At 51.6% G+C, this 60,948-nt stretch overlaps 3 protein-coding genes and 1 pseudogene across 8 annotated transcripts; 2 read left to right on the forward strand and 2 right to left on the reverse strand.

Annotated features, from left to right (window-relative positions):
• Positions 1-20,776: 20,776 nt before the first annotated feature.
• On the forward strand, positions 20,777-21,687 carry LOC114221782 (olfactory receptor 6B9-like; annotated as a pseudogene).
• Positions 21,688-26,163: 4,476 nt separating this feature from the next.
• SPRN (shadow of prion protein) lies at positions 26,164-26,601 on the forward strand. Its single transcript, XM_028119872.2, has one exon. It carries the CDS (start codon positions 26,164-26,166, stop codon positions 26,599-26,601), a length of 438 nt encoding a protein of 145 aa, XP_027975673.1.
• A 2,463-nt stretch (positions 26,602-29,064) lies between these two features.
• MTG1 (mitochondrial ribosome associated GTPase 1) lies at positions 29,065-44,805 on the reverse strand. 5 transcript variants are annotated; one of them, XM_088019844.1, is made up of 11 exons: positions 44,629-44,797; positions 43,512-43,578; positions 40,653-40,761; positions 38,268-38,348; positions 37,705-37,761; positions 37,242-37,332; positions 35,720-35,781; positions 35,139-35,235; positions 34,760-34,841; positions 30,076-30,188; positions 29,065-29,721 (listed from the first exon to the last, which is right to left on the reverse strand). In XM_088019844.1, the coding sequence occupies exons 1-11, from the start codon at positions 44,738-44,740 to the stop codon at positions 29,588-29,590; spliced, it is 1,005 nt and encodes a 334-aa protein (XP_087875970.1). In that variant the 5' UTR covers positions 44,741-44,797; the 3' UTR covers positions 29,065-29,587. The 5 variants fall into 5 exon arrangements, with proteins under 5 accessions (XP_087875970.1, XP_087875971.1, XP_087875968.1 ...); XM_088019845.1 differs by having other exon boundaries at positions 40,659-40,761; positions 44,629-44,794; XM_088019842.1 differs by lacking the exon at positions 29,065-29,721 and having other exon boundaries at positions 29,731-30,188; positions 44,629-44,805.
• A 2,193-nt stretch (positions 44,806-46,998) lies between these two features.
• On the reverse strand, positions 46,999-57,071 carry PAOX (polyamine oxidase). 2 transcript variants are annotated; one of them, XM_028119978.2, is made up of 7 exons: positions 56,811-57,071; positions 55,769-56,255; positions 54,705-54,904; positions 52,745-52,997; positions 50,109-50,221; positions 49,590-49,747; positions 47,164-47,391 (listed from the first exon to the last, which is right to left on the reverse strand). In XM_028119978.2, the coding sequence occupies exons 1-7, from the start codon at positions 56,992-56,994 to the stop codon at positions 47,248-47,250; spliced, it is 1,539 nt and encodes a 512-aa protein (XP_027975779.1). In that variant the 5' UTR covers positions 56,995-57,071; the 3' UTR covers positions 47,164-47,247. The 2 variants fall into 2 exon arrangements, with proteins under 2 accessions (XP_027975780.1, XP_027975779.1); XM_028119979.2 differs by lacking the exon at positions 49,590-49,747 and having other exon boundaries at positions 46,999-47,391.
• Between the last annotated feature and the right edge of the window lie 3,877 nt (positions 57,072-60,948).

Consider the following 60,948-nt stretch of genomic DNA (forward strand, 5'->3'; position numbering starts at 1 on the left):
GCCCAGGGCAGCTTATGGAGACATAGCATGGTTAGGGTCACTCACCCAAGGGGTCTGAGCAGGTTCCAGGATGCCCCCCTGAAGCAGTCCAGAGACCAGGAGGGTGAGCATGGGATGACCCCAAGGACCCTCCAGGCAGGACTGTGTCCCTGGGTGGGGGCACCGCCTGTGGCCATCTGACCCTCTGTCTTGCCAGTGAGGGTCTCTTGTGGGCTGAGCCACTTGCTTTCCACTGCCTAACTCCTGGAGACTTAGCGAGAACAAGGGTGGGGGCCATGAGCTGCTGGGGCCCTGCTGAAACCCTCATGCAGCTCCAGCGTGTCCATGGCACTGGTCAGGAGGCAGGTTTTGGCTGGCCCAGGAAGACAGCCTGGCCATCCATCAACACCAGACCTGAGTGCAGTCCCCCAGCCCACTGTGGGACCCCAAGTATGCAAGACTGCTCTGCCCAGGTGACCCTGACTCTGGTCATTGAGAGTGGTCAGCACTGGCCAGCCCAGCACAGACCCCAGGGCACAGGCGTGGAGGCTGCCCCAACCCCCCTGACATGGGAAGGACGCACCTCTGCTGTTGTCCTGCTCCTCCAGCTGCCATCCTTGCCTCGAACTGTGACCATGCAGTACCCTCCACCTCCTCTCTTCTGGGACAGTGAGTCCAAGCCCTGCTGGCCATCAGCTGACATGCAGCCACTGGCACTCAGGCTCACAATCCAGGCAGCAGATGCATCTGGTACAGGGCAGCGAGGAGGATCCACCACCTTGGAGAGCCCCCGCCCCGCCTGCCCACCCAATGGGGAGAGTAGAGGGTGAGCCCTCTGCCCAGTGGACAACCCTCTGACACTCAGGTTACTTCTGCCCTCACCCAGCCTCCCTCAGGCTCACGCCTGCAAGGACCCTCTTGTTAACTATGCAACTGGCATGAGACTGGGGCTGCTGAGGGCCCCAAGGGTGGTCCTGGGCAGTGACCAGCCCCCCAAGCGGGTCCTCTTGCCCTTAGCCTATGCCTGGCACCTCTTTCTCACGCACAGCTCGAGTGTATCCTCCCCAGGGCCCAGCCCTACAACAGGCCTGTCTCCAGAGTGCCCACCCTGCGAGTGCACCTGGGGGCAGCGGTGGCCCCAACACCCCAGGACAGGTTCTGGCTGCACACTGGGTATTCTTCGCAGGTGATCTGTGCTTTCCCCATCTGTAAACGGTGCCTCGGTTTCCCCCTCTGTAAACAGGGGGTTTTCGACAGGTTGATAGGCAAAGTGCAGGCTGCCCTACTCCCTGCCCCCGCCAAGCGTTCTGGAAATAGTTGCCTTGGCAAGAGCCAAGCTGGGGCTGTTTGCTGCCCCCGCCAGTGAGGACAGGAGGGAGCTGTGACAGCTGTCGGCAAGGTGGCTGTGAGCAAAAGCCTAACCTCTGGACTCTGCTGGCATCTACCTTGGGGTCCTCAAGGCCTGTGGGCGCATCCGGGGTTGTGGAATTGAGCTCATCGCCAGGGCCAGGCTGTGTGCGGGTGGTCACTCAGGGCCTGGCCTCAGTGGCAGGGACTCAGCCCCCCAGGGCTGGCATCCTGGGAGGGGGAGGGAGTGTGCTCCCCACAAGCCTCAGCCTGTTTCCCCCGTCAGCATCGGCCCCGGGGACAAGGGGCACCTTGGCACCACACAGTGTGCTGACCCCCGCTGGCCTGCTCCGGCATCCCGTGTTACCTGCCCTCGGGCTCCAGCACCACCTTGGGGCCACTGCCACACATGTGTCTGAGCTGCCCTTAATAGGGAGCTCATTAAAAGGTGGAGGGTCTCCCCTGAGGCAGGAGCGTTGCATTGTCAATTAACTCCCAAATCAGGAGCTGCCACTGGTCTGGGAAAACACGGAGCGCGTCTGTTTGATTCCATAAACACTATCTTTCCAAATATAATAACACCCTGGGAATTTGGAAGATATAGAACAGAAGGAAGATTGTCAAAGCATAGATGAGTTTGGAGATTTGCTATGTCTTCCACTCTTTGGGGTTATGTTACTCCCTGGCATGGACGGAGGCACACTTGTGAGCTCCTGTTCCTTTTTCATTATTAAGGTAAGATTGACATACCAAAAAGCACATACTTAAAGTATACATCTTGATGAGTTTGAAGGTATGTATACACCCGTGCAATGGTCACCGAACATCACCATCACCTCTGAAGGCCTCCCTCCCACGTAAGACCTGCCCCCTGGCTCAGACCACACCCCGGGCTCCCACAAGCTTGTGCAGGAAGAGCAGGTCCTCTAGCCCCTCCTACAGACCTACACTGACCCAAAGCTTTTTTCACATTTCTGGCAATTTCCTTACAATAGAGGAATGGCAGTTCAAATCTATAACTCCCCACTGACAAGACCACTCAAGAGGTGACAAGGTCCAGGGGCTGTGCCCAGAAAGGCAGACCCAGACCCTCTCTCAGACCCCTTTCTCCATGAAGGGACAATGGTCTCCTCCAGCTTCTTCCGCCCAGAATCAAATGTGATGGCACACAGTAGGATGCTGAGGGCTCGTGAGGAGAAGGGGTTTTATTCTGCGGCCTGCAATAATAGATATCAGTGCTCTTGCAGAATGAAAACATGAACATGGCATTAAAATGGGGCTTGTCCTGACTCTATTCCAACTGAGACACTAAGGTGACAGAAATCAGATACAAGACTGAGGCACCAGAATGAATGCAGATTTCCAGATGGTGCGGAGAACCCAGTCTGCTAACCAGCCTCCCACCCAGCGGCAGGGTCAGTAAAGGGAAGAATTTGTGCAGACATTTTTTTAAGAGGGAGGGGTCGGCCTATAAGTGCTTCTTTCAAGCCAAGAGCTGCATGGGAGTCCTGGGTCCTGGAGTGGGGGCTTGTGGAGGCTGTGCCTCCTCCTGAGGGTCCCTGAGTGGCCTCTGGGTCAGGAAAGGGAGGGTGGCTGCCCAGGGATCTGCGGGCCCAGGTTCAAGCAGGGAGGGGAGGTGGAAGCCCCACCAGGCCAGAGGCGGCCGTGGGAGCACCGGACCATCTGGAGGACGGTGGCTCCCACTGCCCCCACCATCTCCCCCCACGCCCCGCCTGCCCCCTGACTGCAAGGGGCCACAGCAGGTCCTGAGTTGAGCAGCAGGATGGCACACACTGTACAAGTTTGCTGTGGTTGCTGGAACAAATTACCACAAACTTAGTGGGTGACTTAGATCAACACAAATTTATTACCTTACATGTGGTTTAGAAGCTTGATAATCGGACCCTCTGAACTAAAGGCAAGTTGTGGCAGGACTGGCTCCTTCTGGAGGCTCCAGGAAGAATCTGTTTTCTTGCCTATCCCAGTCTCTAGAGGCACCTGCCGTCCATGGCCTATGGGCCCTTCCTCCATCTCCAAAGCCAGCCGTGCAGCACCTGCAGAACACTGCTCTGTGGTCACATCTCCTCTGACGGACCTGCCAGCTTTCCTCTCCCACCTCTGAAGACCCCATGATGACACTGGACCCGCTTGGGTCGTCTAGATAGTCCCCCTGCTTTAGCAACCACTGGCAACGTAAATCCCCTGTGCCATGGAACATAGCATTTTTACCAGGCCCAAGGACCATGACATGGATATATTCTGGGGAGGGGGTGTACTTTCCTGCAGACCACAGATGGGAAGTAGGCGGAAATCCCCCTGCACCATGCCCCGTGGGGAGGAGGGCCAGCCTGGTGGCTGTCTTCTGAATTGCCGATTCCTGAGACAGTCTGTGCTCTGTGGCTCAATTCTCTGAGAGTTGTCAGAAATGCCAACAGTTCGGAAATAAGTTTCCTGCCCAGACACATTTTTAAGGTCCTGCACCCCGACTCCCTCCACCCACATGCGCTGCACCAAGACCAGCACCTGGATCCCATGGTGGATGTTTGGGCTGCCTCCAGTTTGTCTGCCTGCAAACAGTGTACATGTCCCCTCGGGAAGCCACATAAGACATGGGATTTGGCGGGGTCAGAATAATGATACCACCTCTTGCCCTTTGAAAACTCTGCAACACGGTATTTCCTTCCAATTTTGACATCTTGATAAAGGGGACTGGTGAAGACCACACACTTTTGTTCTGTCAAACCCACAATCCTTTCCAGAAGGACTAAGTACCGGGTGTGTGCGGAGCAGGTCCAGGGTGTGCATCAGAAAGGCAAAGTAAGATGCAGCAGAACAGGGAGAGAGGTGATGGGCTATGTGTCTGTACTGTGAACACAGCAGCCGCCGATTAGCAGTACAGAGATCAGAAGCCAAATCCTTGAAATACCCAAGAATAGACAAAGAGTAGACAAACTGGGGAATAACGACTAATAAGGTGCCAGAAATACCACTGGCTTTTACTTTGGGACATATTCACTAGATATATGCACTTTAGGCAAATGTAAATAGACCAATCCTTAAGATTCCCTGATGTAGGCAAAATAGGGGGAAAACAATATAATTGCTAAAACTCCATGTGCACTGAAATGATACCATAACTTGTGGCAATATCATTCCTAGGTTATCACTCATGGGGTACGTTGATCACTAGAATAATTGGTATTAATCTTGTTTGGACAAATATAATTTAGATGAGAGTGTTTGTGTATGTATGTGTTTCAGCTTTAGTTTGTTATAGGGAAACTCCTTTTTCTTTTTTTTTTTTTTTTTTTCCAGAGAAAGAGAGTGTGCGAGCCGGGGGAAGAGCAGAGGGACAGAAATCTCAAGCAGGCTCCACGCTGAGCACAGAGCCCAATGCAGGGCTGGATTTCACGACCTTGAGATCATGACCTGAGCTGAAATCAAGTCGGACACTTAGCCCACTGAGCCACCCAGGCTCCCCTATAGGGAAATTCTTTTTTTTTTTTTTACCTTTTTTTAATTTTTTTATTTTTATTATGTTAATCACCATAGTTTGTGATGTAGTGTTCCATGATTCATTGTTTGTGCATAACACCCAGTGCTCCACGCAGAACGTGCCCTCTTTAATACCCATCACCAGGCTAACCCATCCCCCCACCCCCCTCCCCTCTAGAACCCTCAGTTTGTTTTTCAGAGTCCATCGTCTCTCATGGTTCGTCTCCCCCTCCGATTTACCCCCTTCATGCTTCCCCTCCTGCTATCTTCTTCTTTTTTTTTTCTTAACATATATTGCATTATTTGTTTCAGAAGTACAGATCTGTGATTCAACAGTCTTGCACAATTCCCAGCTCTCACCATAGCACATACCCTCCCCAGTATCTATCACGCAGCCACCCCATCCCTCCCACCCCACCCCTACTCCAGCAACCAAATCTTTAAAAAAAAAAAAAAGAAATCCTCACATCAGTGAGGTCATATGATACATGTCTTTCTCCGATTGACTTATTTCACTCAGCATAACATCCTCCAGTTCCATCCACGTCGTTGCAAATGGCAAGATCTCATTCCTTTTGATGGCTGCATAATATTCCATTGTGTCTATATACCACCTCTTCTTTATCCATTCATCTGTCGATGGACATCTTGGCTCTTTCCACAGTTTGGCTATTGTGGACATTGCTGCTATACACATTGGGGTGCACGTACCCCTTTGGGTCCCTACATTTGTATTTTTGAGGTAAATACCCAGTAGTGCAATTGCTGGGTCATAGGGTAGCTCTATTTTCAACTTTTTGAGGAACCTCCATACTGTTTTCCAGAGTGGCTGCCCAGCTTGCATTCCCACCAACAGTGTAGGAGGGTTCCCCTTTCTCCGCATCCTTGCCAACATCTGTCATTTCCTGACTTGTTAATTTTAGCCATTCTGATTGGTGTGAGGTGGTATCTCATTGAGGTTTTGATTTGGATTTTAGGGAAATTCATTTTAAGTGAAGTGATGCATAGTGAACTGATGCAGACCTGTCGGTGTTTGTGAGATTGTCCATCCATAACTGTGCCTGGGTCCAGCCCGTCCATGGTTGTGTACATGTCTGTGTGTGTCTGACTATGTTTCCATATCTGTACTAGCGAGTCTCGGCATCAGACCTGTCAGTGTTGGTGAGTGACAAAGAGAACAGAGTGCCCACCTTAAAGAATCAACTCTTGCCAGCCCTGGCAGCCCCAATGCCCTGTGAGAAGTCACAGCTGTGGTATGGGGCAACACTGTCCGGGGTGCCGGTGGCTCTGCTGACCAGTGCTGACCAGACACCTCAGAGCCCCACCTTCAGGACCCACCCACAAGCCACTGAGGATTGGGATCCTGTGACCTGGCTCACACCAGGGACCAGGACCATGGTTGCCTCAAACCTAGTTTCCTTCTCAGCTTCTGAGCCTGGTCCTGACAGAAGCCCCTTCTGGCCCAGCCCACTGTCTCTGTAGACCTCCTGCCTGAGAATCTCATCCTGTGGCTTCCCACTGCCTGCACCAAGATGTCCCCTTGAGATGCTACGTGGTTGACAGAGTGACGGCTGGGAGACCTGGTGTCTTCTAGGCTGGATGGTCCTCGGCCTCCCTCCCCAGCACCCAGCAGAGAAGGACAGGAATACCCTGTTGCCAGCAGGAGGAGGTCCCCCTCTTTGTGAACCACCGTATATTAAAGACAAAGTCTGGGATTAGGCAGGGCTCTGAGGGATGGAGAAGATGGGGAAACCATATCACTGAGAAGCCTCAGCCTGGAAAAACCACAAGTTTTACAAAGAAGTAAAAAGCTAAAGACAAAAACTGATTACAATTTGTGACTAAAGGTGTGCTGGGAGTAATGAGAGTCCATTTCTTAAGGACATCCTCACAAGCACCATCTCTAAAACAGAACTCTGGGAAACACAGCAAACTCTATGATGTGTGACAGAGGGGTCCCAGCAGATGCCTGGGGAAGGAAAGCACCATTTAGCGTGGGAAAATGACATGAGATAAATGCCTGCCTCAAACCAGGCACAATAATAAACTTCAGATGCAATTTTTTTAGGAAAGATGGAAGACGTTGAAAATGAAAACACAATATACCAACTTAGGGGATGTACAAAGAGCAGTGTGCATACAGGGAAACATAAGTGTAAACACCTACATTTGTAAAAGAAGAAAAACCTCAAACCAATAAAATAAAAATACCTTTGGGAATTTGGAAAATAAGAGCAAACTAAACTCAAAGCCAGTAGAAAGGAGGAAGTAAGAAAATTTTGAGCAGAGACAAATGAAATACAGAATATAAAAATGGAACCTACAAAACCAAAAACTGATTCTTTGGGAAGATCAACAAAATTGATAAACCTCCCACTGGACTGGCTAAGAAAAAAGGAGAGATACACATTAGCCAGAAATGGACATCTCCACTGACCTCAAAGAAATAAGGATTACCAGAGAATCAATGAACAAGGCAACAACAACAAATTAGATAACCTAATGGAAGGAACAAATTCCTGGACACACAAATACCAAAACTGACTCAAGAAGAAACAAAAATTTGAAAAGACCTATATCAAGTAAAGAAACTGATAAGTACTCAAAAACCTCCAGCAGAGAAAGGCCCAAGACCAGATGGTTTCACTAATTCTACCAAACAACTAAAGAATCAACAGATTTGCCTAATCTTCCAAGAAATAGAAGAGGAAATAACCCTTGCTAATGTATTCTGTGAGGCCAGCACTACCTAATAAGAAGGCCAAACAAAGACACCACAAGAAAACTACATACCAGTATCTACAAATATAGATGCAAAAATCCTCAACAAAAACACTAGAAATCCAAATCCTTGGCATGTTAAAAGGGTTATACAACATGACCGGTGGGATTTATCCCCAGAATACAAGTGTGGTCCAACACGCAAAAATCAATAGAAGAGAATACATCATACTAATAGAATGAAGGAGAGAAATATAGGAAATGCAGGAAAACCAGTTGACAGAATTCAACATTCTTTCATGATACAAATACTGACAAAACTAGATAAAGAAAAGAACTTCTTCAACATGATTAAGGGCATCTATGAAAAACCCACAGTTGCTATCATTCTCGATAGTGAAAGACTGAAACCTCTCCTGCTGGGAACAGGAACAAGATGAGAATACTAGCTTTCAGGATGCTATTCAACATCACACTGGAAGCTCTAGCCAGAGCAATTAGGCAAGAAAAAAATAATAAAGGCATCCAAATGGAAAGTAAAATTATTTCTATTCCCAGATGACATAATCCTTTATATAGAAAATCCCAAAGAATCTATACCCAAAAAATAACTAGAATTAATAAGTTCAGCAAGGTTCAACACGCAGAATCAGTTGTGTTTCTGAAATATGCAATGAACAAATCAAAGTGTTAATTACGAAAACAAATCCATTTATAAAAGCACCAGAAAAGAATAAAATATATAGGAATAAATTTAACCGAGGAGGGAAAAGACTTCTACACTAAGAACTATAAAACATTGTGGCAAAAAATTGATAAAGGACTAAATACAGGGGCACCTGGGTGGCACAGTTGGTTAAGCATCGGCATTTTGGTTTCAGCTCAGGTTGTGATCTCAGGAACATGGGATCAAACCCCGCATTGGGCTCCTCCGCTCAGCACAGAGTCTGCTTGGGTTTCTCTCAGCCTCTCCCTCTACCCCGCCCCTGCATGCTCTCCCTCTCTAAACTAAATAAATAAATAATTTTTTAAAAGATTTTATTTATTTATTTGACAGAGAGAGACACAGCGAGAGAGGGAACACAAGCAGGGGAAGTGGGAGAGAGACAAACCGGCTTCCCGCGAGAAAGGAACCCAATGCGGGCTCGATCCCAGGAGCCTGGGATCGTGACCTGAGCTGAAGGCAGATGCTTAATGACCGAGCCACCCAGGCACCCCAATAAATAAATCTTTTTTTAAAAAGACCTAAATACATGGAAAGACAACAAATATTCATGGATCAGATGAGTTAAGATTGTTAATTTGGCATTGCCACGCAAAGTGACCTACAGACTCAATGCAATCCCTATCAGAATAACAATGATGAAGTCCCAATAGTTCATTTTTGCTTTTGTTTCCCTTGCCTTTGGAGACATGTCTAGCAAGAAGGTGCTGCAATCAAAGAGATTGCTGCCTGTGTTCTCCTCTAGCATTTTGATGGATTCCTGTCTCACATTTAGGTCTTTCAGCCATTTTGAGTTTATCTTCATACATGGTGTAAGGAAATGGTCCAGTTTCATTCTTCTGCATGTGGCTGTCCAGTTTTCCCAACACCATTTGTTGAAGAGACTGCCTTTTTTCCACTGGATATTCTTTCCTGCTTTGTCAAAGATTAGTTGACCATAAAGCTGAGGGTCCATGTCTGGGTTCTCTATTCGGTTCCATTGATCTATGTGTCTGTTTTTGTGCCAGTACCATACTGTCTTGATGATTACAGCTTTATAATACAGCTCGAAGTCCAGAATTGTGATGCCTCAAGCTTTGGTTTTCTTTTTCAACATTCCTTTAGCTATTCGGGGTCTTTTCTGGTTCCATTATTTGTTCCAGCTCTGTGAGAAATGTTGATGGTATTTTGATAGGGATTGCATTGAATGTGTTGGGTAGCATAGACATTTTAACAATATTTGTTCTTCCAATCCATAAGCATGGAATGTTTTTCCATTTCTTTGTGTTTTCCTCAATTTCTTTCACGAGTGTTCTATAGTTTTCAGAGTACAGATCATTTACCTCTTTGGTTAGGTTTATTCCTAGGTATCTTATGGTTTTTGGTGCAATTGTGAATGGGATCAATTCCTTAATTTCTTTTTCTTCTGTTTCATTACTGGTGTTAGAAATGCAACTGATTTCTGTGCATTGATTTTATATCCTGCCACTTTGATGAATTCCTTTATCGGTTCTAGCAATTTTTTGCTCGAGTATTTTGGGTTCTCTACATAGAGTATCACGTCATCTGTGAAGAGTGGAAGTTTGACTTCTTTGATGACTTGGATGCCTCTTATTTCTTTTTGTTGTCTGATTGTTGAGGCTAGGACTTCCAGTACCAGGTTGAAAACAGTGGTGAAAGTGGACATCCCTGTCATGCTCCTGACCTCAGAGGAAAAGTTCTCAGTTTTTCCCCATTTAGGATGATACTTGCTGTGAGTTTTTTGTATATGGCTCTTATGATATTGAGGTATGTTCCCTCTATCCCTACATGGAAGAGAGTTTTTATCAAGAAAGGATGCTGTATTTTGTCAAATGCTTTTCCTGCATCTATTGAGAGGATCAGACGGTTCTTGTCCTTTTTTTATTAATGTGGTGTATCACATTGGTTGATTTGTGGATGTTGAACCACCTTGCAACCCAGGAATAAATCCCATTTGGTCGTGGTGAATAATCCTTTTAATGTACTGTTGGATCTGGGGCGCCTGGTTGGCTCAGTCGTTAAGCGTCTGCCTTCAGCTCAGGTCATGATGCCAGGGTCCTGGGATTGAGCCTCTCATCAGGCTCCCTGCTTGGTGGGGAGCCTGCTTCTCCCTCCCCCACTTCCCCTGCTTGTGTTCCTTCTCTTGCTGTGTCTCTCTCTGTCAAATAAATAAATAAAATCTTTAAAAAAATGTACTGTTGGATCCAATTGGCTGGTATCTTGGTGAGAATGTCGGCATCCATGTTCATCAGGGATATTGGTCTGTCACAGTCCTTTTTAGCAGGCCTTTCCCTGGTTTTGGAACTTCATCCACAGCAAAGGAAACAGTCAACAAAACTAAAGCCAACCTACAGAATGGAAGATGACATTTTCCAATCTCTTATCAGATAAAGGCTTAGTATCCAAAATCTATAAAGAACTTATCAAACTCAACACCCAAAAAAAGAACAACAACAACAACAACAAAATCCAGTAAAGAAATGGGCAGAAGACATGAACAGATATTTCTCCAAAGAAGACATACAAATGGCCAAGAAACACATGAAAAAATGCTCAACATCACTCAGCATCAGGGAAATACAAACTAAAACCACAATGAGATACCACCTCACACCAGTCAGAATGGCTAAAATTAACAACACAAGAAAACAGGTGAGGATGCGGAGAAAGAGGAACACTCTTACACTGTTGGTGAGAATGAAGCTGGTGCAGCCACTCTGGAAAACAGTATGGAGTTTCCTTAAAAAGTAGAGCTACCCTACAACCCAGCAATTGCACTACTGGGTATTTATCCAAAGGATACAAACATAATGATTCAAAGGGACACATTCACCCCAATGTTTATAGCAGCATTATCAACAATAGCCAAACTATGGAAAGAGCTCAGATATCCGTAGACTGATGAATGGATAAAGAAGACATGGTGTGTGTGTGTGTGTGTGTGTGTGTGCGTGTGTGTGTGTGTGTGCGCGCGCGCACGCGCGCGCAATGGAATATTACTCAGCCATCAAAAAGAATGAAATCTTGCCATTTGCAATGATGTGGATGAAACTAGAGGGTATTACACTAAGTGAAATGAGTCAGCCAGAGAAAGAAAAATACCATATGATTTTACTCATATGTGGAATTTAAGAAACAAAACAGATGAACATAGGGGAAAATAAAGGAAAATAAGGAAAAATAGATGAGGAAAAATAAAATAAGATGAAAATAAAGAGGGAGACAAACCATAAGAGACTCTTAACTCTAGGAAACAAACTGAGGGTTGCTGGAGGGGTGGGGGGGAGAGGGATGGGGTAACTGGGTGATGGACATTAAGGAGGGCACTTGATGTGATGAGCACTGGGTGTTATATACAACTGATGAATCGCTCAATTCTACCCCTGAAATTAATAATACAGTATACATGAACTAAACTGAATTTAAATAAAGAATTTTTTAAAAGAATAACAATGACTTTTTTCCTTTTCTTGCAAAATTGAGAAAAGTCATTCTCAAATCAATATGGATTAGCAATGGGCCCAGAATAACGAAAACAATCTTGAAAAAGAACAAAATTGTAGGACTCACACCTCTTGATTTCAAAACTTACTACAAAGCTATAGTAATCAAAAGAGTGTGGTACTGGCAATAAGGACAGACATACAGATCAATGGAATAGATTCAGGAATCAAGAAATAAGCCCATATCTATGATCAACTACTTTTTGACAAAAGTACCAAGACCATTAAATAGGGAAAGAATAGTCTCTCCGACAAATGGGCTGTCACAACTGGACATCCATCTGCAGAAGAATGAGGCTGGAACTCTACCTCATACCATATACCAAAATTAACTCAAAATGGATCAACAATGAAACCATATTAGTTAAAACTATAAAACTCATTAAAGAAAATATAGGATCAAATCTTTATAACCTTGGATTTGGGGAAGGATTCTTAGATATGACATCAAGAGCAACAAAAGGAAGAATAGATGAATTAGAGTTCATAAAAATTTAAAACTTTTGTGCATCAGAGAATAGTATTGAGAAATTGAAATGATAACTCACAAAATGGGATAAAATATTTGCAAATCTTATGTCCAATAAGGGTCTAGTATCCAGAATATATTTTTTAAAAAAACTCTTACATCTCAACAACTAAAAGACAAACAATCTAACTGAAAAATGGGCAAAGGACTTGAATAAACATTTCTCCAGAGAAGACACACAAATGGCCAACAGGAACATGAAAAGATGCTCAGTGCCATTAGTCATAAGGGAAATGCAAATCAAAACCGTGAGATACCACTTCACACCCACTATAATGCCTATAATTTTTTTAATGGAACAAATGTTGGTGAGAATATATAGAAATTGAAATCCTTGTACACTGCTGGTGGGAATGTAAAATGGTGCAGCCTCTCTGAAAAACTGTGGCAATTCCTCAAAAAGTTAAACATAGAATTATTATATGACCCAGAAATGCCATTCACAGGTATATATCCAAGGGAACTGAAAACCAATATGCAAACAAACACTTACACATGAATGTTCATAGCAGTACTACTCACAGTAGCCAAAAAGTAGAAACAACCCTAATGTCCATCAACAGATGAATGGAGAGATAAAATGTGGTAAGTACTTGCAATGGAATATTATCCAGTCATAAAAAGGAACGAAGTACTGGTCCATGCTACAACATGGATGAACCTTGAAAACACAGCTAAAGGAAAGAAGCCAGACATAAAACACTACATACTGTATAATTCCATTTATATGAAATATCTAGGATAGATAGCTCACAGACAGAACGCAAATTGGTGACTGCCAGTGCTGGAGAGGGAAGAATGAAGAATGGGGCACAGAGCTTCCTCTTGGGGTGATGAGAACATGCTGAAGCCGGACAGAGACAACAGTGGCCCAACATCACTAAATCCCGCTGGACTACATACTCTCACTAGTTCATGTTATGTTGCATTAATTTCACCTTAGATTTTTAAAAAAAGGAAAAGGAAAAAAATGCCAAAAAGGAAATCTTAAAACATTTCCATTAATATATAGATGCATATTATTCTGACCTCAGAGTAGTCAAGAATTTCCTTTAAAAGAATGTGAATCATAAAAGAAAATTTTTAAATTTCTGAAAATCTGTTAAAATTAAGACCTTTAAGGGGTACCTGGGTGGCCCAGTTGGCTAAGCGTCTAACTCTTGATATTGGTTCAGGTCATGATCTCAGGGTCTTGAGATCAAGCCCAGTGTCAGGTTCTGCACTGGGTGTGGAGCCTGCTTAAGATTCTCTCTCCCTCTCCCTCTGCCCCTCCTCTCCATGCTCTCTTTCTTCTGTCTCTCCCCCGACCAAAACAAAAACAAAAACAAAAACAAAAACCTCTAACACCTGACCAAAGAAGATATACAGATGGAAAATAAGCATATGAAATGAAAAGGTGGTCAAAAAATATGTTACTAGAAAATTTCAAATTAAAACAATGAGATACTACTACATGCCTATAAGAATGGCTAAAATTCAAAAACCTGACAAAGCAAAATGCTAGCAAGGATGCAGAGCAACATTGCTAGTAGAAGAGCAAAATGATAAAGCCACTTTGGAGGATAGTTTGGCAAATTCTTATACAGCTAAACATACTCTTGTCATATGACCCAACAATCACACTCTTAGGTATTTACCCAACTGATTTGAACACTTATGCCCACACAAAAAAAGTGCACATGAATGTCAATAGCAGCTTTATCCATAATCACTCAAAACTAGAAGCAACCAATATGTCCTTTAATAGGTGAATGGATGAAGTCTGAAAAGTCTACATACTGTATGATTCCAATTATATGACATTCTGAAAAGTCAAAACTATGGAGACAACAGTAAAATGATCAGTTCAAGGGAAAGGAAAGTGTTTAGTAGGTAAAGCTCAGAGGACTTTTAGGGAAGGGAAACTACTCTGTATGAGAGTGTAATGTTGGATACATGATACTTGTTGAAACCCATTGAGATTTACCACACAAGAAGTGAATTTTAATGTATGCAAATTTTTGAAAAGTCACTTAGGACATTCAGGGATCCGGGATGGAATGCAGAAGGTGGCAAACAATCCAACTGTAGAGGTGGGGTGTAAAGGTGCTGATCTAAATAACCTTGGAAATGAGTGGACTCTGTAAGACCAATAGCAAAAGAAACTACACAAGCATCACACCCCAACTGACAAAGCATTTTCCTGACAGAGTACAAGTTACAATCCTGTTGCCACTATGCATGTACACTGGAATTGAAGAGTTAAGTAAGCAGATGTTGGATTTACAGACCAGCAAGGGCAGGAGGCTGGAATGACACACATGGTGGTGGATTAGAGGTGGAGATGTCAGTAAGATCTTGTGTTCCACTTAATATGGGTACAGATGGCTACATACATAAGTGTTTATAGATGGTGCACAGGCACAGATTAATATTCACATATATACCTCTTTGCTCTGTCAGCTCGGAGGGCCTAGAAGTGACAATACCCAGGAGCAACAAGCATACCTAGTGAGTGCCCAGGTGTTCATTTCTAATATTATTGTCTAATAAAAAGCACCAGGTCTCCTTGGAGAAATGACTGAGTCTACACCTGGGGAAAGAAATAAGCAGGATGAGCCTGGAACACCGCATAGTGCCAGAAATTTAGTAAGTGTTCAGAGAGAAAAAAAACACAATGGTGGGGTACATCAAAGGGGCCCAGGAAACAACTGAGTGTTCTCACTGGCCAAAGCTGGGACAGCAAAAAATTAACACAGTAGTACTGGAATATAACCCAAAGTATGAAATAGATATCCATGAATCTGTACCAATACAAACAAACAATTGGATAAATAAATGGAAAGAATAGAGAAATGTCCCATGAGGAAGAATTCCAAATAATTTGTGTACATGTTCCTCTCTCAAGGAGGGAGAACACGACTTCCCACCCCTTCGATATGGGCTGTGCACGGCAACCTCCTTCCAAAGAGGGCAGTATGGAAGGGAGGTGGGTAACTTGACAGTGGAGAAACCTGACACATGGCCTCAGCCAGGTGACCAACCATGACCATCCGTGCAGATAGCATGTGCCCTTAATGTGATGTGCTGAACATGGCACGTCATGTCTGTGGTCTTCCTCTGAAGACCAATCACCCCAGTCTAATCATGTGGAAAACATCAGACAAATCCCAATTGAGGGACATTGTACAAAACAGATGACCAGAACTCTTCAAAACTGTCATGTTCATAAAAAACAAAAATTAAAATAAAGTTTGAGAAACTCATAGCCAAGAGGAGCCTAAGGAGATATGACAACTGAATGTAATGTGGGATCCTCTATTGGATAGAAAAGGGACATTGGATAAAAACTAAGGAAAACTAAGGAAACTAAGGAAATCCAAGTAAAAAGGAGGGCACTTGTTGTGATGAGCACTGGGTGTGGTATGTAAGTGATGAATCACTGGATTCTACTCCTGAAACCAATACTGCAAGATATGTCAACTAACTAGAATTTAAATAAAAATTTTAAAAATTAAAATAAAAACAGGAAATGGAAATGAATACCTACAAAAAAAGGAAATCCAAATAAAGTACAAATTTTAATTGATAAGAACATATCAATATTGGCTCATTAATTCAATAAATGAACCTTACTAATGTAAGTTATTAGCACTAGAGGAAACTGGTTATGGGGTGTATGGGAACTGTCTGTAATACCTTTGCAACTTTTCCATAAATCTAAAACTGTTCTAAAGTAATTTTGAAAACTGTTCACCAGGGGAGCCTGGGTGGCTCAGTCGGTTAAGCGGCTGCCTTTGGCTCAGGTCATGATCCCAGGGTCCTGGGATCGAGCACCACATCGGGCTCTTTGTTCACCGGGGAGCCTGCTTCTCCCCTGCCTCCTGCACCCCCTGCTTGTGCTCGCTCTCTCCCTCTCTCCCCCCCTCTCTCTGTGTCAAATAAATAAAAAAATCTTAAAAAAAAAAACTGTTCATCAAAAGACATCCTAAAGGAACTGAAAAAGAGATGCTCTAAGCTGGAGAAAGATATTTGCAAAACATGTTAAAACTTACAAACCACTCATGAAAGGAATCAAAGAGTACATAAATAAATAGAGAAATATACCATGTTCATGGATTGGAGAATATTGTAAAGATGCTAATACTCCCAACCTAACCTATAGATTCAATAAAATTCTGACAGAATTTTTATAGAAAACAATAAGCTGAATCTAAAATTCAGGGAAGAGAAAAGGAGCTAAAAGAGCCAAAGCTATTAAGAAGAAAGAACAGAGTCAGAGAAGCCACACTACCTCTACCCGGTTGCGAGGCCCACAAAGCTGTAGTAATCAAGACAGTGTGGATCTGGGGAAAGATAGACATATAGAAGTGGAATGGACTAGAGAATCCGGAAATGAGACCCACACATGACTGATTTTCACAAAGATGAAAGGTAATCCAATTTTCAACAAACAGTGCCAGAAAAATCAGCTATCCATATGCAAAAAAATGAACTTCGCTCTGTATCTCATACTCAAAATGGACCAGTGACCTAAGTAGAAAAACCTCAGACATATGGAGAAAATGTTCATGAGGCAAAAATTTCTTCAATACAACATTAAAAGCACAATCCATAAAAGAAAAAAAAGAAAAAAATATATAAACCGGATTTCATCAACTGAAGATTTCTGATCTTCAAGAGACTATTGATAGAGTCAAAATACAAGCCATGATTTGGGGGGGAATGAAACAAATCAAATACTTGATAGAATATCTGTGCTCAGAATTTAAAATTCTCAAACTTCAAAGGCAAAGAAACTATCAACTCAACAAACAAATAGGTGTAAGACTTGAATGGGCATTTCACCAAAGAATGGGTACTAAGCACACAAACAGACAGTCACATCATTAGTCAATAGGAAAATGCTAATAAAAACCATCAGGAGGGGCGCCCGGCTGATTCAGTCAGTAGAGTGTGTGATTCTTGATCTCTAGATTGCGAGTTCGAGCCCCACGCTGGGCGTAGACATTACTTAAAAATAAAATCTTTTTTAAAAACCCAACAACACAAGGAGATACCACTACAAACTATTTAGATAACAGTTTTCCAAACTCAATACCAAGTGCAAAGTGGTATAGCCACTTCAGACAACAGCTCCTTACAAAGTTAAACGTACACTTCTATTATAACCCGCACTTACATTTACACAAGAAACGTATAAGCAAATGTTTATAGTGACTTAATTCATAATCAGCAAAAACTGGAAACAACCTAAATGTGCCTCAGCTGGGGAATGGATAATCTGTGGATTTTCCATACAGTGGAATACTACAGACAATAAAACAAACAGAGCCAATCGATGCAACAGCATGGCTGAGTCACAAAGGTAGGACACTAAGTAAGGGAAGCCAGACTCAAAATAGGACACTCCTCTGATACTATTTATATAACATTCTGGAAAAGTCAAAATTATAGGAACAGAAAACAGATCTGCCAGGCACTGGGGATGGAGAGGTTTACTTACAAAGGGACAGCATAGAGGAAATTTTGGAGGATGGAACCCTTCTATAGTTTTACTGTGGTGGTGGTTACACAATTATATACATTTGCCAAAATTTGCAGAACTATACACTAAAAAGAGTAGATTCTGCTGTATTATACCTTAATTAAAAGCATGTGAAAATATTTAAGAACACCTGCTTATCAAAAGACATCTTAAAGAAAATGAAAAAATAAGTTAAAAACTGAGAGAAGATATTACAACACACAGGAGACTATTAATTTTGAGAATGTATAAAGATGTTTCCAGCTGCAAAAAAAAATGAGCTTGTATCAGTCTAGCTCTCCACCATAAACAATGACAAAATTAAATAAAGTATACAATATGATTATAATTATATATGATACTATAATTACATAAATACTATATGTCTTTAACAGCTGTTTCCGGATGTCGGACAAGAGGCAGGGCAGGACCTCCAGAGAGGGCAGGTAAAGGGACGGGAGTTCTAGATGTCATGCATGGTTTGGCGGCCAAAGGGAGGAGACACACACTGCAGCTCAGGGGCACTGAGGCAGATGTAGGCGCAGGGGTTGACAACTTTGGCTCCCACTTCTAGCCAAGATGGAATACAGAAATTGTATTTACTGCCCCACCTGAAAGGAAACAGACGAAATATGGGGGGGGGGGGGGGAGTGGTTTTCAAGATCCTGAACGTGAGGCAATGAAAGATGGTGACCCCGAGGGATGGAAAGCAAAGGGAAGGGGTTTCAACTTTCCTGGCTTGTTGCCTTGGGGGTTTTCAAGCCACCAGACAGGGAGGGGGCCAGGCAGAAGCAGCCAGAGTCCACTGAGTTGAGGAGATGGGGAAGATTATCATACAGGTGTCAAATAAATGCAGCCCAGCGGCCAAGAAGAGGAAGAACCCTAGGGACCGGAGAAGGCAAGACCCAAAGGGCAACATAGAGGAGGACACCCTCCCTTCCTGAATATAAGGGAGACGAAACGATATTGCCATCTGCAATGAAAACACCTGAAGCGGCGGGAACTCCAGAGACTGGTCCCTCGGGGAGGGGAGTACAGGGTGCGGGAAGAAAGGAGCTGAGCGTCTGCGTCTTGCACCAGGAGTAGGGTTACAAGTGGTTATACATATTACTTTATAACTAAATGAGTAGAGGGCATGCGTGGAAAAGAAAGAAACTGAACTTCAGGGGAGGGGCCTTGAGGCTGGAGGCGGGTCTGAGGGCGGGCCTCACCCGGGCCTGGGCGCCTGGAGGGCAGGAGACGTGCAAAGACCTCTTTGTCACTGCGGAGAAAGCGGGAAGGCCTTACACCTTCCCTCCAGGGACCCTGCAGCGCCCCCCCCCCCAAATTGTTCTGAGAGTCCCGCCCAGGTGAGAATTCGCAGAGTCCTCCAGACCCAGAGCAGAAGACCAGGGGCGGGGCGGGGGGGGGGGGGGGGGGGGGCAAGGCCGCTATGAGCCCGATAAAAACCACCTGGGTCCAGAGGCAGCCGGGAGCGCGTGAGATGTGGCGTGCTTTCCCACAGGCCCTCGGAGGCCTTCGGAGCCCCGGCGGAGGCCCCGCATCTGCTGCGGGGGAACGTGGTTCTTGAGGCAAGGGGCCTGGGGAAGGCTGGGCGGACCGCGCCTTCAGGGAGGGTCTCCAACCCCCGTCGCCAGACTGGGCGGCACAGACCGCAGGGCAGGAGATCCTGGAGCAGCGCTCGGGGCCCTGATACCCCGGACTCCCGGTGCCCTCAGCCTGGGGGTCCAAGCGGGTCCCACCGACCGACGCCCCACCCCCTGTCCTGCAGACACTTCACCAAGAATTTGGGGTCCTCATCCCTCCGCACCCCGGCCTGTGCCCCTCGCCAGCTCAGAGCAGCCCGCGCAGCCCACCCTCCGTCAGCCCGCTCCCCGCAGGGCTGAGGGTCGCCGGGGGCGGCTTCATGAGCGCGGTTCCCTCTCGGGGTGAGCAGGAGCGGCCGCCCCCTCGGCCCGGGGCCCGGAGGACCCTCCGTCGGGCACTCTTGTCCGTGGGGACAGCTCGAACCCTGGTCAGCTCCCCCAGATTCCCAGGGCGGAGCAGGGGAGGGTCCTGAGGCTCCTGCTCCCCCGAAAGGGGCAGGAAAGCCCGGAGGAGCCTCTGGGCCGCCAGCGGGGACCTCTGCCCTCGCTGACCCTCTCCCTGAGATCTGCCCATCATTCAGACACCTAACTCCAGGGGTGTCCTACCAAAGTCCCAAACTGCGCAGCCCCTTAGCCGCTCTGAGTGGACCGCTCTGCCCATCCCCCAAACAGCCATTTTGCTGCTCAGAAAACACAAGATGAAGACCTCAGGCTGGCTCAGGCATGGTTTACTTGGAGACATCAAAGCTGGGGATGAGCCTCCCTCCCTTCTGCAAATCCCCTGGCCGCTTTGCTCAGCCCTAGAGACCTCACTGGCCATCAGATAGAAGTGTTGTCCTTCCCCAGGCATGAGCAACATGAAGGAGCGTTCTGGGAGGAGACCTGGATGAGACCAGGCAAGTGCCCAGGGACACAGCCCGAAAAGGCACACCAGACAGAATGGGTCTTCTCTCTTGCTGTGTGTTGCGCACACCTAGGTGTGTGTGTGGAAGTCTATATGCACCTGGGGAGGAGATGAGGGGGATGCACACCCAGGAGTGTGTAAAAAGTGCACACCTGGTGTGTGTGTGTGTGCACCTGGAAGGATGGGTGTGTGTGTGTGCGCACGTATGTGTGCACACACACCTGGCCCTGTACCTGTGTGTTGGGGCGGGAAGAGCCTACACCTGAGGGCTTCTATATGAAATCGGGAGAAAGAGTATCTGCACCCAATGCCCCTTTGCTGGGTGCTGGCTCTGGGTAACTATGTGTTAGACTGGGGGGGGGGGTTGACAGGTCAGTAGGGCAGCACCTGAGAGACCCTTCTCAGCCCTCAGCGGACAATCACACCTGCCTCTTTCTGGGGTTCCAGGGTGCTCAGAAGTGACCTTCCCACCAGGGAGGGCCATGAGCAACTCCACTGAGATCCTGGTAACAGAATTCATCTTGCTGGGCTTCCCAGAACTGTGCCACCTTCGGGAGCTGCTTTTCGGGTTATTCTTCATCATCTACCTGGTGACCATCCTGGAGATCCTGGTCATCATGGTGACCATCCAAGCCAGCCGTCAACTGCGCTCGCCCGTGTACTTCTTCCTGGCCAACCTATCCATGTTGGAGACCCTCTGCACCTCGGTGACCATCCCCAAGCTGCTGGCTGGGCTCCTGGCGTGGGCAAGGACCACCTCCTTCTCGGGATGCCTCACCCAGCTGTTTCTCTTCCCCTCGCTCGGCTCCGCCGAGTGCTTCCTCCTGGCAACCATGGCCTGTGACCGGTACCTGGCCATCTGTTGCCTGCTGCACTACCGAGCCACCATGAACTGGAAGCTCTGTCTGTACCTGGCCCTCAGCGCCTGGCTGGGCAGCTTCCTGGCCTCTTTCGTGTCCACGGCTCTCATCTCCCGCCTCAGATTCTGTGGCCCCAGTGTCCTCAACCACTTCTGTGACATCTCACCCCTGCTCCGACACCTCGAAGTTTTGGACTCCGTTGCAGCCCTGGCTGTGCTCGCAACCTCCCTGCTGGTGACCATGGTCTCACACGCACACATCCTGGCCATGGTGCTGTGGATCCCGGGATGGACAGCCGCCAGAAAGCCTTCTCCACCTGCGCCTCCCACCTGGTGGTGATTGCCACCTTTTACACCACCACCATTTTCATGTACGCCCGGCCTCAGGCCGCCAGCTCCTTTGACCTCAACAAGGTGGTGTCCGTGGTCTACTCAGTTGTGACGGCACTGCCCAATCCCAGCATTTACTGCCTGCGGAATCATGACATCAGGGAGACTCTGACCAAACTCCTCCGAGCCCCGGGTCCCTCCTGAGCGCCAGCTGCAGGAGGGAGAGTCCAAACGCCCCTCCTCTCATCTGCTCACAGCCTCCAGCCTGCCACCAGGCTCTTTCCCTCTGCGCCAGAGCTGCCAGGAACACAGGATGCCCACGAGAGCATCTGAACAAGCAGGGGAAATGCCGGAGCTTCCTGCCACTTCTCCCAGGAAGCGTGAGCACCTGAGCCGGGGACCGCTCCCCAGCAGGGCCCTCAGCCAGGAAGAGCACAGACCCCAGCTCACAGGAAGACCCCTCTTCACTGTCACTCCCTTCACCACCTGGGACATGGCCAGTTTCCAGGGTGGCCAGCCCCGCTTCCTGCCCTGCTGGCCCCCACCTGCCCTGTCCCTAAGCCCACCGGGATGGCCTCCATTGCCTAAGCGCCCAGCGCCTTAGAGCAGGCTCTGCAACCAACCTCAGCTGGCTGGACAGTGGACCAAGTGACCTGGCAAGGCCCAACGGTGCCATAGGCCACACACTTGCCACCTTTTCTCAGAAACAAGAATGTCATTTGACTTAAAACTTGACGGGTCTAGTGAGTAGATGGCATACCCATACCTGGTTTTTCTGCCTCTTCTTCGTTCTCTGGCACTTAGGGGCAGAAATTGGGTTGACCCAGCACTTTCCTTCTTATTGGGCTATTGTCCCTGTTCAGGGTGAGTGCTTCTTACTTGAGCCCATTGCTTCCCATGCTCCAGTCCTTCCCCTGCCGTGGCCCCGGGTGTCATGTGTTTGGAGAGTACACATGTATCTGCAGACGTGTCGCATTGCTTGGCATGTGAGAGTTTTAAATTCATGGAAATGATTTGGTGCTGTAAATATTCTTATTGTGTTGCTTTATTATTTTGAGGTTCTGAAATTTAGAACTGTTGCTAGTTCTAAATCTTGCTAAATTTAACCTTTTATCATTAAGCAGTGTTACTCTTTGTCTCCAGTAATGCTTTTTGCCTTCCTCTGTCAGGCTGCAAGTCGACTCGGTCTGATGAGTAGAGCTGTGTTAGCCTCCTTTCCCTTCTGGCTGCTCGTGTGACACGTTTTTTATCTGTGCCTCTTGGCTTCTGACCACCCGGCTGTCATCAGCTCTGCAAACCACACTTCTGTGTTGTCAGCTGCTCCTTACGTCTGTGGAGAAGTCAGCTTATTTTTACTCCTTTTAGGTAATTGGGTTTCCCCCACTTCTGGAAGCTTTCAGGATCTTCTAACAAGATGTTTGGTGTTTGCTTGCCAGGGCATGGTTTTCTTTGTATTTATCATGCTTGCAGTTTGTGATGTTTCTAGAATTGTGCTTTGCCTCATCGGTTTTTGAAAATGGTCAGCACTGTGCCCCGAAACACTGCCTCTGCCCCATCCTTCCGCTGCTCTCCTTTTGGTTCCCCACCTCCATGTGGGGCCCGTGTGGGGTCCCTGTGGGGTCCGTGTGGGGCCCGTGTGGGGTCCCTGTGGGGTCCCTGTGGGGTCCCTGTGGGGCCAGCATGCTGCAGCATCCCCTCTGCCCCAAGAGCCTGTTGTATACACTTGCTTTCTCTCTGTGTTTTCTTCTGGATATTTTCTCTTTCTCATCTTCCAGGTTACTCATTCTCCCTGGCCATATCTAACCTGTGTTTTTAAGTGTATTTTTTCAGTTCTAGAATTTCCATTTGGTTCTTTTAGTACCTCACTCTCTGTCACATTCTCGATCTTGTGCGACTGCCGTAGGCATGTGTAAGTGCCTCCTGAGTCTGTCAGTGACCCTCTTGTTTGCCTGTCCAGCTGTCTGCTCCTTGCCAAGACTACAGGTAGTGTTATTACCAGGACCTTTTATAGCATCTTAATATCTGGCAGGGTGTCCTTCTTTGATCTTGTTTCTCCAAAATGAGTTATATTAGTACTTTTTTTACTTTTCCATATGGACTTTAGAAACCCTTGGGTTCTCTATGACTTCACTCGGGCCGCCATAACAAAGTACCATGGATGGGGTGGCTTAAACACCAGAAATTCATTTCTCGCGGTTCTGGAGGCTGGAAGTCTGAGACAGGGTGTGGGCAGGGCCAGTTCCTTCTGAGGCCTCTCCCCTTGGCTCACAGAAGGCCACCTTCTCCCTGTGTCCTCACGTGGCTGTCCCTGTGCATGTGTGTGTCCTGATCTCCTCTTTTTATTTTAAAGATTTTATTTACTTATTTGACAGAGAGACACAGCGAGGGAGGGCACCCAAGCAGGGGGAGTGGCAGAGGGAGAAGCAGGCTCCCTGCGGAGCAGGGAGCCCGACGCGGGGCTCGATCCCAGGACCCCGGGACCATGACCTGAGCCGAAGGCAGACGCTTGACGACTGAGCCACCCAGGCGCCCCCCTGATCTCCTCCTCTTATAAGGACACCAGTCAGATTAGATCAGGGCCTGCCCTACTAACCTCATTTTACCTTAATTACCTCTATAAAGACACCGTCTCCAAATACAGTCACATTCTGAGGTTCTAGGGGTCAGGCCTCCAACACAGGAATTTGGGAGCCAGGATTGTGTGTGGAGTTCTGAGTTCTCAGCAGTTCTGAGCCTCTGGGGACCTAGAGGGTCTGATGGAAGCTAAGAGAAGTCACATCACATCAGGTCACAGTTGAGGAGGTCATGGAGTCATCAAGAGAGCCTGGTGTCCCCAGGCGGAGAGGCTGGGTGGGATATCCACAAAGGTGGGCAGCAACATAGCACCATTTCAAGAAGTCCCAGAGTCACATCCAGCAGGGACTGGGAAGGCCGACTGGCTGTGGCAGTGGGGTTCCAAGTGCCCTTGCTGTGGAGTGGCCACGGGAGGGCTCCCCAGAGGGATCGCAACAGTGGCCCTGCAGGATGTTAGAACGTCACCCATTATCTCCTTTCCGGATACCCTGAGGCCCTGGATCAGCACCCTGCCCTCCCTGGGCCTCCCCGGTGAAAAGCACTAGACGCCAGGATCTAGAGCATTCCGCGGCCCGCGTCTGGGACACATCGCCTGGGGCAGGGATGGGGAACGGGAGAGGGTGCAGAGGGTGGGAAAGGGGTGGAGTGTCCGAGGGACGAGGAGGAGGAGGGGTGGAGTGAGGCTGGAGGCGGTGGGGCGCTGTGTGCAGCAGAAATGGGATGGGGTTGGGTGCCCACTGGGTGATGGAGACGAAGTAGGGTGGACGTGTGTGGAATCAGGAGATGGGGTGGGGGGCTGGCGCGGACGGGGTGAGGGTTAGGACGGGGTGCAGCGAGGCTGAATGTGCTGGGAAGGGAGAGGGGCTGGGCGCTCCTCACAGACTGCCTCTTTCTCCTCCCTTCCCATCTCCCGGGGGATGAGCCTCCGCGTCTGCCCGCCCCCAATCCTAGGGCGGAGGCCTCGCGCAAAATCCAGACTCCGCGCTCGGGTGCAGGGTCTCCGCCACAGCCCGCTCCTTCCCGCTCTGCCAGGGCCCCTGAAGCGGCCACTCCAGCCCGCGGTTCCGAGAGAAGCCCGTGGCAGGTAAGGCCGGACGGCGGGATCCGGGCGCACCGGAAGGTTGGGGCGGGCAACCGCGGGGCTGGGGATGGAGGCGCCGCGAGAGGACCGGAGGGCCCCAGGAGGAGGGTCGAGCCGCCGCCCGGATTAGGCCCTGCGTCGCGTCCCGGTCCCCCGCCCCAGCTGCTCAGCTAAGCGGTCGGGAGTAGGGGGAGGGGGGGTGGAGCATGGCGCGGGGGTGGGGCGGGAGGGAACTGTGCCCTGGGTCCGGGCCTGCGGGGGCGGGGTCTGCACTGTGTCACCGCCGTGCGTCTCCGCGCCTCCCGCGAGGCCAGAATCCCCTGCTCGGGCTCTGCGCCCGATGCGCGCTGCTCCAAAGGGTCTGGAAGAGCCTGGCAGAGGCACACGCTTGGTCCTTTCTCCAGACGGTGATCTGGATCCTCGGGGGCACTTAGTCCCCGAGACTGTCCTTCAAATACATCCCCCACCCCACTGTGGCCTCTGGTCCCGCCAAGCCTTGGAGGCTTGGGTCGGTGGTCCCAGGGCAGCCCAGGATATGGGGCCCCCTCCTCCAGGCCTCAGCTCCCCGACCGCAGGGTGTTCACCACCCGCCATTCTTTGCTCCCACTTCAGCCCCAGGCACAGAATAACCGCCCCCCCCCCCCCCGGAGGTGCTCAACTCTCTCACCCTTCAACTCACCCCTTACTCGTTACTGAACAAGACTCCCACCCTCTATCCAGGCCTGAATGCCTAATCCTCCCAGCCCACCCAGGCCCCGAGCCGGTAGTTCTCCAGATGCTGGGGGCCCCTGTACTGCCAAGTGCTGAGTCTCCTGTCCCCAAGCCCTGAGACCGCTGGTCCCCCAGCCCCTGTGTCCAGGCCCTGAGCCCCCTGGTCCCTGAGCCCCTGTCCCAGAGACCCTGTCCCAGAGCCCATGAGCCCTTGTCCCCAGGCCCTGAGCCCCTGGCCCCGAGGCCTCTGGTCCCCTGATCCTCACAGAAGCTGAGGTCCTTTCCGCGTTTTACCGCAGGTTTGCTCCACAAAGATGAACTGGACGGCCGCGACTTGCTGGGCTCTGCTGCTAGCCGCCACCTTCCTCTGCGACAGCGGCGCGGCCAAGGGTGGCCGTGGAGGGGCTCGCGGCAGCGCCCGGGGAGGGCTGCGCGGGGGCGCGCGCGGGGCCCCGAGGGTGCGCGTGAGGCCGGCGCCTCGCTACGCTGGCTCCTCCCTGCGCGTGGCGGCGGCAGGTGCGGCGGCCGGGGCGGCCGCGGGCCTGGCGGCGGGCTCCACCTGGAGAAGGGCCCCGGGCCCCGGGGAGCGCGACCTGGAGGACGACGAGGACGCGGCACCAGGCGGCAACCAGACGAGCCAAGGCGTCTACAGCTACCGGGCGTGGACTTCGGGCGTGGAGCCCACCAGCAGCCCATGCCTCTGCCTACTACTGGGCGGCGCTCTGGGCGCCCTGGGGCTGCTGCGGCCCTAGGCCCGGCCGGGCTCGCGGCCAGATCCGGCCGCCGGCCGGCGCCCTCCCCGCGGGCCTCTCCGGCCCGCCCCGGAGACCGCCAGCCGCCGAGGGCCCTTTCCCACCGCTGCCCACCGCCTCCGACCCAGAGAGCCTGTTCTCCTCTCACCCACCCGGAGGCTGCGTCCTGTTCACCGCCCTGCCCAAGTCCCTCTCCAGCCTCCCCATCGCCCACCCGACCAGAGGACCAGGGCCCATCAGTTCCAGGATGCCCCACCTACCGCATGGAGGTCAGGGTCCTCCCCAGCCAGAAAGGCAGGTGCCTGTGCTTCCACCCTGCCCAGCAGCCACCGTCTCTCCCGAGCTGCCCAGAGAGATGTGCCAAACCAGGATGTTCAAGCCATTCCGGCTGCCCTGACCCCATCCCGGACACTTGAGGAGTATGGACAGTGCTGACCACCAGGCAAAGAGGCGGGCCCTGAGGACCCTGTGGCCCTCCCCACAGAAGCAGCCAGAATGGACCAAAGGACTAGTGGCTCTGGGGAAGAAGAGAGGTTTCTCTCACGGGTTGTGGTGTGCCTACCACCTGTACAGAAGAGGCAGTCTGGGGACTTCGGGGGCCCAGAGCACCCCTGCCACAGCAGCTGCCCCACAGCCTTGCCAGCCCACCCTCAGGCCCAGAGGCATGCCCCCTCCCTGGGCAACCTCAAGACTAGGGGCTCCCTGAGGCCACTCTGCTCCCACTTGAAACAAGTCACTCAGCTCTCCTTGGGACCTATCTTGGGGGGAAAACCACATTGTTTAAGTTTCAAGAGCTTTTCATTTCCTTTGAGGTTTAGGTTCACATTCTGGAATCAGTGCTCGCTAGTCCTCAGGGATGGCTCGGCCACTCCCACTAAACAGCCCTCCCCAGGACAGCCCACTTTTGCTTCAAGCAGATCTGTAGTTGGCGCCTCTCCCCCTGCCGCCGGAAGGAGAGGGCAAGGTGTGAATGGTGTGAATGCGCAGGCCAGATCTCAAGTCAGAACCAGCAAACAACACGGCCACAAGGCAGGTCCTTGGAGGCGGGCAGCAGCGGCCAGGTGCCAGCCCAGCACCCGACAAACAGACAGATGTGAGAGTATCGGGCTCAGCAAAAGAAGCCGGGAAGCTGAGCCCCCTCCAACACCTCTCTGAGCATCTGAGGCTGTTCTGGGGACAGGACAGACCCCCCAAGAGGCCTCTAAGGAAATGCCAGGCGGGCCTTGCAAGGGTTTGCCTCTGGCACCCAAACACCCTCTGCAGAAAGCCAGCCCTTTCAAGCCTCGGGCCTGGGTCGCAGTCCATGAGCTCAGCCCTGGGGGCCTTGGCTCTTTACCACATCCTCCACCCCATATCCCACAGCAGGACAATGTCCCAGGCCTGGATCCTCTGGATCTCCCCCTCCTTCGGTGCTCACTGAAAGCCTCACCTGCTGCTGGGTTGCCTTCCAGAATATGCCCTCACCCCCACCCCCACCCCCCAGACCATGGGGCCTTTGGACTCAGCTGATGGACACCAGCACCTCCCGGGGGGCGGTGGGGGGAGGACCTGCAACCTCTGCTCTCCCACAGCTGACACCCAGATCTGGTTAGGGTGAGGGTCTCCAAGCTACCAGCAGAACCCTGGACCAAGCATTTCTCTCCAAAGACCAGGACACAGAGCTGCAGAACACAGCTCCCTGCAGCCACCTGTACCCACAGCGCCGGCAGACTCGGGGTACAGCCCAGTGCCCCTCCCTCCATTCCAGACCAAAGACCAGCAGGCTGTGGCCTCGTGGGCAGTGTGACCATTCTGCCACTGCACCTGCAGGCAGGAGAGTCTGCACAGGGACTCGGTTCTACCTGAGGGGCCAGGGGCATGGGCCAACTTCTCCGGCACCCTCACAGGCCGCATGGCGCCACGTGGTGGATGTGGAGAAACGGCATTCTCAAGTCAAGAGCTTATTTCACACACCAACCTGATTCCGGGAGCGTGTCTGGCCTTGGCACCAGCACACGCTTGAGTTCTTCCCACTCTACTGGTCAGGGTTCCAGCAGGAAGCAGATGGCGCCCAGGGCGGGTAATCTCAGGAGAGGTCAGTGTGTGTGCTCCAGGTGTGGGCACCTTCAGGAGGAGAGGTGCCCTGCAGAGACTCAGGTGTTTCCAGGAAGGCCAGGCCCCCACTGGACACAGAAGAGGCAAAGCAGCTGACCAGGTCCACCCCCACCCCCTTTCCTTCCCCTGCCCTTTGCTGGAATGCAGGCTGCTAGGTCAAGTTCCCTGGGGAAGAGTCCCACTGTCCTGTTAGCTAGAAGGTGCTTGGAGGCAGTGAGAGGCTCTAGAGTCCCCACTGACCATACCAGTGACCCTCCCAGCCCACACGCAGCTGGGGACAGACAATCCTTGGGTGCTGCCACAGCTGTCTGGACCCTCCTGTCCACTGTGTGTGCACATTTTAGTCGTGTCGTGAAATAAACACTCTGCTGGCAAACAGAACTGTCTTTATTGCAGGACCCAGGACACTACCAAGGACCTAACACAAGAACCCTTGCTAAGTGGCTCATATCCCAGTTTTTCTTGCTGAGAAGGGCCTTAACACGTGGGCCCAAGGTGCTACTGGCGCACAGCAGATGAGCCATCAGCAGAGACAGGCCTTTTAAAATGTTTAAATTACAGATTGTACTCTCACCTCCTAAGAAAACATCAGCTTCTCCTTAAGAGACACTCAGCATGTGTGAGGCACACAGGGACAGCTCAGAGGTGTCAGCAGCCCCGATGTCCAGACTCCGGGCACCGTGCCCTGTAACCAGCATCTGGCCAGGCTGTGGAGGGGCCATAGGTACAGGCTCCTTCCTAGAGATGAGACCTGAGTACTGTACAGTGACCAGCATGGAGATTCTGGGAAAGGGAGTCCCAGGGTCAAATTCTTGGCTGTGAGGGCCTGGGATGTCCCAATCTCTGGTGCCAAAGGCCAGGCGGGAGTGAGGCCCCTGCCAGCTGGACTGGTTCAGGGGTCTGCCAAGGGGGGTCTCTGCAGGACATCCCTGTCCAGCATCACTGGGCCGAGCAGCCCGCTGCGGAAGGTGCGGAGGAAGTCTCGGGCTGCCGCGGGGTAGTTGGGCTGGATGACGTTCACATCCCCTGGGGGAGACAAGACGGTCTGGGGAGGAAGGCACCTCTGTGCAGGGCAGACCCAGAATTCAGACGCACCCCTCCCTGCCCGTCCTCAGGGACTGATGGTGGGTACCTGTGGAGCTTGGGCACCAAGAAAAACCACAGAGTCTGGGCAGTGGCGCCTGACCTCAGGAGGCTTAAGAGGGGTGGGACACAGGGTGTACCCAGCACGAGGCAGGGCCGCCCTGAGCCCCCTCCTCTGCAACACCTCCATTTCCAGAAAAGCCACATGTGCCCACAATGTCCTCCCCAGCCAGTTGCAGCCCGCTCCACTGGCTGGTTCTCCAAGCCCAGCCCGGGGCTGAGGCCTCCACGTCTCACCTGTGCCTGTGAGCACCTTCACCTTCTGCGTCTTCCCCAGCCTCACAGCCACCTGCTTCAGCACACTGGCTATGTCATCACGGGCTCCGTCCAGACCGTAGTGCCGCACGTACCTACACACAGACCAATGGTCAGGGAGTGGGGGCCATGGCCAGGACGTGCGGGGTCACGCCCGGCTCCACCAAGGACCCCACTAGAGCCTGTCGCTGCATCATCCACCCCATTCCTGAGCAGGCCCAGGGCCTGGAGCCCTCAGTCAGCACGGCAAGCCACTGGAGACACTCAGGGCCTCCAGGCAGCCGCACGAGGTCAGGGGCGCCAGGATCACCAGCACTCTCTCCAATGGAGAAGGAACAAGGTGTGCTTGGCATTTTTGCAGCCCTCGGACCAGCACACTGAGCACCCACCACTGTTGAGAACTGCCCGGTGGCTCCCGTGAACTCCCTGTCCCACAGGACTCCGGCTCTGGGCCTGATGAGAAAGGCCAGCACCAGGCCGGGCACATCTGACCGTGAAGGGCTGAAGGAGACAAACCTCATCCACAGACAAGCACCTCCCTGAACCCCGGGAGCCGGGAAACTCCACCCTGGACCGCCTGATGGCAGAGGAAACGGTGGATTTGCCTCACGGTCCACAATGGAGGGCGGGGCTCAGCCATGAGGAAAGTAAGACATGGACCCAGCCCCCACGTGGGCATCGAAGTGCCCATCTCAGAGGGCGTCTGAACGCTGCGAATGCAGGTCCTAAGTCAAACTTCTGAGGGCGGCAGCCCCACGAGGCCCTCTGTCCTGGTGACCTTGAGAGCTGTCCCCAGGAGAGCACTCCCACCAGCACACAGCCGAGAGCTGCCACCTGCAGGGACTCTAGAAATTCTCTAGAAACATTCTCTAGAAATGCTGCAGGACCACAGATGCCCAGACTCCCACACAACTGAAGCAAAAAAATAAATTTGAAATTTTACTTCCATGTAAAACAGAATAACAGGAACTGAATTTACCTCCCCTGAAACAACCAAAAACACACAAAAGAACTGTGTCCAAGGCACCAGACATCAAGCTATGAAGAATGTAAACAGGGACCCACCACTGCCCCGCACGGCACCTCATGACCCCACAGAGCCCAGAGGGTTGCTGGAACAGAGACACCACCAGCTGAACCAGACGCCAGAGCTGCCCAGAGAGAGAATTCTAGAAATCGACCAACCTCTATATTTAGCAGAGGAGGGCTCAGCACATGTGCGAAAGGAAATTCTCCAAAGCCAGAGGCCAGGAGAGACCCTGAGCAGGGCAGAGGGACCGTGCCCAGTGCTCACACAGAGCCAAGAGCAGGTGGATGGTACACAGGGCAGGGGAGGGCCCCGCCCCACATGGGGCAACAACTCCAGACCCACAGGTCCGGAAGGAACTGTTTCCAGACAATCATCCCAAGCAAAGCTCAAGGATTTGTGCAGGAACCTAAAGATGCCCATCATCCAAAGAGACAAAATCCAAAATGCCTAGCAGCCAAGCAAACATTATCAAGCATGGACAGTGGGGAAACAGACTCATCATGAGAGAAAATCAGTTAGTAAAACCACCCCACATGTTAGGGTTAGCAGAGATGTTAGATCAGTTATTGTAACCACAGTCCACATGGTTACGAACTGAAGCAGAAACACAGAAGATATGACACACGCTGTGAGACACACACTGGTGGGTGTGAGCAGCAGGTCAGACACGCAGGGGTGTAGGCGCGTGGCCGACACGTGGGCAACAAGTCCTGAGGACGGGAGAAGGCAGAACCTGAAAACACAGGAAGAAATCACGTTGACAAAGATACAAATGTAGGGGTCTGAAGGGGTACGTGCACCCCAATGTTTATAGCAGCAATGTCCACCATAGCCAAACTGTGGAAAGAGCCAAGATGTCCATCGACAGATGAATGGATAAAGAAGAGGTGGTATATATACACAATGGAATATTATGCAGCCATCGAAAGGAATGAAATCTTGCCATTTGCAACGACGTGGATGGAACTGGAGGGTGTTATGCTGAGTGAGATAAGTCAATCAGAGAAAGACATGTATCATAGGCCCTCACTGATATGAGGAATTCTTAATCTCAGGAAACAAACTGAGGGTTGCTGGAGTGGTGGGGGGTAGGAGGGATGGGGTGGCTGGGTGATAGACATTGGGGAGGGTATGTGCTACGGTGAGCACTGTGAATTGTGCAAGACTGTTGAATCACAGATCTGTACTTCTGAAACAAATAATGCAACATATGTTAAGAAAAAAAAAAGAAGAAGATAGCAGGAGGGGAAGAATGAAGGGGAGTAAGTCGGAGGGGGAGACGAACCCTGAGAGACGATGGACTCTGAAAAACAAACTGAGGGTTCTAGAGGGGGGTGGGGTGGGGGGATGGGCTAGCCTGGTGATGGGTATCAAAGAGGGCACGTTCTGCGTGGAGCACTGGGTGTTATGCACAAACAATGAATCATGGAACACTACATCAAAAGCTAATGATGTAATGTATGGTGACTAACATAACATAATAAAATAAAATTAATTAAAAAAAAAGAAATCATGGTTTAAAATCTGATAAAGGCTACAAACCCACAGATCTAAGAACTTAACAAACTATAAGCTCAAGAAACATGAAGAAAGCCATACAGGGCCCATTGTCATAAATTGCTCAAAAGAACGACAAGAAAATCTTAAAAGCAGCTGGAGGAACAAAGGCAAACATGACCGATTACCCATCAGAAACAACAGGGGTGAGAACAGGATGGGACAACCTCTTTCCAGTCCTGAAAACAGCTGTCCATCTACCCTTTCACGCAAAGCACAAATATCCTTCCAAAACGAATGTGAAATAAAGACATCTTTGAACAACCAAAATCTGAAAGAATTCATCAGCAGCAGACCTGCGCTGCAGGAGGCATGACGAGAAATCCTCAGATGGGGGACACCACATGGAACCTGGCCCTAGGAGCAGCAGCCACGAACAGAGCCCATGAACCATCAAGCAATGGGTAAACAGCTAAGGTTTATTTCTTACACTTAAAGTCTCTGTATAAACAGAACAGTATAGCTCAGGTTTACAAAACACGTCAAAATAAGACACAGAACAACAGAAGCCCAAAGACCCAGAGCAGAAGGGAGATGCGCCATCGTAAGGAGCTTGCGCTGCAGACATGTTATGATGTCACCCAAAGCTGCTCCTCAAACACCAAGGCAGCCTCCTCCAGAAGTTACAGAGGACAAGCTGACAGAGCGGACAGAGGGATATCATAAGAATATCCAATTCATCCAAAAAAGGCCAAAGAGAGAGACAGAGGGACCGAGGGAGGGAGACGGGCAGGCAGATGCAGAGAAAGAGGAAAGAGAACGGGGGACGGAACAAACAGCAAGACAACAAATTTGGGCTTTTTTTAGGATTTTATTTATTTGAGAGAGAGCATGATCGAGAGACCACAAGTGTGAGAAAGGGAACACAAGCAGGAGGAACAGTAGAGGCAGAGGGAGAAGCAGGCTTCCCGCCGAGCAGGGAGCCCGATGCAGGACTCAAGCCCAGACCCTGGGACCACGACCTGAGCCGAAGGCAGATGCTTAACCAACCGAGCCACCCAGGTGCCCACAAGACGACAAATTTACCCAAATATCAATAATCACATTACATGTAAACAGTGCAAAGACCTAAAATAAAAGACAGAAATGGTCAGATTGGATGAGAAACAAGACCTCACTGTCTGTATGCAGCCTGTAAGAAACACATTAATACAAAGACACAAATAAGCTCAAGGCGAAAGGATAAAAAAAGATTTACTGTGTTAACACTAATCAAAAGCTGGAGCTGTTGTATAACTACCCGACGAGGCAGATGTCAGGGCAGAGAGCACTGTGAAGACCCAGGCGGTCCTGCTGGGTGACAGGGCATCAAATCAGGACACTAGGGCCCGCAGACTGTCCCCTGCACCTCACAACACAGCTCTGGAATACATGAAGCAGACACACAGAACCGCAAGGACAGACAGACAATACCTGATAAACAGAAGGAAAGCCAGCAAAGTAGAAAAAACGAAATAATAAAGATTGAACAGTAATCAATGAACTAAAAGACAAACAACAGAGAAAGTCAATGAAACCGAAAGCTGGTTCTTGGTGGAAATCAGTAAAACTGAACGTCTGGTGAGACTAAGGTCCTCAACGCGACACGGGACATCCGGGAAACACCCCAGCGAGAACAAACAGGTGCGTCGATCTATACCACAGAACACCGCACAGCGGCCACCAGGAAGGAGCAACACAGGCCACAACACGTCACGACACGCGTCACAACACGGAGGAATCTGAGAGCAATCACGTCGAGCGCAAGGAACCCAACAAAAGAGAGCGCACGCCGTGGGACTCCATTCCTAGGACGTTCGAGGACGGGACACAAGGCAGATGGCCACCAGGGTGTGGCTTGCGGGCTGGGGGACCATCTGTAAAGTGGGAGAAGGAAGGGGTAGAGAGGAGTAATCCCCGAAGAGCACAAGAAATTCGGGGGTTTTCTTGACTGTATAAGAGCCAAACATTTCAAACTGTGCACTGCACATATAATGTGCAGAATTTGTCCCGTAACACCTTAATGCTGCTATTTTCATACATGACGTTTGTCTCGGATGAGAGAGAGGACAGCCCGCCCGCCCCCCACCCTGCACTCACCCAAAGAGCTGGTGCCTGTTGAGAGTGTAGAGAAGGTAGTCGGCCAGGGTCTCCTCCCCCACCAGGTGGTCCAGCACGGTTCCTGGAACCAGGAGGCCAGGGTGAGCAGTGGAGACCAGCTCCCGGCTCACCAGAGGTACTGCTGCTCCTGACCACTCTGCCTTGGCTGTAAGCTGGGAGAAGGCAGGCGCACTCCAGGCCGTGGGGGTCCACGGGGTCAGAGCAGTGGCCCATGTCACTGGGAACAAGGGCTGACAGGCTGCCTGCCATGCACGCTCAGCACGCTCTGAAGTGTCTGCCACAGCCGGGCCAAGAAAAGCAGGCACAACCCGCCAGGCCCGGCAGCAGGAGGGGGCACTAAGCGGGGACTCCAACTCACCGCACAGGGCCAGCTTCAGGCCCATCTCCACACTTTCGATCCGAGGGGCCAGCACCCCGGGAGTGTCCAGCAGGAACATCAGTGGCCGCTCACACACCTGTGGACAGAGAGGGCGGTCGGGCCATCCGCTCCCTCCAGGCGTTCTGCTGGGCGGCTCCTGGAGCCAGGCTGCTAGGTTCCTAAGGCTCTGAGAAGGCCCCAGGGCCCTGTCCTGATGGGTTCATCCTTTTCAGGAAGCTCCCGGCTTCCCCGCAGGATCAGTTCCCATTGAGTTTGGAGAATAAATCAGAGCAACAGGTTCTCCTCCCAGAGCGAAAAGGGCATGTGTGGATGGGCTGAGCTGAGCCTGGGAGAACGGGCCACTGTGTGACCTTGGGCAGGTGCCTCGGTTCCCTCATCCATAAAACAGGGGTGAGAGCACGCCCTCCCGGAGGTCTGATGTAAGGGCGCTGCAGTGCCCGGCACGTGGCAAGCGCTCCGTGGGAACAGAGTGGAGGAGAAGGCAGGCAGGCCACCCCACAGCCCTCAGGAAGCACCAGGTGTATGCGCGAAACTCCAGACCCAGCAGCCAAGGACCCTACCTGAATTCTGGACATCACAGCTCTGGTGATCCCAGGCTCACCGCCCACCCTGGTAGCTTTTCCTGCAGGATGAAAAGGGGCTGTCGAATGCAGTCAACACACAAAGCCTGGCATACAAGCTACAGGATAAGAAATGAGACACGTGGAAACCATGAAGGCCCACATGAGCTTGTGTTCAGTTCAGCTCCAAACCAGCTCACAGCAGTGACTCTTTTACTAAAACTTGCCTCCCAGTGCCTGGAAAGGTGCTCCAAGACCTGCCAAGGGACCGGCAGGCAAGCGCCTGACCGTGAGGGTCCCCACAGAGCTCTTCCTTCAGCACCCCAGCTTCTGCCTCCAGGACTTGGCCCCATGCCCCCGACACTGACCCTGCACCCTGCGAGTCTGCTCCCACAGCACTGCCCGCAACAGGCCTGTGAGCTGAGTCCCTGTCCAAGGGGCCGAGTCAACGCAAGAGTGAAGAGATACATGTGTCTGCCAGTGATGCATGGAAAAGCAAAGCGTGGTACAGAAACCCAACATGGTATTATTCAGCCTTGCAAAGAAGGCAATCTGGACGCAGCCACAGCATGAATGGACCCTGAGGACATCACGCTCAGTGAAACAAGTCCAACACGAAAGGACAGATACTGTGTGACTGCACTCATGTGAGGTCCAGACAGAAAGCAGATTAGTGGTGCCCAGCACTGGTTCGTGTTTGTTTAAAGACCTCCAGTTGGAGACAATGGAAAAGTCTAGAAATAGTCTGATGGATGCACAGCACTGAATATACTTAATGCCACAACTTTTTTTAAAGCCACAATTTTTTTTAAAGCCATAATTAAAGAAAAATCAATTTTAAAAAATAGATGATTTGGCAAGTCTGCAATGAGCACCAAGAACACCATCTGCAAAATAATGGCTAGGCTAGTTCAGTCTGGGGTCTGTGCACTGGAAGCGGGTTTGTTAACAGACCACACATCGCTGGTGTGGAAAACAAAGCCAACGTGGACCTGGTGCGAAACTTGAAAATATTTAATGGAACAAAGGGTAAAGCACAGCGAGTAAGAGTGGGCACGTCTGCGAGACTCCACGGCAGGGTGAGCACAATCAAGGAGGTGCCCAGGCAGCTCCCGGAGGACATTCCCGAGCCGGCGGGGCGGGGCGGGGGGGGGATGCAGTTTTCCAGCCTGGGGTGTGCCTCACCAAATGCCTCCCACCTGACATCAGGTCTCATCTATGCAGCGGGGCCCTGAGACGTCAATGAGGGAGAAGACAAAACCACCAAAGAGCAGAAAAGTCATCCACATGTTAAACATCACATTTCATGTTCAGGAGAGAAAACAAATTCAGTATAAAATGTGTAACAGAACGACTCTGTGTCACCATTTAACCTTACATCAGACACTTAACTGGGTCCTGTCGGTGCAGAGACAACCCCGAGGGCCGTGAGGCTCTGGCTATGGAAGTTTTGTCTCGGGACCAGAGGAAGAGTGGCTGCTCACTGGGAGAGATGAAAGCCCCACAGCATCAAAGGCAGTACCTTTCCTGAGGTGCTGTCTCCTGAGCGCGTTGATGAGTGAGGACTTGCCCACATTGGGGATCCCGATCACCATGGCACAATACTCCAGGCTCTGCCCAGGCACAAGAGCAGGGGGTCAGGGGTCCACCCAGACCACCCAGAGCCCTGCCCACAGCCCTGCCCATGGCCTCATCTGGCCCATGCTAGGGCCCCACAAGCCCAGGTCTGTGTTTAGGGGAAGGAAGGTCACTGTGGAGGCCACCCCACCCTTCCTGCGGCGAGAACAAGAGCACACAGGGCAGCTCCACAGGCTGGGGCAGCAGCCCCCTCCCAGGTACCTATAGCAGCACAGAGAGAACCCAAGGAGTTCTGCAGCTCAGTCACAGCCCAGCATGGGGACTGCTTGACCGCTGCTTAGCCGCTGAGCCCAGGCTCCTCAGCAGGAGGGACCAGCCCACAGCCCGCACTGGGCCCCACAACCAACCTCTCCTCGATGATAGCGGTAACTGCTCTCAACCAGTCCTCTGACCATCGGGATGATCTGCAAAGGACAAACCACACAGAAACTGGCTTCTTCCTGGGCTTCTGGAGGCGCTGTACTCCCGGGTCCAGCATCGGGGAACCAGGACTGTCCACATCAGGATTTAGAATGTGCTGGGGCCCCAAGGGGGCGGTGATCTGTGCTATGTCCTGTCCCTCCACCAGCAGTGAGCAGGTCAGCCCCCCAGAGGGTGACAGCTCTGACTGCAGCCATCTCCCACCAAGTTGCATATCAGCCAGTGAAATAACCCTAACATACAACGGCAGAGAACGGGGCCCCAGATCTCCAGAATCGTCCTAGCTACGGCCCCGAGTGCACACGACAGCCTGGCACTGTCCTCCACAGTCACAAGCTGTCCGGAGCCCACCTGCTCTCGACCAGGATCCCCCGCAAACCTACGGATTGTCTCTGAAACTCTGCTTCTTGTAAGAGCATGAGATAATCTGTGGGATTTTTTAAATGTATTTAAGCAAAAGCATTAGAGTGCGAAACAGAGGGACACCTACCTGCTTGATATTCTCATCCCTCACACAGTTGGTGAAAACAACATTTTTTAGGCCTTCTCCTTCTAAGTGTTGTATAATTTTCTGAAAGAGAATATTTCCATTTTATATACTAAATGCAAGTATGGGTGGCATGATATGCTAAAATCCAAGAATCTGAGCTTAGAACCCCAACCCCACCCTCGCCACAGGGCCAGGCATGTTCCCTAGCTCAGAGCCACAGCAGCAGGGCCTGGGAAGAGCCAGGCTGCAGGGGGGCAGGTGGAGCAGGTGCTAAAGCACCATGGGCCTCAGGCAGAGGGCCTCGGGCAGAGCGCAGGAGCGCCCGGCCCCCCTGTGAGGACAGGAGGGAAGTGCCCTGGCCAGGGGCCCATGTACTCCGGGCTCCAGCGGTGATGAAGACTCAGCACAGACACCGCCTGCCTCTCAGGACTCAGGCCCCTTCATGTACAAGGAGCCGCTTCCAGCATCAAACAGTTCTGGTCTCCACTAGTGATTTCGTTACACCTGAGTATTCTGCCTAGCTCCCCTGTAAACTGAGGCTTGAACCCAATCCAATTACAAAATATATGTAATGTTTTAAAAGCCCAAAAGTAAACTAAGGCCAATATGAATTTACTGGTCTTAACACTAAACGAATGCAGTGTAGGAATCCTGTTTTTTTAAAACCATATTGTTTGATCAGCTACTGACCTAAAAATATGGTTGATGCCTAAATGAACAAAAAGTCATTCACTAATTTAGTTTTAGTTATGTATTTTAGTTATTTGTTAGATGATGCAGATTAAGACACAGGCCACAACAAAGACATATGTGTATAAATTCACAGCGGATGTTCCAACCCAGCACTCAGAGGTAGACATGAGGAGCCACTGCTGGGGGCTTCTCCACTCCTCTCCAGGACCTCTGCCACAGAAGCACCTGAGAACAGCTCCCAGCCGAGGGAGATACCACTGTGTCCCTATGGTAGGTCGCCTTACTGCCCAGCACTCTACAAAAATTAGCATTTAAGGGCAGAAGCAATCACTGATTAAGACTCAAATCTCAACCAGTAAAAGCAAAGCTTGTGATAAATTACTACACCTGCACATGCACTGAGACCCACGAGCACCTAGTTCCTGGACGACCTGAGCTGCCTGATCTGCACAGCAGGAGGACTCAAAATGACAAAAGGTGCCTGCACCTGGGTCAGGGCTCGCTTCTGCTTGGATTCTCAAAAGAACTCCGGTGGCTTCAGTGTTTATGTTTCCCTGGAAACTTGACACAGAGGCTTGTGGTTGGGGCTTAAGTAACTCAAACACCACAATCAACTAAGATTGAACGGGCTCCGTGTTCAGCATAGAGTCTGCTTCTCCCTCTTCCTCTGCCCCTCCCCACTTCCCCGAGCTCTCTCTCACTCTCTCTCTCTCTATCTAAAATAAATAAACTAGGGGCCCCTGGGTGGCTCCGTCAATGAAGCGTTTCCCTTCAAACAAACAGATCTCTGGCTCCTGGGATCCAGCCAAGGCATCAGGAGCCTGCTTCTCCCTCTGCCCCTCCTCCCCCAACCCCGCTTGTGATCTCTCTCTCAGATAAATAAATAAAATCTTAAAGGAAAGGGAAGGGAAGAAAAAAGAAGAAAAGAATATAAAGCTTTTTAAAAACAAGGAAGGAACCCTAAACTACATTCTGGAAACAAAGAGAAAACTGCACTACTAACAACCTGACGATAGCTGGGCCGCACATGCTCTGACACCCGCCCTTTGCGCAGCAAGAACAGAGGGGAGCGCTTGAAAACAGCATGTCCAGACCTTCGTGTTTCTCGAACTTCTGCGACACATGGGAAAACCCTGCACTGGGTCACTTGGTCACTCGCGTCCCCCGATCCTGCCTGCTTTGAAGAAGTTCCTTTGGGCCCCCCACCCTTCTAGTTTCCAAATACTGGGTGTGCAGGACTGGCCGGCCAGTGTGGGTGCCTGGGGTAGTAGATGCAGCCATCATGGGAGACCTCCAGGTCAGTACCTGTGGCCTGCGCCTGTGGCCACCGGCCTCACACAGCTACTGAAACACAACTCATTAAAATGAACTAAACTGTGAACATCAGTGCTGCAGCCAGAGCCCCATTTCAGTGTTCCCAGCCAAATGGGCCAGAGGCCACATGGTGGGGCACCCGGCTCCAGCCACACAGCCCGGCCATGTCGCATAAGAGAGGCACATCTTGGTCCTTTGGACCATAAATTAATCATTATAAATTAGAGGGAGGCATGTCATTTTGAGAAATCATATAGGAATACCTCTGCAAACAAAGGGCTGTTCGCCAAAGCAAGACTGCCTGGGTGAATCAACACCGTGTTTGTTTGCAATCCCAGACACAGGAACCCTAAGGCTGACGGCATCTGGGACGGGCACCTTCACCTGCTGCTCTTTCAGGTCCGCCAAGTCCATTTTGTTGAGGACCAGCATGTGAGGCTTAAGCCCAAGAGTTTCCTGAAACAGAGGATTGCGGCCTGAAAGTGGAATGTGGCAAAATTAAGGAAAAAACTCCCTCAGTGCTTTACCAGCCCATTAATATATCTTGTCCATCTTGTCACACAGACTGACACCATCTTCAGAAGGAAATCTTTAGAAGAAACTGAGCAGAGGAGGAAACCCAGTCTCAGTGCAAGTACCTGCCAGCCAGCCCAGCCTCACGCTCCAAGAAGGATGAGACCAACCCCCTGTCCTGCCCTCCCAGCTGGGGAAAAAGACGCCTTGCCGCTGCCGCGTTCTCACTGCAGACACGCAGGGCAGTGGGTCTCACATGCCTTCCCCAACAGGAATGATGGTGGCAAAAACAAAACACAAAGCTCAGTGGAAGGTTTTGTAACTGGTTCTTTGTTTAGCTGCCAAGGTACATAACAAAATGAATGATCTGATCACTCTAAAACAGTGCATCCCGTAAAGTCCTAACCAGTCTATCTCAAACCACTGCCACCCTCTGGTTACCGCCAAAGGGATGAGGGTCCCCATGGAAACCATCCTTGAAGGTTCTGCCTCCTCTCGCCAGCACTGTCAGGCCCTTCCGCCCTGGGCCAGGGACCCTCGGGCAATCAGGATAGGTCCCACCTCATGGGACCCTAACACAGGCAGGAAGAGAGGGCTATATATTTATCTTCTGAACACTCAGCTCCTACCGAGTCCAAGTGTGAAACTCCCGAGGCCTCCAGCACACCCTGGGTCTAGACACCAGTTAAGGGTATGCCCGCACCCCACACAAAAGGACTTTCCATAAATCTCACTCTTCCCTCAAGGGTTAACCAATCCTGTGTAATTCAGAATATCAAAAGCCTCAGACTCTCTCCCAGGGCCCCTAACCCAGCCCAGGGTTCCTTGCCAGGTCCTGGAGAAAAAGGCAGAGGTCTAGAAACCAAAACACAGATGTCCACTCACTGTGCAGTAACAATTACTGGTTTATCATTTTTGATAATCAAACACATGACTGCCAGCAAACACTTCTGACCAGCATGGGATATCCTATAAATTGACATATTTAGCCTACAGTAAATAAACTTGACACTTTATTACAAAAGTTCCAGAGTCTATGAAATAGTGAAAATGGTCCCTCATCAGACACCCTTGAGCTGGTAACAACTCTCAAACCAACACCTTCATCACATAAAGAGAACCCAAACATAGCTCAAAAACAAGAGAAACAAGGTCTGAAAGTATATTCATTAGTGAACAAGATCACCAGATCTTGCCAATTCACGCCTCAGGCACAGAGGAAAACCCTGTTGGCCGACACATTTCAATCAAGCTTGCATAACCCCACCGAGAGAACCCACTGCTGGACTGGACTGGAAGGTCTGGGTGTGCCAGGCAGAAGTCAGAAACAAAGACGTTACCCTAGTACCAATGGGGAGCATCAAATAGCACAAGGCCTGGACCCCACACCACAGATGCTGATTAACTGGTCCGGAAAGGGGCCCAGACCAGGATTTTTTAAACCCTCCTGGAGAAACTCTAATGTGCAATGAGGGCTGAGAACCACTGCTTCAAGTGCCAATAACTGAGAGGTGAGGGTGCCACCCTCTGTGGCAGCAGACTAGACCAGAGCAGAGGCCAGACAGAGGAGGTGCACGGAGACCAGGTAACAGCCAGGAATGCCTCCCGCTGCTTGAGCATTGCCGGATTCAGGAATAACGGCCTCCCCTTACCATTAGGATGCCACACCCAATTCCAACAGAGTTGGGAGCGAGGGAGCCCACAACACTAGGCAATTCTGTGACACCACCTGGATGTCCTATAACTTAACTCAATTCTAACACTATCTACATGGAGAAAGAGTCAGATCCCACAGGCTAAGGGCTCAGTCCCACAAGATACCCCCTGCAAGGTGCCAATCACAAGTCCAGGCCATCACCTGTGCTTCTGACCCACTAGTTATAGATGGGAGGTTTCCATGACCCCCTCCTTGGATTCAGTTAGTTAGAGTGGCTTCACAAAACTCAAAAAAGAAAATTTTACTTACTGGATTACTGGCTTATTAGAAAATGATATGACTCAGGAATAGCCAGATAGGAGAAACATGTAAGACAATGTATGTGGGATGGCGCACAGAGCCTCCATGCCCTAAATGTGCCACTCTCAGGGCGCCCAGGTGGCTCAGTCAATTAAGCATCCAACTCTTGATTTCAGCTCAGGTCGTGAGCTAAGGGTCGTGAGATCAAGCCCCCCATTGGGCCCACTGCTCAGAGCAAAGTCTGCTTGAGATTCTCTCTCCCTGTGCCCCTCCCTGTCCTGCATTTGCATGTGCACCACCTCCCCCCATTCTAAATAAATAAATGAATGAATAAATAAATAAATAAAATCTTTTTTAAAAAGAGTAAATGTGTCACTCTCCCTCCATATCCACATCTGACAACCCAGAAGTTCTCCAAACCCTGTCTTTTTAGGTCTTTATTGAGGCTTCATTACATAGGCCTCATTTATTAAATCACTGGCCATTGGCAATCAGTTAAACCTCCAGCCCCCCTCCCCTCCCAAAGGTCAGGGGGGGAACTGCAGGTTCCAATCTCCTATAGCAGGACTGTTTCACCTGGCAACCAGGAGTCAAACCTAGGTGACTTAGCAGGTTTCCAAAAGTCACCTCATCAACAGACACCTTTATCACTCTCATCACTTAAGAAATACCCAGGGTTTTGGGAGCTCTATGCCAGAAACAGGGACAAAGACCAAATATACATATATTTCTTATTATAAATCACAGGATCACAACCACTAAAGGATATCCGGGCATCATGGACCTCGATGATACAGTCCACCAACTTTAGGCTGCTCTGCATCTTCTTCAGCCCTGGAAAACAGAAGGATGCCTAATGGGTCTATGGCTTTTCAGGAGTGATAGGTTCAAACTGTCACGAATGACACACCACCACAAACAACCTAAACAAGAATACATCTGAGTGAAGCGTCCTAAGTCACCATAACTGATGGCCGCTTGCTGAGTGCCTCTTTCAAGTTCGACAGTGGTGTCTCCGGAAAGAGAAGAGGCCCTGCCTGAGGTGCAGCAGCATGTCTGCGTCCCATCCCCTCGGAGGGCTCTACGTGGAGTATTTACCCTCTACAGGTGTTGGTCTCAGCTACAGAACAGGCAACTCGGACCACCCGACTCACTGTGTAGCCACTTCAGCCACTCACCCTTCACCAGGAACCACACACACAACCCAGTCACAAGGCTCCTCAGGAACGGTGCGCCGCTCAGCGCCCCTCACACAGCCACACCGGGGCATTGGGAGCATCCTGCAGCTTCTCGCATCTGCCACCTCCCGTGCCCACGCGGCCACTGCACCAGCCCTCGGGGCACAGACGCGCGGCACTCGGTCACCGTGCACCCGGTGCACCAGAGCGCGCGAAGGGAGCCGGCGCTGGAGCGGCCATCTCCCAGAGGTCTTCCCCAGCGAGCTGTCAGGGACAGTAAGGATCTCCTCGGGAGGCTTGGCAGAAGACAGCAATGCCTCTGTGTTTTAAACCTGCTGCAATGACGGCACAGCTTGGAAAGTTCTTCCCTCCGTTTCGTTTAGCCCTCAACATGATATTCAGGAAAGTATCTCTTTGTGGAAACAGATGTGGAAACGGAGGCTTCGGGAAATGAAGTGGCGGAGGGGACCTGCTGGGTCTCAGGGCCACCCCAGGACACCTCTGCCGCCCGCCGCGGCCGCCCGCCCCACGCGCGGTCAACCTGACGAGCGAACGGGTGCTGGGGACGCCGGCGGGTTGGGGGCGGCGCCGGGAGGGGGCCCCGGGGACGCCGCGGGGGTGGCGGACTCCGGGGGGCGCACACACGGGCACAGAGAGACGGCCGCAGCCGGCGGGCGGACCCCGGCCCCCCCCGCCCCCACCTCACCCTTGGCCATGTGTCCCGGGAACCAGCGCGCCACGTCGCGACCGCCCAGGGGGAAGCGCTCTCGCCAGGCGGCCCCGGCGGCGCCGCAGAGCGCGCGCGAGGCCAGCCCCATGGCGCCGTGTCGCCGAGCGCAGCGCGGCGCGGGGGGACCGTTCCCGCAACGGACCTCTCCGCGGGGCCCACGACCGACGCTGCAGTTCCGGCGCTTGAGAAGTCCGCCGGGCGGCTCGCGCATGCGCACTACGCTGCCTTCGGCGAAGCGCTGAGCCTGGGGGCGGGGCCGGGCCGGGGCCGGGCCGGGCCGGGGCGGGGCCGGGCCGGGGCGGGGCGGGGCGGGGCGGAGCCGGAGCCGGGTGGGGGGGGCCGGGCCGGGCCGGGGCGGGGCGGGGCGGGGCGGGGCGGGGGCCGGGGGCCGGGCCGGGCCGGGGCGGGGCGGGGCGGGGCGGGGCGGGGGCGGGGCGGGGCGGGGCGGGGCGGGGCTACGAGCCGACCGGGGACCTGTGCGCTCCCGGGACTTCGCGTGGGTCCTGAGTTTGTGCGGTATTTCTTTTTTTAAAGAAATTAATAGAAATTTAAAAATTTCTAGTTCTTTCTTAAGTGTATTCTGAGTATAAGTGTAACATAACTCAGCAGTCCCCTGCCAATGTTTGACCCCTTTTTACAAATTAGTTAAAATTTTCAAATACTTTAAATGTAGCCTATATATGTAATATCCCCCTTTTCTTTTTCAAATACTCCAGGTTTTAAACAAAGCCTTTGGAGACATTGACTGCCGTTCTGCTACACTAACCCTATTAATACACTCAGCTGGAATTCCCACTGTCCCCGTACTCTGTGTAAATGTAGCTTTAACTCTGAGTCCAAACAACTACTCAGTGCATGTTGAGTACGAGAGTATTCCTCTAACGGAAGTTTTGAAACAAGATGCTAAAATTCCAAACACAAAAATGTCACTACTGTGATGGTCTCAACCCTCCCAGTAGTCAGCACAAAACATTCCAGGGACCCTAGGAGGTAAGCGCTCCCAGGTGGGATGTGAGTCGGACACCAGATGAGGACCCAGCCCCCGGCTCCTCCTAGATGAGCAGCCCTCCCACCAAGATGGCAGCACGTGTCCTGCTCACCTTTGTCACTGGGGATACAAGAAATGTCTCCCTAAGCACGCGGCTTAAAGAAACCTTGTACGTCAACAACACAGATCACTGAGAGAAGTGGCAATCTCTAAAACAAAACCCTGTTGAATTCTGAGTTTCTCACAGCTGACTGGCAGGTGTCCCACACAAAACCACTGGAGTGACACGGAGCAGTGGACACACATACAGAACTCTGGGGCAGGGGCAGGGAAGACCCGTTGGAGGGGCCATCTGACCCAGGAGGGGAAGGAAGAGAAGGGCCCGTGCAGGGTGTGCTGGGGCCAACGGCATGTCAGGCACCACTTGGGATTGGAGAAGAGCCCAGACAGGCCTGGCCCCAAGACCCTTCCACCAAACACACATATGCTCACCCCTGCAGCCAGGGTCCTCCCCACCCCTCCAGGGCAGGTCACAGACTGCAGCCTGAGGTACAGGAGAGGCAGGAGCCACTGGCTTCAAGGTGAGTGCAGGGCCAGGAGCCCCACAGCCTGCGGCACAGAGTCCCAGCCTCTGCAGCTCCTGCACCTTCTTCCGAAGTGCCACCCACCAGCAGCACCAGCCTCCGGTCAGGGCCTGTGCCTTTTTTCTGTTTCTGGGTGTCCTGAGTTGGGAAGAAGCTGGGACAGAAGCCCAAGCTTTGCAGTGGCAGCCTTGAGACTGAGCAGTTACTGACCCTGAACTCTAGGCATTTTGTCCCTTCCTCAACTGTGAAAGAGCAGCCCTTTGACCCATTCTCTGGGACGCTTTGAGGATGCAGCAAGGCAAGATGGGGTCAGCTGAGCAGAGCACCCAGAGCAACCCAACACACTCACCCCAACACTGCCCACGGCACCATGCTCCCCACTCACCCTGACACCCCAACTACCCCACCCCTCTGCACTCTTGAGGCCTCATTTTTTATTCCCTTCCTTTAGAAAACCTCTGGCCCCAGGTCAGGATGGGGTGCCCCTGTGTACTCATGTGTCCGCACTCTCTGGCCCTCCCCCAGCCCAACGTACAGTGGGTATCGGCTAAAGTATCTGTTGGTGCGGTCCTGAGACCAGCAATGAGAGCTCGGGAATGCCTGAAGGTGCCAGTGACAAGGGGCAACCACAGCATCCAAAGTCCAGGGAACTGAGGGGAGGGGGCACCTGGCCCCGCAATGGCCCAGGCCTGGGGCCTGGCGAAGACAGAAGTGACAGGTGCCGCAGGCCTGAGGTACAAGAATGAGGAGGCATGGAGGCTTTAACAACTTTATGTGCATGCCCTCGGCAGCAGTGGTGTCGTCCCGTGTCTCATTTCTCCAAGAAGACCTCACACTCAGTTCAAGCTGGGCCCTGGCCAGACTCAGTGACATGAAAAATCAGAGCTGCCCCCAATCACCAAAAAAGGCAGGCTGTCATTAACATCCCCAAATCTCAAGCCAGGCCAGACACTGTCAGAGGAAAGGATGATGTCACCCAGCACTGGAGGGGCAGTGCTGGGCTCAGAAAAGGAGGAGCAGGGCTCAGAGCCAGGGCCCCGGCAGCTGTGCCTGGGGGTCCTGCAGAGCGATGAGCCGGTCGGCCTCCCTCCAGCCAGACAGCAGAGCCCCGTGCGTGGTGGAGTAAAATGTCCGATGTGTGGCTTCCCCTGCAAACAGTATCTGGAACTGCAAAGAAAAGCCAGGGTTAGGTGCCAGGAATCAGGCGGCAGCCACACGCCTCTCACTGTGGCTACAGAGCTGATGTGTGGTTTTATTGTTCACTAATCCCACTGAGCCCTGAGACGGCCAGGAAGCCTGAGCAGGTACGCAGACAGCAAGCACTCCTGCAATCAAAAGCGAATGCAAAATGGAAAACTCGACAGACAGTTTGGGATGCAATGTTAAGAACTTCACCCAAAACACAAAGTGAAAACCCAAAGAGATGGAAATTAGGAGGGAAGAAGATAAAAAAAATATGAGGACCAGTCCCCCATCCAAACAACAAAACCCCACAAAAGAAGGAGGAGGAGGAGGAGAAAGAACAGAGAGCTGAGACAGTCCCAAGCTCCCTAGGAGGTAAGAAAGGAAGGAAGCTGAATGGCTTTGGACTTCCCAGGAGCAGCACTGAAGAATGTCTTCAGAACGCTGAGGGACGTGCCTCCAAACTAGGATTTACACCCCACGTGTAGCTCTTGCAGGGCTACCAGTTCTTGGAGACACCTCCCATAGAGAGGTAGGATCTGCATCCTGCCCTTGAATCTGGGCAGGCTTGTGCCCACTGTGGACTGGAGTATGGCAGAGCGGCACTTTCTGACATCCTAGCTGGGCCGCCACGTGGGCAGCAGCAGCCGTGCTGTGAGGAAGCCTGAGCCACACAGAGGCCACAGGCAGGCACTCCCGCCAGTGTCCCAGCCCAGGGCAGGCGTGCAGGACGAGCAGCCTCAGATGACCCCCACCCCAGCCCTGAGTGACTGTGGCATAGGCCAAGTCTTCCCCACTGAGACCCCAGACACCATGGGCAGAAACAGATGGTCCCTTGCGCCCACCTACAGAACCTGTGAGCATAATAAAGTGGTTGTTTCCACCAGTGGGTTTTCGGATGGTTTGTTACGTAGTGACAGGACTGGAACACCTGAAGTCTAAGGTAGAAAAAGGACAATTCCACACATGCAAACTTAACTTTCTATAAAATTTACCTCCCCTGCACCCCCTCGTCAGGAAGCTACTGGAATAAATGCTCCAAAAAGTAAGTGCATGGGGCAGGTGGGGCAAGGGGCGCCAGACAGGCTGGTGCTGTGCATCAGGAGCTGAAGCTGACACTGGGGTGTGGGAAGGAAGCAAGAGATGATGGAAAGAGTCAGCAGAGTCTAGGCAAAGAAGTGCATGGAAAACGGAGCTCTGCACACTCCCTCACTCATGCACTCAGTCACACTCACTTGCACACACTCCCTCACTCATGCACTCAGTCACACTCACTTGCACACACTCCACTCCACACACCCACCCACAGACTCATAGACACACACTCACATCTACAAACAGGCAGGGAAGGAACCACAGTGTCCTTACAGGCCACATGTGGACAGGGCCTGGAGCAAACCAGATGATGGACATACTGAATAGTGGTCTTAACAAAAGTACCACATCACACATGGGGAGGCCAGGGCAGAGCGAAGTGCTGGGTGGACAGAGTGCAAGAGAGCTAAAACCTTATCTGCCATAGGGAGAGTCAATCGGGGACGCCTAAAACTGAAAATTCAAGGAGCAACATTATGGAACAAGCAAACCATAAAGAGATTATAGGGCACTGGGGAAACTGAACGCTGAGTTTTGGATAATATGGAGGAATTATCATTAATTTTTAACTGGGATAACTTTGCTATAGTTACACATCTTTAGAGGGCATCCTTTATCTTTAGAGACCCATTCCGGGGTGTCTGCAGTGAAACGATGTCATATCACACAGTGGAGAGGTGGGGGGACGGGCCGCGGCCACCACGGCACAGCGCTGAAGCTGCAGGTGGGGGCCCAAAGGTCCGGCCTGCTTGTGCACACATCCAAAGTTTTCCACGACTGAGTGTTTTGTAAAAAGTGGCAGCATAAGCATGTTATTTAGAGATGTGGTAAATCTGGAGCTGAGACTCAGCCCTGATGGTCTGGGAAGGGGTCTGGGAAGGGGATGTTGGGTGCCCTCCAGCAGCCTGCTGTATTTTGTTATTTTGTTACTTTGTTATTTTGCTACCAGAACTGTAGAATTTTCTGATGCTTTTTAGCCTAAGTGCATGTAAAATTCTGATAAAATAATACATGTTTCACGATTCCTAGTTTCAAAAAGCACAGGGACCCAGCCGCAGGGCTCCCAGCCGCACCCATGCCCGCCTCACCTGCGCCTTTGCGCCCTCCTCGGGCAGGGGCTGCGCCAGCAGGTCGATGTCGTCCCCAGTGCTGCCCACAGCCACGTAGCTGTAGGAGCCCCTGGTATATGGGGCACTGTACCAGCAGGAGCGCAGCATGCTCCTGGGCGCAGGGAGCCTGGCGTTTCCTGCACCCAGAGATGTGCGTCAGTGTGGTACCGTGGCCCCCCTAGCCCCAATCCAGCTTCCGTTTAAGACCCTGCCATTTAAAATGAAGAAAACCTCCCGGAAAGAAAACCTCACCCTGAGTGTATTCATCAGAGGCTCTCCCTGTCTCACCGCTTTGCTTAATTCAGGACACCCAGAAACAGAAAAAAGAAGTGGAAAGTGTTTGCAAAGCCATTTCGGTTCCTCAGAGATGAGAACTCTGAGTGACCCCACTAATATCAGGAAGTACTGTCCCTGGAGGGTTATAGCGCCAAGCTGGGTTCCTGTCCAGAGTTCGCCAACAAGGAGCCCCCGTGGTGCCCGGCCACACACACTCGGTACCTGTGACCCTGCGAAGCACTTGGGTCAGAGACAGGAGCACTTCCTCGTCGGACAGCGTCTCCATAAACTCAGACTCCAGTCCAGCGATGAACCCGCAGAGGACGTGGACAGACCTGTGTGGGAGATGCACCCTGAGACGACTTGCAGCCGGGTCAACCGTGCACACAACACTACAGCACCTGGACTGCGAGTGTGACCCACAACCCTGCCCCGGGGCACCAGCCCCCAGGGATCTGTGAGGTCACAACTCTTTTCTTAAGGCTGAGACAGTGTTTGCTGTTTCTACTCTGCCAACATACACACGGGTGTGCAAGGCCCACAGTGTGTGAACGGCTGTCCCTTCGCAGAATCGGGACCAGCACACAAACCGCACCAGCACACGCAGTGTTCTTCCCCGACACACACACCGCAAAAAAAATAAATAAATAAAATGCCAAATTCACTTGAGAATGTCCTGGAGAAAGCAGTAGAAGTTATTTACTGTATTAAATCTTGACCCCTGAGTACACGTCTCCAACATTCTGTGTGACAAAATGAGATACGGGCATAAAGCACTTGTGCTGCACGTGGACGTGCAGATGTGGGACAGTCGTCCGGAGAGCCCTGGGCAGTGGTCCGAGCTGCCAACTAAGCAGCTGCTTCTTTCGTGGACACGATTTTTACTTGAAAGAACGTGGCTGGTATGCAAACTTGGGTGTTTGGCAGACATTTTCTCGAAAATGAGCAGTATGTCTATCACAAGGAAAACAACTACAAGCATTTGCTGCCAATGATAAAATTTAAGCTCTAAAGCAAAAATGACAATTTTAGAAAACTTGTATCTGCCACCAACAGCTTGATATGTTCCCAATACCGAGAGACTTTCCTGAGATCCGTGGTGATATTAATAAACTTAATTGTTTGATGTTGTACAATGAAACATATCAATGTTTGGAATGCCCAAACTAGGGGCAGGTGCAAGATCCACTCAAAGTGCAGGACGGACAGTGCATTTTGGTGCCCTCGAGCACAAACACCCACGGACGAGCTTTCAGATTCCACACTGTGCCTCACCTTGAAGGAGCGACCACTTCTTAAGTTTTGGTGCTGTATCAAAGAATACCCACAATCATCTGAAGATTATTTAAACACTACCCCTTCTCTGAACTACGTATCTGAGTCAAGACTTTTCATCTACTTCAAGTGGAATGAGACGTGGCACCACCGCATACCGACAGCCTTGAGAGCCAAGCTGTCCGCTATTAAGCCTGACAGTAAAGAGATGAGGAAAAAAGACAAAGCATTGCCACTCTCCTCACTAAATTTTGTTTTAGAAATATAGTTATTTTTCATTTAAAAATGTTAATGTATTTTCATTTAAAAGTATAATGGGGTGCTGGGTGGCTCAGTCAGTTAAGCGTCCAACTCTCAATTTCAGTTCAGGTCATAATCTCAGAATCTTGAGACTGAGCCCCACATCGGGCTCTACACTGAGGGTGGAGACTGCTTGAGATTCTCTCTCATCCTCTGCCCCTCCCCACCTCATAAAATGTTATTTATGCTAACACGGTATAGATTTACTCAGTTTAAAAAATAAATATTTTTAATTTCTCAGTTTTAATTTCTAATGTGGTAAGTGTGCAGATACAACCCACCTAAACAAAAGCTCTTTGGAATCCTCAATATTTTTAAAGAGACCACAAAGTGTGAGAGCCACCATCCTACCCCACAGAATATCCCGATGACTGCTGTCTCCACCAATGTCCTGAGCACAGGCTACAGAGCCAAGTGTGGGGCAGGCCGCCGAGCACACCCAGCCACCATTCCCCTACACATCCACAACCCTGGCCACATTTCCAAACCCCTGGATATGTCAGCTTTACCTTCAGTCCAAAGGACACGTGCAGGGTCCCCTCCTAGGTGGGAGGAGCCCACGCACCCAGCTTCTGTGGCTGTCGGGGATGAAATTAGCTGCAGGCATGCCTGCGTTTTGTCCTCCAGGCCCAGAATATGGTCCCCAATCCTGCCATGTCTCTGTGTGGAAATTTGGACTTGTGTCTGCCAATTGACTACAACATGCTAACCACATATTTTGATCTTGCTGGAAAAATCAGTCCCTCCCTACCTAAATGATTCATGGTCTTATTTTCTGAGTTCACACCAAGTCCATATACACTGCATTATTTATGCATTATAGATGGACCATACAGTTTAGCCACTAATGGGTCTTTGATTCCTGACTTAGAAGGATATATTGCTCAATTATTGCATCAGGTTTAAATATTGTCTCCCAGTTATAGACACTTCTGTGTTTCAAATTCCTTCCGTCACCTCTACACCCCAGCTTCCTGGGAATTTCAGTAAATATTTTCTTACTGATTGAACGTGCCCTCCAGGCCACCAGCTCATCCAAGGACCTGAGACACACCAACAGGCTGCCTACAAGAGGCTTCTGTCTGTCCCTGCAGTGGTTTGGGCCCCAGTGTCTGTCATCAGCGCTCTGGAGTGCCCTTGGAATTCCACCCAGAAATCCTCCAGAAATGCCTCCCAGGGAATCAGCACGCTGCTGGATTCTCAACAAAACTAAGGCCAAAGAACCAGCCCCCTCAGAGCTCACCCCTGAAGTTTCCTCAGAGAAACTCAAGAAGCATACATACGCAAAGGAAGGCAGGACCAAAAAGCCAATAAGCTTCTTGAACCAGACGTGCTGTAGGCCAGAGGTGATGTCCTCCAGGGGCGACGTGTCCTCCCACACCACCTGGATGTGCCGGCAGTCTGGCTCCCAGAAGGGCTCCTCAAACTCCAGGAAGATTTTATTGCTGGTCCCAAAGCCTATTTTCCTGATCGCTTCTGCCTTCTGAGGGGGCAGTGGTGGTTCAAAGAAGGTGTCCAGATGTTCTTTAAGAAAACCTGAAATTCACAAGTGGACTCAACTTACACCACATAATCTCTTTAACTGGAACTGACAGCCACAGGAACGCACCCTGACGTCCATCAGAGGAGTCAGAGAAAGGAGGCTTCCAGAGACTGTGTCCACTAACCCACACCAGCCCCAGCTCAACTGCGCTTCCAGAAATCGGGCTGGCTCTGGCCCTCGGGACTCAGCCTCAGCGAGCGACACCACAGCAGAGGGACAGGAAAGGCCCCATGGCCACCTGGTCAGGCAGGGACAGCTCTCATGCCCCACCCAAACTGCTCTGTAGGATGGTTTCTCACTTCTCAACCTGTCTGCCTCTCAACGTCTGCAAACCATGCTGCTCTAGAATAGTTTGGAGTAGCATCACAATATACAGGCTTTATCCAGAAGCTACATGAAAACTAATCTGCCCAGCAGAAAAAATTAATTCTGGGCCAGAGTCAAACAATGAGAGGGTCTATCTGCAGCACAAGCCAGTCTCCGTACAACACAGATAACTTGCAAGCCAGGAAGTAAAGGACACACAGCCCAAGAGGAAACAGATCCACAGAGGCTGTGAGGACCCACAGAAGGGTCACCATGCCTCCACCCACAGTCCCATTTGCCAGACCCTCAACCCAGCCGCTCCCACTCCTGCGATTTATGCCACAGATATATTCACACAAGTGTTTTTAAATGCACATGGAAAATGCTATGTAAAACAAAAAAAAAGTGAAAATAAGCTGAATTTCCATCAACTAAGGAATATTAAGCAATGACCCCTACCTACAAGAAAATACTATGTGGCCATAAAGAACCAATGTGACAGGTGGCCTGGCTCCTTGTGAACAGTAGCAACAGTATCAACAGACCCAGTAATGCACTCACTGATGACAGCAGGGGCCCAGCGAGCACACACAGACACCGGCGGCAGGGGTAAAAAAATGACTGATGGATCTACATGTGCTGATTTGGAAGTACTGACAAAAATTTTATTAACCAAAAAAAAGAGGGGGCGGCAAACAGAGCATCAGCAGACTATACTAATATGTCCAGTGTGATTCTGTGTGTGGGACAAAGGAGCTGGGCGCTGAGCAAGCTCACCCACAGCCAGCACGTCCGTCCTGAAGGAACCCAGAGCCGGGCGGGTTGGACGCTTGCTCTGCGTCTTCCATCAGCTCTGGCCCCCACTAGCTTTGTGAACTTGCACAGTTAAGTGGCGTGATTCGGTTTGCATCGGTCAGACAGGCTGGGGACATACACATCCCAGCTGCCTGCAGAGTAAATGAGATGCACAGACAGGGCTTGGCTCACAGCCGCCTCCAACTCTTGTCAAATTGCCAAAATGGCTTCTGTCCTGGGTGTCAGATCTACAATTAAACAGAACCATATGCTTGAGCCCTTCCTTGATTACACCAGGCCTGAACCTGAGAGCTGGCTTTCACACCCACTTCCGCCTCCAAGAAAGCACAGCTTGGTGAACTTCTGGAGGCAGTCCCAGCCTTTCCATAAACGACCTCGGAAGAACCAAGACATGCATTTTCTCTTATTGTGAAACTCAATTCCACAGCATGTAATTGCTACAAAACACAACAGAATGAGCCTGTCCGAAACTAGATTGAAAATGTGAGCTAGCACCTGAACAAACACTCCAGAGCCCACTGCCGGGGCCCCGGGGGTGGGTGACCAAGGGGAAACCTGACAGGGAAAATGGGCTTTACCTAAGGGCACAGTGATGATGACATGATGTGCGGGGAAGCAGGTTCCGTCCTCACACTCCACCAGCACTGGAAACCTCTCCCCAGGAGACAAGGCTTCCCGGAAGGACCCGTTCCAGTGAATGGTCTTCACAGGCTTGTTAAAAACGATCACGTCCTCTGGCAAGGAGGCCATTATGCAGTTTGTGAGCCCCTGGTAGCCACTAGGAGAGACAGAGGTGTTGGTGTTTTCAGAGGGAGCTGCCTGGGGAGGTGGCCCTGCAGGGAGGGCAGGGGCTCTCCCGGGGGGTTTGCAGTCTACCTCAGGAACACCACTACCACTGCCCAGGCTAACGGGGATTAGGTGAGCATGAGCAAATGGAGGTAATCGTGGGAGGACAAGGCCTCCTCCCCACCTGCCTGGAACCCTACTTCTGATCACAAATGCCCTCCCCTGCCAGGAGACTTGGGTTGACACTGGAGAGCCCAGCGGGGCAGTCCTGCGAGGGCCTCTTGAGTGCTCAGTGGGGGGACAGCCACCTGCCCCAGGGGCGAGCTGTCTGTCCATCCCAGGGGCTGGAGCCTCACACAGCACTTAGCACGTAAGAGGCCTCGTAAACATGGGAGGAAGAAAGTGTTATGAGATGCACTGGCCTTCTTTTAAAACCACCTTTTCTTGAAAATAATTATTTTCCCCAGTGAGCAAAACTAGAGAAACAAATGAGCAATCTCTCTAAAACAATGAAGACAAATGGCCTCCTGACCCTCTCACCCTTCCCCTGCTTCCCAAAGCCCAATCTGAGGTAAATGGAAAGGGTACCAGGGTGCATGGAGGGGAACCAGGGTGCATAAAGGGGGCCAGGGTTCAGAGGGAACCCGGGTGCACAGAGGAGGGACCAGGGTGCATGGAGAGAGGCCCCAGGTATGTGGAGAGGGACCAGGGTGCAGGGAGGGACTCCAGGAGCACAGGTAGGGGAACTGGGTTAAATGGAGGGGGTCCCAGGGTGCATGGAGGGGATCTGGGTGTGGGGCCCCAGGGGGCCCAGGGCACACAGAGGGCTGGCTGGGTGGGTGGGGCATGCACATACCCAGGAAAGGTGCAATCCAGACCCGGCAGCACAGTGTACTCCCCAAAGGGTGCGAGGGCCACCAGGTCCATGCTATGGGTACCGCTCACACAGCACTCCACATTGAAGAAGCTGTTGAGGATGGCCAGCTTGAGCTTCCTGGTCTCCTCATCCTCTGTCCAGCCAGCCGCGCGCTGACTGATCTCCTTCTTCAGGTACTCCCCAACGCTGGGCACTGGGGCGTCGGCCATGTGCAGGAATTCCCGAGTCTGGTCTATGAGACTATAGAACAGACTAGCCATCTCCACCACCAACTCATGGCTCACACTTACCCCAGAGCTGGCGTAGGACACAGATGGCAGGCCCACATGACCCCCAGTTTCGACCAGCTGGTTCTCCTCTGACAAGTCCTTCTCCCCTAGCAGCTGGTACTTGGCAGCCAGCTGAAAGACCGGGTTGCCCTGTGAGGGCCCGTGGATCCAGTGAGCACCTAGCTCTACCACGCCACCTGGGAGGGGCAGCAGATGACACTTTGAGATTCTCTCCCCACAAAGGCCCACGCTGAGCCCTTCTCCTGGACCACACCAGCCCTGCCCTTCCCAAATATGCTCTAAAAACAGCCCCAGGGACACATGGTCCCTGAAGACTACAGTCCTAGGGCCTGGTCAGACCTAGTTTAAGGGGAACATTTGAAGGGGGGGTGCTGATCTGCACCCGCCTTCGAAGGACACTTGGAGAGCCGGCATGGGGGCAGAAGGGGCGCCTGGGAGTGACCCGGAGACTGGAGGGGGAGCTCCTTGTGGGACCCAACCAGAGCGACTGCAGAGACATAGATTACCCTCCCCGGCAAGGGCCGGCTCTGCCAACGGGGCAGCTGAGTTTCGGGGACCCCTGAACTGGGCCTGATCAAGTGGGATGGGGCGGAGATTCACTCTGGGGGCCAGGTAAGGCTTCCGGGTCGGTTAACCCAGGTGCAGGCCGGACCAGGAGCGGCAGAGCCCGGGCAACACCCGTTGGGTTCCGGAAATGGGCTCGGGGAAGGGGTTCCGGGAGAGGCCGTTACCGAAGCCGCGCTCCGAGCGGATGCGGCCGCCGGCGCGGGCAGTGGCCTCCAGGACCCGCAGCTGCGGGAAGGCCGGGTGGCGGCAGAGCCTCTGAGCGGCGCCCAGCCCCGCGATGCCGCTGCCCACCACCAGCACCCGCGGGCCGCGGCCCAAGCCCTCCGCGCGGCCTCCACTCGACTCCATTGCGCCGGCCGGGGCAGTCCCCGTGCGCCCCCGCCGCTCCGAAGTGCGGACAGCGCCGAGGGGTCCCGGGCAGGGCCGGGAGGTAGGGCGCGGGGCGGGGCGGGACTGGAGGTGGATGGGAGTGGAGGCGGAGCGATAGGGGCGGGGCGGGGCTGGAGGCGGAGCAATAGGAGAGGGGTGGGACGGGGTGGGAGCACGGGGCGGCCGGCGTCGGGATGGGGGCACGGGGCGGGACGGGACTGGAGGTGGATGGGAGGGAGGCGGGGCTGGAGGCGGAGCGATAGGGGCGGGGCGGGGCTGGAGGCGGAGCGATAGGGGAGGGGCGGGACGGGGCTCGAGGTGGATGGGGCGGGGTTGGAGGCGGAGCGATAGGGAGGGGCGGGGCGGGTGGAGGCACCCTGCTGCGGGAGTGGGCCTGGGGTGCCGAGGCACCGAGGGGCAGGCGGGTAGGTGGAGCGAGGAGCGAGGAGCGCGGGGTGAGGCGAGGCCCGGGCGGCAGCCGCACCAGTTGACCCTCTGGGCTGGATTTGGGGCTTCCCCTAGAGGTGCGGCCCACTTGCAGGCTGCAGGGCAGGGTGAGGGCGAGCGTGGCTCCGTGGGTGCGTGCAGCCCAGCTGCTGGGCGCGTGTCCCCACGGAGGGAGGATGGGGCCCGCCGTCCAGGTGGCTCGTGTCTCCTTACAAAGGAGACGTGAGAAAGGCGACCAGAAGGTGGAGGAGGTGCCTCTCTCCTGCCTTAGAAAAGCGAGGGGCGCGCCTTCACCTTGGGACCTCATGGAGCCTCTGGATGGAAGTCCGAGCGTGGCTGCCGTGTCAGGGTGGGCCGGGGAGGGCTCAACACGTCCAAAGTGGGGCTGCGAGACAGGCTCTTGGCGACGACACTGTTCTGTGTGTGGTCACGGGTGTTTATACACACAGGTAACACACATAAAATACAAAGTTCAAGATAAAGGGTAAGTGAAGAGCTTTCTCGCATGTCCCCCTACCCTCCCCACCCGCCCCAGGAGACATTTAGTACATTTTCAAGCACGCAGGCCTTTCTGGAGAACTCCCCTAATTCAGGAAGATTTGTCCTCTACTGTCTTGTAAGGATTAGAAAGCTTCTGCCCTCTGCCAAAAGACTTTCCTGTAACCCGGTGTTAGGGCGCATCATTCCTTCTTAGGCACGCACTAGATCCTGCTGTTCTAATCCACCGGGAGGCTTCCTTTCTGTGGCCACCTAGTCCAGCCAGGGAGGGTGGCTAGGGACGGGAGTCTGTCCCTGGGACACCCCTCCTAAGTCAGTTCCAGTCTGGGTAGATGGTCTTTCTGTCTGGGTTTTCCCTCTCCATCTCCCAAAGGATTCCTATCCCCCTGTGCTGGCCCTCCTCAGCCATCTATTCTTTTTTCTTGATTCACTCACCTGTTCGGGTGGAGCTGAAAAGCCGTGTCTGGGAGATCATTTTTTTAATGATACTGCAAGCCTGAAAATGTCTTGGTTTCACCCTCACACTTGATTTGTAGTTTGCCTAAGCATAGAACTCTACGTTAGAGACCTCTTCCTTCAGACTGTGAAGGCATTGTCTCCTCCCTTCTAGGAGTGTCATTAAGAAATTCACAAGCAAGGGCACCTGGGGGGCTCAGTGTGTTAAGCCTCTGACTTTCGGCTCAGATCATGATCTCAGGGTCCTGGGATTGAGCCCTACATTGGGCTCTCTGCTCAGTAGGGAGTCTGCTTGTCCCTCTTCCTCTGTCCATTCCCCCACTCGTGCTCTCTTTCTAAGTAAATTAAATCTAAAAAAAGAAAGAAAGAAAGAAAGAAATTCACAGGCACTCGAATTTACAATCCTTTACCACAGTGGAGGCTTGTTCCTCCCTGAAAATTTTTAGGATCATCTGTTGAAATTTCAGGGTGGTGCCTCCATGTGCCTGGACTTTCTTTCACTATGTTGGGAACTCAAAGACCCCTCAGTCTGGACACTCCTGTCCTCCAGTCCTGGGAACCTGTTTCATAGGTTATTTCATTAATCAATTATTTCCACCAATGACTTGTCCCCCATTTGCTGTTACCTCTTTCTAAAATTCCTATTTTAGGGTGTCAGAGGTTTGAGACTGAACCTTGAATGTTCAATGTATTCTCTCCTGCTTTCCATCTTTACCTGTTGCTCTGCTTTCTGAAGGGTTTCTGCCCATGAGGCTTTTGTTTCTGCTGTCACAGTGTTTAATTTCCAAGAGCTCTTCTTCCACACACGTCTCTTTTTAGAGAAATGTTCTGTTCTTGCTTCAAGAAAGCAATGTCTGAGGATATGAGTGAGAAACGTTGAAGTGTCATTCTCCTGCTTGGTAGGTTTGCTCCATTGTTTCTTCTGTTTCTACCTTCCAGGAAGACACTTTGCATGCTGGCAGGTAGTTTTTTGCTCATGAGGAAGAATAGGCCAGAGAGCTATTTGGAAATACTAGGCTTGTAAGTGGGGCTCATCGAATTTGAGGTTAACTCTGGGGTGCTCAGGGTGTGGGGGCTGTTAATTGGGGAACCCCCATCAGTATCTCTAAGTCCTTCCTTTGGGCTGGCCAGGCTCCCCAGTAAGAGTCTTCCAGTGTCCTTCCTGCAGCATATAGGTCTGGCTGCTAGTATTTTTGAAGCCAAAGAGTGGACAGGAGTGGGGAGGGTCAGCATTCTGGGTACTGGAGACCCACCTCCAACTACGCCTCCTTCTGGAATCCCTGTGTGCAAAGACAGACGTCCAGGCTGCTGCCAGGATGGCACCAGGGCCACTGCCTGTAATCTAAGAGCTTCTTAAACATGAGAATACATATTCTAATAATTCAAGGTGCTGAGGACTCATCCCGGAATAAAAGACAAATCCCAGCCCTCATGGAATTCAGAAAATGGACATATAAATATATATTAATATGTGATTCTCAATGAAACGTACATGCAAGGGATGCATGCACTTTAAAGGAATGATGTTGGGAGAGGTGTTGCCATAGGAGGACAAGAAGTGGTGTCCGAAAATTCTTACAGAGTACCCAGACCACAGGCTGACCCCTCTCCTGATACTGAACAGTTTCTGTGGCTGGTCATATAAGCAACCAAGCAGGTCAAGGCGCCCGTGAGTGACTGCCAGGAGCGAACTGCTGTCCTGGGGACCGCAACAGTGGGGAGCAGCTTTTGTGCAACCGCTTGCTGGGCGGGTGGCCCTGGGACCCCCACACCCCCCACACACACTCCTCCCTCTGCACCCCATCCCAGGTCCCGGACAGGGTCCTTGACGGCTGGCTGGTGCACCACCCCCACCGCCCCCTGCCTGCCTGGGGCTTTTGTCACGGTCGCTCAGGGAAAGCACCTGGATGGCAAGACTCGTCACACCGTGCTGGTCCCGCGAGGTACACCCTGAGTCCGAAGGCATGCACTTAACCACTGCACAACCCCCACGTGGGGACACAAAGCCCTGGGAGGAAACCGGAAGTCATGGGGACCCAGAAATGGGCTGCTGCACTGGGCCTAGGACCAGTTCACAGAGCTGACCGCCTAACCCCTGGCCTTGTCACTCAACCTGACATCTCAGGCAATCTGACCGAGTCCAGTGAAACATATGTTTGGGATGCAGCCACCCTGCCCCTAGTGTCACCTGTTTGCTGGGAAGAACAACTCTTTCTTTGGGGGAAACTTTACCCCTACCCACTATGGCACCTGAAGCAAAGCTGCTGGTTCAGGGGGCTTCCTTCTCAAAGGTTCCCCTACATGCCATCTGGTTCCCCAGGGTTCAACTCAGCAGGGTCACTGGGCTGCATCTGGTCTACTACAGGGGACTCTTCAGCCCACAGATTAAAGATTCTTTGAGGTCCCAAACTCGGCAAAGTGGCCGCTAGTCTCTGGGTTTCTCACAGGTATGCCCATGGTGAGGGCCCTGAAGTGACCCCTGAAATCAAGATGGTGGTGGAGCCCGAGTGGCCCACCTGTTACCAAAGTGGC

Source organism: Eumetopias jubatus, unplaced genomic scaffold, assembly GCF_037043125.1.
Source record: "Eumetopias jubatus isolate StellerSeaLion01/CBP00866 unplaced genomic scaffold, mEumJub1_p1.0 scaffold_17, whole genome shotgun sequence".
Lineage (NCBI taxonomy): Eukaryota > Metazoa > Chordata > Mammalia > Carnivora > Otariidae > Eumetopias > Eumetopias jubatus.

Coding starts and splice junctions, on each gene's coding strand:
- SPRN (XM_028119872.2), top strand. CDS start 26,164: ATGAACTGGACGGCCGCGACTTGCTGGGCTCTGCTGCTAGCCGCCACC.
- PAOX (XM_028119978.2), bottom strand. CDS start 56,994: ATGGAGTCGAGTGGAGGCCGCGCGGAGGGCTTGGGCCGCGGCCCGCGG. Junction 56,256..56,810: donor CCGCTCGGAGCGCGGCTTCG/GTAACGGCCTCT, acceptor TGCCCCTCCCAG/GTGGCGTGGTAGAGCTAGGT. Junction 50,222..52,744: donor TTGGTCCTGCCTTCCTTTGC/GTATGTATGCTT, acceptor TCTCCCACACAG/GTCTGTCCACGTCCTCTGCG.
- MTG1 (XM_088019842.1), bottom strand. CDS start 44,740: ATGGGGCTGGCCTCGCGCGCGCTCTGCGGCGCCGCCGGGGCCGCCTGG. Junction 43,579..44,628: donor CCCGGGACACATGGCCAAGG/GTGAGGTGGGGG, acceptor TCTGTTTTCCAG/GGCTGAAGAAGATGCAGAGC. Junction 40,762..43,511: donor GAGGTCCATGATGCCCGGAT/ATCCTTTAGTGG, acceptor ATTTTGCCACAT/TCCACTTTCAGGCCGCAATC.